The sequence below is a fragment of the Microcebus murinus genome, chromosome 9 (assembly GCF_040939455.1).
Source record: "Microcebus murinus isolate Inina chromosome 9, M.murinus_Inina_mat1.0, whole genome shotgun sequence".
In the NCBI taxonomy this organism is placed as follows: domain Eukaryota; kingdom Metazoa; phylum Chordata; class Mammalia; order Primates; family Cheirogaleidae; genus Microcebus; species Microcebus murinus.
Window position 1 is genome coordinate 52,343,438 of NC_134112.1, and position 72,089 is coordinate 52,415,526.

Consider the following 72,089-nt stretch of genomic DNA (forward strand, 5'->3'; position numbering starts at 1 on the left):
TATGCAAAAGGAATTGACTCAAACTCAATCTTTTATAGGCATACTTACATGGTTTATGCATTTCTAATTAGTACCATACAATGGTAAAAAATAAAATTTAAATTAAAAAAAATACTTAACACCTAATCAAAATAATGAAAGACTTCTTATTTTTTTTCTTTTGAGGCAGTGCCTGGATCTTTCACCCAAGCTAGAATGCAGTGGTGTCATCATAGCTCACTGCAACCTCAAACTCCTGGGCTTAAGCGATCCTCCTGCCTCAGCCTCCCAGTAGCTGGGACTATAGGTGCACATGGCCACACCCCACCAATGTTTCTATTTTTTTGGGTAGAGACAAGATATCAGGTTCAGGCTGGTCTTGAACCCCTGGCCTCAAGCCATCCTCCTGCCTCGGCCTCCCAAAGTGCTAGGATTACAGGCATGAGTCACTGTGCCCAGCACAAAGGACATTTTTATGTCTAAGGAATAAACTTTTAATATTATCTCTCCATGAGATTTAACTGAGTCTACATTTTTGTCTAATGGAGGTTAGCAGGGCCTATGCTGGCTTTCCATAACTGATAAAAAGTGAACCATTTTTATGATTATATTTCCAATATATTTAGTATTGTATGTATTGTTTTTTCAGTTATAAATTTATTTACTAGTTCATATTTATATAGTTTTATGAATTTTCTTAAAATAAGTTGGATGCTGAGAACCTCTTTATTTAAATAATAAATTGATACTAAATATATTTGATTAATTTCTAATCGCTAGTTTGGAACTATCAAGATGAAAGAAGCCTCAAGGATTTCCTAGCATAATAACAATGGATTCTAAAATCTATTATGTACGTTTTCATAGATTCAGTAAGTAGTATTTCTCATATTCATGCTTATTTTTTTAAATGACTATAGATATTGTTATAATTTTAAATATATACATTTATTTAAATATGTAATTGACCTCATGATAGTTTTAGTTGTTACATATTTTCCTGATCAGAGGTTACTAAAATTACCACTACTATCAGATATCTACCATGTTCATATCTGCAAAACATTTTGACATTGAAAACCAGGTCCTCGAACTTAAAAACAGTTTAGGTACTAATTTACTCCATTTCAATGAAGTAATTGTACTTAACTAATGCAAGCTAATCCCCTTCCCTTTTTGTCTTTAGTTAGTAGAGATTCAAAACATCTGGTTATGATCGAATATTTGTAACCTCTTAATTTAAAGTTACATGATTCAGATTTTTTTATATATTTTTGGAGAGAACTGAATATGAACAAAAAAATGGACAGTAGGTCATCTAAAACCTAGACTGTCCTGAACTTTTTAAACTTCATGGGAAATACTGATGCCCTATCTTTATAATTTTTTACTTTTGTCTTACCTGGAAAATGTTAGTATTTTATACTTCAGCCTAAATCAAGCTATGAACTAAATGCTGCATTGGGCAATCACTAGTGCTAAGCTATTGCTCAACACATGTCAAATACAAGTAATTAAAACTATAGTGCCCCCAAGCAAAACATTAAAAATTTTGCATTCCAAAGGAGGATCATTAAAACCAGATGACTAGCTTGGCTCATACAAGTACTTGGCTAAAACATCGGCTTCAAATCCATACTGTCTTATTTGCTTACATCACAGAATCACTGACTTAGGAACCTAAAGGGTCCTCCAAAGTTTATCTAATTTTCCAAGCACAGTTTTGTTTAAAATATCTTAGAGAGGAGCTTTCTAACATCTCTTTACAGATTCACATGCAAGAATATCCAAGACTCCCTGTATCATTAACATATATAATTTATGAGTGGGTAAAACAAATAAACAAAAAGATTTCATCATTATTCTGCTCAAATCCCCTCAATACAATTTTAGTCCATTCAGTTTTGGCCTACTAGGATGAAATAGAACTGCACCAGCTTGAGCTGTGTCATCGAATAATGCCCCACCCTATATTATCTCCAATAATCAAATAGCATAAACTATGTGTTCTTCATGATTATAAACCATGAGAGACTTGATAAAAGTATTAAGTGGTACTCAAAAAAATTGTAAATCCCATAGTTAGTATAAATTTTTACTATGTCTGAGTATTTTATAATTGAGTTAATTATTTAGCTACTCATTATAAAAAAAGAAATGAAAGAAAAATGATTGTATTTACTAAAATATCCATTTTATAAATTATGTATGAAGCTCATCATCATAGACAATTTAATGAGTTTAATAAGTAAATGATTTCAATCAGTTTACGAATCAAGCATTGGAAACACACACACTATATTGAAAATAACCTCAAGTCGTATTAGATTATTTAATAGACTTACTATTGTTGAAGACCATGAAGATTTATTATTTAGCAAATAGTTCAAGAACTTACAAAGTATGCTCCTTAAGCAAGTAGTCTCTTCTCCCAGTGTACTAAAATATAATCAACTCATATCCTTGCCTTTCTGCCGTTATACCTCCAGTCAACATAAATAAGCAGCTTAAAACACAGTTTAGTAAGAAGGTACAGTGTTATGGCATAACACATCCTATTTTGATGATGCACAAGAGAAAAGACAGTCTTGAAGTCCAGGTCAATATTGAGTTGCATTCTCTTCCTCACCACACCTGTTTGCTTTGGGTGCAGTCTACTAGTAGAGCACAGGATGCTGATTATAACTCACTCAAAATATGGACCAGGAAAATTTATTTAGTCCTTTTAGCCTAGAAAACAGAACAAAGCAATAAAATAAAGGTATTAGACCTTTAGTTTGCTTAATATTACACTCCATTATTAAGGCAGGAAGACATGTATTTCTTCAATACATCATTTGAAAAATGTGATGTGTTCACTCAATTAGTTTTACTTGCTAAATTGGCTTAATACAGTAAGAATTCAATTCATAATTCTACCATCAAGCATAGTTTTTCTTCTTATCAATTCAAGATTAAATCTTAAATAAAACACAAAATTATGCTCTTATAGCAATAGAACATAAGTTTCTTTTTCCTCCTGGGGGTTCATCTCTCTATGCCTGTTATTAGGTGGTGTTAAATACCTGGCAAAAGAGCAAACTTCTGCTTTACCGATAACAATAACAACACTTATTATGCATAACATGTATATTCCAATCACTTAATGTGAGTACCATTTTGATTGTAAAAGCAATGGTATATTTAATATATTTATTAACTTTTAATATTTGCTAACTATTCAATGATTCAATATCCTCTTACATTATGGTTGATTCTTAGGCCAAAGACATACCATATAGAAAACCACATATCGAGCTATACAAAAAGTATGTAAATTTTCATCTTTGTATAATGGTGACACAAATTTTAGAGTGTGACAAGCTGAACTATTTTTTTTTTACATAAAAAATTTCCAATTCCACTGTGACCATAACTTTTAGAATACCCATGACAAACTGTCAAAATGAGTGTAGCTCAAGGTGATTCAGAGAGTTAGGTTTCCACCCCTTAATTACCTTGTCTCTCACCCATAATTTCTGTATTTGATTAGTTCTTTCTTTGCTGTAGGATTGCAGAAGGTTCCAACTGAGAGGGTATTTAGAGGCTACATAAGCTTTATTAACTTTTGGACACATACAAGTTCATTACCTTGTGTCTTGTCTTTGTCAGCTCTGTTTTTTTCTTTGTGTTGGTCATTCGCTTTTACCCCAGGTAAGATGTCTCCATGTGAGAGGAGATAGTAACATGTCCACACAAGGCTCTAGACTGCTATAGCAAAGTTTAGTGAACTCAGAGAAATGTACTGTTCTCCCCTTTAGCACCTGCATGTGAAATTCCAGAAAAGAGTTTCTGTTGTTCCTCACTGAGCCAATGACTATGGTCTAAGTAACGGCTAATATGATAAGTCAGGTCTAGGACATAAACTTCTTTAGCTATAAGAAGAAAACGAAGATAGAAGGACAGGCATGACACTGTTCTCACCAGAATCACGTGAGGTAGGGGAGAGACATGGATCCCCAAAATGATGAAATTGACTGTAAATACAAAAAATGTGGAGAAAAAATGGTGTTAAAATGACGTCCATTTCATTTTACTTTTTCAGCTGTCAAGTTAACACATATAGATATAATTCAATAAATAACTCCACCTAACACAATTATTTTACTTATAATAAAATTGTACTCATCCTCTCCCCACAGTGAGAACGACCCAAATATATGCATTAAGTCATCCTGTTCGAAGGCCAGCATCTCTGGGTAAAGTCTATTTCTCTTAATCAAATACACATGTGATTCCTCAGAGCACCACTGCCAGATTCTAATTATAAATGTAACCATTACCATCTTATACAACAAACAATTTTAGGGAAAACAGAAACAATCCAATAAATATTTCTATTTGAAAAGCTAAAAGGATTAATTGCAAACTCTTACTTCCCTAATAGTGGCATACATTTATTGCTTTGACTCATCTCCCTTGTATATTTATCTCTATTGTCACACTCGTGAGGGTACCAGAAAACACCCTGTCCCTCTGCACAAGGCTTTGCAAGCTGAACAATACTTAAGAGTCATACAAGCCGTGGTCTGGTAGGTCCTTAAGGGAATCACAGGAAGCTGATTTCCAAGTATGATTTCCCTAACATTATAATCCTTTTTAAACTTGATCATCTATAAGTTGAGTCATTCAGGGTAGCTCTAGTCACTTGTAATCTAAAAAAAATGTTACATGTCATACTGCTTAATTCTGTACCTTGTCCTTGCATTTTCTATCTCTCTACAACACTGGGGATTCTGGCCATGTCTCTGTATGCCATTTTAATGGCTTTTCTCCTGGCTTCTACCTCAGGTCAGTATTAAACCAAAGGCCAGTAAGAGGAGGCAGAGATACTTGCCTCTGCACCTCTAAGATGGATCTCTGTGGATGGTGCCTATATATATTAATATAAATTCATATATACACATACATATATTACTTATGATATCTGTAATCAGATAGCAGTAACTGATATTTGGGAGGACTCTGAATCTCTGAATATTTGGCTCTTCACCTTTATCCAGGGTATTCAATCTTCTTGCTTGTTCTGTTTCTCATCTCCTTGTTCTGTCCACAAAAACTTAAGAGTTCACAAAAGAATTTGCAGTTTACATTTATATGAAGGATATGATTGCCCAAACCAAATGGACTTGGGATCAAAACTGAATGGCTTTGCAGACTAAGACTATAAGCTTAAATGATTTTTCTGTTAAAAATGGAAAAGGGAATGAAAGAAAAGAAAACTTTAAGGAGGTGATACAGACAAATGGTAAAATATTTTGTACCAAAAAATATAAAGTCAGATGTAACTCTTTGTATATTCTTGACACCCAAATCTGGTTCCTAGACCAGAGGTAATCATTGAGGTTCTTCATGTATTTTTAGAAATGTCCCATGCATATAATAACCCATGTATATCTGCCACAATATGATGCCACTGCATATCAACCAGAGTGACTATAATAAAAATGAGGGAAAATAAAAAATGTCACAATAAAGTGAATAACTTAGCATACTACACTTAAGGTTCATCCATGTTATAGCATGTAACAGGAATGACTTCCTCCCTTTTTGAGGGTGAATAATTTTCTGTTTTACTTATATAAGTTTGTTTATAAGCATTTGTTTATCCATTCATCCATTATGAACATTTGTGTGCTTTCATTTCTTGTCTAGTTTTATTTTTTAATTGGATATGTATGAGATATGCAATGTGTATGTATATATATTATTGGGTATGTATGATATAATATATTTTATGTAGTATACGTATGTGTATATACACACCGTGCCCAAAAAAACTTTTGAGGTAGAGAAAAATGTTACCTTAATTTTCTACCTTAAGTATATTATTCCTCCCAATATATAACTATTGTTATCAGTTCTGAATATATCACAATAACATTTAAAATAAATATGCATATGTATGTACATACAGAAATAGAACTATGTATGCTAAGATATTATATTTATTATTATGCTTTTGCTTTTTAAACATAGCACTCTGTTGAAGTTATATTTGTGTCAGCAAATAGAACTCTACCTTATTAATTTTAACTATTTATTAAATATATGAGTATTCATGATTATGTGGACCACTTCCACTACTTTGTCATCTTTTAATTATTTTTGAGATTTAATATATATACAGAAAAGTGTACACATCAATTAATGTATTTTCACCATTCAAAACAGACAACTGTTGTATGATGGGGTCCCCACCTATGATGAGTTGTATAATTTTTCATTATATATCACAATGTGATAATAATAGAAATAAATAGAAATAATAATAGAAATAAAGTGCACATTAAATGGAATGGTTCTGAATCATCCCCCAAACACACCCCCACCACCCTGGTCCATGGAAAAATTGCCTTCCATGAAAACTGTCCCTACTGCCAAAAAGTTTGGGGACTGCTGCTATATGATTTCACTTATATGAGGTATCTAAAGTAGTCAAATTCATAAAAATCAGATAGTAGAATGATGATTATCATTGAATAAAGGGGAAGAGAAAAAAGGAATTATTATTTAAAGGGTAAATGAGTATAGAATATCAGATTTACAAGATGAAAAAGTTCTGGAGATTTGGCTCACAACAATGTGAACAGACTTAACACTACTGGATGGTACACTTAAACATGATTAAAATGGTAAATAAACTTTAAGTTATGTGTTTTTTTACCACAATAAAAAATTAAATTAAACATGCTAAATTCTGTAACAAGAAAAAAGGATAGAATTATAAACTCATTATGTTAAACCTTGCTTTATTCCCTTAACATGTCTTAAGATTTGCTCACATTAGTTTATATAGAAGTACCTAAATTTTTAAAAGTGATTGTAGGATATTCCACTGATATAAGTATGACTACTTAATAGAAAACAATTTTGTATTCTTTATCAAAATTGAAAATTTTTATTTCCTCATACTATTATTTGACTTCCAGAAGGATATGCTACAGACACACCTCCACATGTGTGGCAAGTTGTATTAATATATGAAAAGATACTCTTTACAGTATATTCTGTCATGAGAAGTTCTCCTAAATGAAACATACAGAAGAAAAATGAACATCGAATTTACCTAGAGAAACTAGTAATCTGCCCATATTTCTATTGTACAATGAGTTCCTCAAAGGGTGTTATCTTGTGTTATCTTTCAATCCACAGTCCTCGGTTTCCTTGGCAGGGTAGACATTCACTATTTCTTGGCCTGCTAGCAATTGTTTTCTACAATCTGAGAGGAGCAGAGAATTATGACTATGCTCTGCTTATGATCATAGGTTGGTTTATCCTCTGCTTTGGAACATGACAGTGTGGCATGAAATTAACAAAACCAAGATTCCATTTAGCTGGGACATATATTGTTAATTTATATGTGTACATTTATTTATGTGTATGTGTGTGTATATATATATATATACACACATTTTTTAATCAACAGTGATTTTTTTAGTTCACTTCCATTGGTCTCAGTTTTTCATCAGAAAATTGAGAAAATAATTGTTAATTAATTCAGTGGATTTGATTCCCCAGTTCTAGTGCTATACCTTATTCTAGGTGGTTCTGAACAAGTTCCTTTTCTGTTGCATTGTCAACTAACTTGAGGAGAGAGATTGGGATATGTGTTTGTCTTACATTTCTTGAAGCCATGTTATCCAACTACAAGTAGACATAGTAGACATTCAACAACATCTTCATTGATGATTGCAATGATAGCTTTATTTCTGTCTTCACAATAAGACAAATGGAAAGTACTGTATCAGAATAATTAGATTATAAACTATTTTAATAAAAGTACAAAAGTAATAGTACCAATAGCAATCATAACATCATGACAATATATATTTTTTTAATTTTCTATTCCAGAGATTGTATTTTGTCTTTTATATAAATTATCTCTACACACTTACAGCATCCTTATAGGGTAGAGTCCATATTTTTAAATAAGGAAATTAAGACATGGAAACTTAAAGTGAGTTTTCTAAGAACACACAGCTACAGAAAGTAGCAGATACACAAGTTCATATCTCTCTAGTTTCTGGTTTCTCACACCATTACATCCTGTTGCTTTAGGAAAAGATAAGACTCTGTACATTCTAATTATATCATCTTAATTAATAGCTAATCTAAGTAAGCTACTGATGGTTTCCTATGCTAAGCAGAGAATATGCTATCAATCTGCTTCCCAAGTCTTCTTTTTATTCAACATTCAGCTATTCAATAACAAACTTAATTTAAAAGTGATTTTTAAAATGCAAAACATATTAAGAATTCTAACCTAGTTGAAACTATACATTAGAAACTGAATGACCCAATCTCCGGTCAGAGAGATCATGTGAAGTTGAACTTTGAGTCAAGCTTGTTTGCTTACCAAATTTGGTATATGTTAAGTGGCATGTAGGTCCCATAAATATAGAGAGCACAAAAGGTCTGCACCACATCAGAGTTTGGGTAACACTTCATTTCACCAAACATAAATATAATATAACTTTTCTATTCTATATTTATGGGGCAGGTGTTGACCATATAATAATAAGTTGACTAAAGTAACGTCGACTGGCAAAGTATACCCCATAAACAATATTGGTAAATACAGTAGGTTCATGAGGAAAATGCACTGTTTATTTCTGTTTTTCCAAAGGGGAGGAAAGGTTACAGCACATGGCAATTACCTTGAGGCTTTTTGCCTCACAAAAGATGGCTTCCAATTTCGTTACCACAGTTCTAGAAAAGGCAATCACTTGAGGTCACAGTCTGTGCAGGCCCACCTTCAAATTCTCTCTGCCAATCAGAGCAGAGCATGCTGTTGTGGGAGTGGAGTAGTTAAAAGTTTTATGGTATAGCTTTCAGAAAAAGAATAAACTAGCAATATGATTGAGGCCATTGCCAAAAAGCAGCCTTCCCATGACAAGATGTAGTAGCATTAAGCTGTATTCAATGCTTCTTAGCCTAGGGGGGAAAAGACAGTTTCCAAAACAGGACTGTTTAAATTAAATGGAATCAACTGAGGCTTCTTTACACATAGGAAGTCAACTCAAAATAATGAATATTTATTGTTTTTTAATATGTGCAAGTTGCTGTGTTACTATATTAGGGACCATAATATATAATATTGGCATTTAAGTTTAGATTGTTTAATAAAATCATTTGATAAGTTAACATTGAGCAAACTTAAATTAATGGAATATGTATCTGTGTTGGTAAACTTTATCAGTTGTGTGTCTTAATTACACCCTTGCACTCTTCTATAGAATCGCTATATACAAAACCTAATAGAATTTAAAGATTGAGTTTTGTTAATTTATTATGCAACTGGTTTTGAGTAGCAAACAAGGTTCTACGTAATATGTGACTGGGTGCTAACAAAAATTCTATGTTCTATCTTAAATAGAGAAAAGGAAGCACAATAAACAAAATGAAATGACTTCTATAGTAAAGGCACATGTAGGAGTTATTTGATTGCAAAGAAAAAAAATAATTCTGACATGATCAGGAGTTGACTTCCTATAGAAAATTACAAAACCAAATGAAATTATTATTTGAATTACTTAAACTTTCCATTTAGGAAATTTCTACTTAATAATTTTCTTCCTATTTTGATACAGGTCAGCACAACTGCTCAAACTACTATGGGAAGATATCTGTAGGCATTGTCTTACTTGACTGCAGATATACAGTTTGAAGGCAGGTATTGAGATTTGATCAGATAAATATATTTATTCAATGCCATGAATTTGAAAGATAAGCCTTATAGAAAGGTAATCTTAACATAAAAGTTTCTTTTATTCTTTATGAGTTTGAATTTGTTGCATTTTACTTTTATTATAAATATTATATGATTCAGAAATTAATATATGCAAATATACATTTTGGAGTTTCTTTTTAGAATGACAGATATGCAACACACCATCAGTGCTGGTGACAAAAAACAATTTTTAGTGCACCTGCACTATAAAGAAAACACAAGTTACTGACAAGCAAGTGTCACTTAGCTTCCCAGGGGAGAGGAAATAATAACCATTTTGATGGTTGTTTTTTCCATTTTATGTGATCATAAGTCTACTATGATTTTTGGTAACAGCTGTGAGTAGGTGTTCAAAAGAATATTTCCTTCCTGTTTCTTTTGGTGACATGAATTGCTTTGATTCTTTCTCTTAGATATTGATATGAAAGAAAGCTTCATTTAATTTAAATCCATCCTGTTACATGAAAAAATACATTGTTTTGTTTATTTTCTAGAGAATTAGAGAAGTTTAACAAAAGAAAAAATGAAATAATTATTTCAAAATTTAGTAGGATCCAATTTTTTATAGTTGAAATATTTCTGTGTCTTAGCAATCTGCTACAATGCTTATAGTTCACATAGTAAATTCATCTAAACTTTGTTTTCTCCCTGAAGATTGTATATCTTGGTAGTATGTTTAAAAGACATAGTTTTGGTTTCCCATAGGCCCTTAATATTTCCAGTTGTTGTTATAGCAAATTAGTCATGATGACTTTTAAAATATATAGCAAAGGACCCCAAATCAGATACTCTAAAATTGTGTAGGCTGCATATAAAAGTAATCATTGCTGTAGCAAATCTTTCAAACACTAAAGTCAAGGCAATTCAAAGATGTGTGATAGAAAGGAGAGGGGGAGTTAAGTATGAATCCAATAGGAAACAATTTGTGCAGCTTATATAATGGAGAAGCATTAAATTTTTGACTTGACTTTCTCTGATCTTTACTTAGGAAGCGGGGCATTTTATTTTTTACATATGCTACACTTAGAGTGCTAATGGCAATATAGGATAATTAATAATAATGATAATGATAATAAAACCCCATTAAAATATTGCTACCATAGTTGTGGTGGTAGTGGTGATTGGGGTGGAAGCTCATTCTCTTCTCTCTCCTTGTCCCTCTCTTTCTCCCCCTCTTCCTCCTTCTTTTAGTCATAATTTTAATTAGCTCCATCTGAAGGAGTCCCAGATAAGATTTAAAATATTCACTACCAGGAAGTCCTCTAGAAACATACTTCCATATTTATCATCTTATGTGTGTATGATACTGGTATAATATCATGGCAAACAATTTAGATCATATCCAGAATCATGTGAGGATGTCCAAAGGCCGTTAGAACATAAGTTCCACTTTCATTCCGATGCCTTGTGATTCTACAGTCATAGTTTTCTACTTAGCTATGCTATTTCTCAGAGTGTTATAAACTAAGAGTTTTAATTAACTGTATTTTAACATTTCTGTTACAGTTTTTCTATTGACTAGAATCTTAATAAGGAAAGAATCAATCTCAAAGTAGTTAAGCATATCACATACAGTAGATTTTGATATTGAGTGTTATATTTTGTGCTAAAACCATTGTTGATAATATAGGGAAATTTCAGCTATTCTTTGGTTTAATTATGATTACAAGATGAACCATAAGATCTGTTAAAGAGAGGCACAATATTCACAGGAATCTTTAGAACTGCCATTAAAATTATATCTATCTATCTATCTACCTATCTGTTTTTCTATCTATCTATCATCTATCTATCTATCTATCTATCTATCTATCAATCATCTGTCTGTCTGTCTGTCTCTCCATCTGTTTGTCTGTCTATATCAGCCTCCCTCATGTCCTGTAACCACTGTGGCGGATGGTGTGGGATTTTCAAAGTTTATAATGTTTAGGAACAGCAGATATATAGTCTGTTGTCAAGTTGTTACTTGGTCTAAATTCAAAATCCATGAGAATAGACATTCCTGGTTACGCAAGATGCAGAGTCAGCCAAACAAAAATATGATGACATATCCTTTATTTTTCCATCTAACCCCTGGCATTTTTCTAGTAATAAAATAAAATCTTCCCAGGCAAACTTTGTTTACAGGTAGAATAACCGTTTCAAGTAGTTCCTTCCCTATAATGTACCGTTTGCATGCATGCTTACCATAAACATTCATTTAGTAGTTTATCTGAACTGTCAAAGGACTCAATGAAATCCTGCCGAGCATAATGATTGGGTTTGTCCTTCACACATACTGGAGGAATGTTTGAGTTCAGAGAGGGGGAAACAACTCACATAAGATTACTATAGTAAATTTTTCCAATAGTGTTTATTCTGAGCAGACAGTGGAAGGTACTTGAAAAAAAAAATGAGTCTGACTAGACTTCTATGCCACAGTAGTGGGCAACATAAGTTGTTTTTAGAGTAGTGAAAGCATGAAGACAGATGACTCTTTATTTTCTGAGTTAACTCACTTTCAATGACATGAAAGGAAACTGCGGGATGGTGACTAACACAAGTGGGAAGAGTGGAAAGGTTTGAGGAAACCAAAATAGAGTTGGTGTTTAAGACATTTCCTTAATTGTTGCTTCTTGACTTAACTCCCCCTCTCCTTTCCATCACACATCTTTGAATTGTCTTGACTTTAGTGTTTGAAAGATTTGCTATAGCAATGATTATTTTTATATGCAGCCTACACAATTTTAGAGTATCTGATTTGGGGTCCTTTATTATATATTTTAAAAGTTATCATGACTAATTTGCTATAACAACAAGTGGAAATATTAAGGGCCTATGGGAAACCAAAACTAGTATGTTAATAGAACATAAAATCAGAAGCGTAAATATATTGCAGGCCTTTCAAATTTATAAATTTTAATTAGAAAAGTTACTTCTGTGATCTACCCAAATTATTTCTTTAAAGCAACAAGTAAACAGCATTCAAGAAAACTGACAGCTCAATGAAACTTTTGGTTCTATTACTTCGAGGTTCCCTTATTATTGTGCTTTCCTGGACTCTTCTACTGGCTGTTTATTCTATTTAACTTTCCTTACCCATTTTTCTAAACTACAGCTGTTGGATTTCTTCAAGTTTTACTTCTTGGCTTTTTTCTTACTTTAATACTTTCTCCAGCAGTACTGTCCCATAGAACTTTCTGTAATAATATAAATTTTTGTAAGCTACACTGTCCTATTTGGTAGCCTCTAGCTACATGGTAGTGAGCATTCATTTGAAATGTGAGTGAGAGAGAATATTAAAGAATCTTTTATTAATATTAATATATTTGTTTATTTGCTTTATTATATAATATACATAAAATAACATCACAAATATGCCATTATTACTACTAATAATAATAAACCCACTTAATAAATAGCTTCATATTTTTTAGTTTTATTTATATTTTTAACTATATTAAAAATTTTACTCAAGGATATCTTGCTCCCACCATATCCAGCTACACTGTTTGCCTCCCATCCACTACAAATAGCCATTTTTATTAGTTTTTAGTTTATCCTTCCCCTGATCCTTTTTGGAAAAAAAATGTATATCTCCTTTTGTACAAGTGATAGCATATTGTTATTAAATGCACTTTTTTGACCTTGCTTGTTTTCCACAAAATTATGTTCTAGAAATCACTTCTCTATCAATTTATACAGACTTTTCTATTCTTTCTAATGACTACTTAGTACTTTTTATATATTTATGTTTATACCATGGTTTCTTCAGACAGTTTCTTATAGATGGACATTTAAGTTTTCAAATTTCACTATTATAAAATAACATCATAACAAATAACCTTTTCCATGTGTGCTTTGAGAGCCCCCAGCTAACCTGCCCTCCAGTTCCACAACAGTTGGCAACCCTGTCCTAACAGAAGATGATGGGGACCTGGATGTGGGTGTTTACAGTGTGCCTTTCATGGGGTGCTTCATTTGCCTGGTGGGTGACCTAATGCCTACTTGTCGGGCCCATAAGTGGGGGTGGGGATGGGGTCCCTCACAAGGGAAACTTGTTTACACTGATAGAAACCCTTGTGGCTCTTGTCTGACCCATGTCCTGTTTATGCCTGCCTAGCCATTGCTCTGGTGCTGGGACCCCGACCTTGTGCTATTCTGTGCATTTCAGGGGGATAAACTGGTCTGGGCAGCCTTCAGTTCTGCAAATGGAAGGTGCAAATTTAACACAACACCACAACATGAAACAACCTTGAAGATTTTTACTTATAGATCCTGGGCAAAGAGGCACAATGAGTTGGGAGCTCCAGTCCTCTATCCTTGGGTCACATAAGGCAGAAATGAAGATTCAGACAGAAAGAACAGTGTGTGGCTAATAGCAATATATACAGGGCATAGGGTGTAGATCACTTTAAGTTTGGGAACAATGCCTCAAATGCCCTTTTAAAGGAAGGGGGAGAGATGCCTCTAAGTTCTTTGATCACTGGCTTGAGCCATTTGGATGTGGTGTAGAACTGGAAACTCTCAAGAGTGACCGAGCCCTACTTCTGATATGAGAAGTTTAATTGTATTCAAAATGGTTGCCAAGTCAACATAAAATTATACGAATTCACTACAATATGTTCTTTTGTATTTTTGGATGGCTTATCTTCAGTGTGAATTCCTAAAAGTGGGATTGTAGGTCAAAGGATAAATGCATATGTGGATTTTATTAGATATTGCCAAATTTCCCTTGATAGGAATTGGCCATATTGCAACACATGAGAGTATCTGCTTTCCAAAAGCCTCAGCTACAGGGTATGCTGTCAAGCTTTTGAAGTTTTCCAGTCCAGTAATACTAGCCATCAGTGCAGTTTTACTTTGCATTTTTATTAAAAGTAACACAGTGCATATTTTCATGTTTTAGGGATATTTATTTTTTGTGTGTAAACTCTAGCCATGTCTTTTGTCCATTTTTATATGTTTTTTATCTTTTATTTCTTAATATTTAGAGCCTTTTATATATTAGAAAGATTAGCTAAAGTATACCCTTGTGGGACACTATTATGATGTTTTTGTTGTTTCTGACCCAAGGGATACAGAGTTTATTGTTATCAGAACAATACAATCAGAACCTGCTTTATTAAAGAGCAACTAATCATCTTTTCAAGTTCAACAAAAGATCCATGTCCTAGTGAGAGCCTTCCTTGAAGTCTTCTTCTCTGCCTTTTCCCCAGAAGTATATACAGTGTTTCCTTCCTTCCATCAATTAGAGACTAGAGGGAAGAAGTGAGATAGGATTCTTGTGGAGATGCAGGTTCTCTAATGAAAATGTGTGGAACACACGATTGCCTTCTCACATAGGAGGCATGAATGGAGAATCATGAACACCATCCTCAACATTTTCCATGTGGTTGTAGAGAGTCTGTGGCTAATGGTCTTTGCACCTCCTGCACAGGTGGAGCATATTGCTGTCTGGCGTCTAAAACCAACTTCTTGGCATGTACCAAGGTACCTTTCTAAACCTGTCTGAACCAAGGCAATGGAAAGGAAGTGAAAGATTAAAACTCTGTGGAAGTTACAATTTTAGGATGTGATGATTGATTGCTTTGGACAAGGATCTGTAACAATTCAGGAAAACATTTCTCAACCATGGTACACATCAGAATCCTTCAGGGAGCTTTTGCAAAATTAATTTTCCAAGGCTCCACTCCAACCGTAGTGATTCAGAAGTTCTGGCTGCGTCCAGGGTTGTTGGCATAGATGTTCTTGTGGAAAGTTGAGGCTATGGAGTATGAGGTATGAAGTAGTACCTGGATGTGTTCTGATAATGAGCATCGTTTCATAGATGTATTGGCCATTTAACTGTATTTTTTGTATGTTTCTTTTCTTTCATCATTGCCTATTTCAAAGGATTCTTTATATATTATGATAATGCACTTCCAGTCATATGCAAGACAGATAACTTCTTCAGGCTGTAGCTTGATTTTTTAAATGTTATTTAACTTAGTTTGTAACAAACTTAATAGAGTTAGATACTTCAATCTTTACTTTTATTCAATACACTTTCTTTAAAGAATATTTCCCTGACCTGAAGTTGCAATCTCTATTGTTTCCAAATGTTTTTTTTTTAATTTTCCCTTTTACATTTCAGTCTCAGACCCACCTAGAACTGATTATTTGTTTAATGATGTGAAGTAGAAATCTGATTTTATTATTTTTATATATGTGAGCAGTTTCCTAGCATGATTTATTAGGAATCAATCAGACTACTATTTCAGGAAGTTGTATCTATGAAACAAAAAAGGGATGTTATGTTAGTTAATGCAATGGAGAAATGTGAGGAAGAGACTAAAGGCTTACAGGACAAATTTATAAGATAAGTTCTAGACACATGGCCCCTCTCATGTTGTAGTTGCATAGGACCCTATACCTAGATAGACCTTAAGATTAGTTTAATCTTATGCTATTACCATATTGGAATTCTTAATTCATAATTGTTGAACATGAGCCCTGCATTTTTATTTTACACTGGGTTGCACAAATTATGTAGTTGACCCTGTCAAGGAAACATTGTCTAGAAACATTTGTCTTGGCCTGATCTTATCATTTTCTAGCTTCGATTGTTACCCAACCAAACTGGGGTCCACTCTTCCCGTGCAGCAAAGCCACACACTGAAGCTGGGAATTGCAGTGGGACAAAGAGGCATTTTTATTGTATGGCATCATGCAAGGAGAACAGGCACCTGACACTTATGACCCAAACTCCCCGATGGCTTACAAACAAGGATTTTTAAAGGCAGGGGTACATTTCAGGAAAGGGGAAGTTGCAGGCAAAATTGTAAATCAGTACATGGAAGTTATACTTTGGCCTGGCCCTAAAAGGCAGGAAATCCTGAAGCAGGGGCCTATGGGTCACAGCTGGATTCAGAGATTCTTGGATTAGTGGAAAGGGATGTTAAGATGAGTGTGGCTCTCTCCAGGCCCCTTAAGGAGAAATTTAGAAACAAAGAAGGGTGTTTAGAGTTCAGTTTGTCAGTTCCCCCTTTTCTGTATTTTCTATCAGGTGAGGATTTCTGAAAAACAGCTCAAGAACATATGTTAAGATGTCATAAAAGATGTTTCCAGAGGGAACCAAAACATTTTGTGACTCTGGCTTGCTTGGAGAGCCATTGTTATTGCTATCTTCCTGCTCATCAGGTTAACTATTCATTTTTCAAGGCTAGTTGGGTACCTGGAACTTCCTCTGAAGGAACTCAAGATTTTCCTTTATGTCCATGTTTGACAGTCCTTGCTCTGTCTCACCATTGGTTGAGATTTTACAAATTTAAGCATATTACTCTTCTTTTCAAGAATAGATTATGCATTTGCTTTTACCCTCTAATTTAAAAATCTTCAGCTGGTTTTCTAGACAAAGAGATCAAATAACAGTTGATATGCTAGCTTTAGTGAAAGGTAACAGATTACTGTGCGATTTATCTTGCTATTAAAAAGTGATTTAAAAAATCTAATCAGAAATAACTTAACAAAAGGATAAGATGGAGAAGGCATGTGATGACTATGAAAGGTGAAATACTGTTATTGTCACTCAATTATGTTTCAAACCCACATTGAATGAATTGTTTTCTCCTTATATAACTTTGAAACTGCAAAAGTCCTGTAGCAGAGACCTATGAACCTGTACTTTGTTTCCTATCTACATCTGGCAGAGGCCAATAAATTCTGAGGTAGTGGAAATTGAGGTTGGTGAGGAAGAAGAGAAAGTAAAGGGAAGTGGTTGATTTCCAAGAGAAGAACATAATCAGGCAGATACTACAATGCTATACTTTTCAAATATTAATGTATCTCCATCTTACAACTGAAACCCCTATTGGTCATGGTAGAAAGCACCTCCCCCATTTTAATTATATGTGCCTGGCAAGGATAGATATCTTTTGGGTTGAAAGTCACATACTCCATTTCTCATAAAGATGGAGATAGATAAGTGGAAGGAAAGATATTTTGAAAATTTTGGAGTGGGAAACATAAGAGAGATACAAGCTAAGATAGTTCATAACCATGAAAGTGCCTGACTTTGAGCAGAAAAGCAAGAGATTTCCTCCACTGAGTTCTGGATGGCTCTGGAAAGGAGGAGGAGATTGGGCTTCAGGTTATATATGAGAGATAACCTGACTTGTCTCTCAATAGGAAACATCCTCAAATATGAAGTTATTAATATTTGTCTGATATCATTGTCCACTGTTTATCTGAAAAAGTGACAAAAATTCATTCAAGGGACAGAAATTAGTTAATAAAATCTTAATTATTTTCTTAGACCAGTAGAGGGACCCATTCCATTTCTCATCATAATAATTTTTCATTGCTCCACCTTTGGCAGTCATTGGAGTCATAAAATGATCTTAGTCAGTTTAAATCATAACTATTGGTGTTTGGGGTGTTTCTAAATGGTAATGACAAGTGCTGTGATCACAAGGAGTAGTATCCAGAGCAAGTCTCGGGGCCAGGTCAACTGGGATAGAAAAATGAAACTCAAAACAAACAAACAAAGAAAAACTGAAAAGTAGCTGGAAGCAGAATGCATGTGTGTGGAGTGGCTTGAGGGGGACAATTCAGGACATTGTACTTTAAAAAATATGAAATAAACTGTAAACCAATTCGGGAGTAATAGTGAGAAATAGGATATCAAAGAAAAGCAGATCCACAGACAGGACACTCATGTGATAGCTCTGCCATGGGCCTGAAGTCCATGGAGATAAAAAATGTCCTCTGCTGAAAGGAAAGGTCAGAACTAAGATACCTACTTTGCTAGGAAAAGAGCAGAGAAAAATGAGAAGAAAAGAAAGAATTACAATGATAATAGGCATCTTAAGTTGGGAATTATTTTCTTCCTTCTAGTCTAGAACAGTATTTTTCCATCTGTCGATCAAAATCCAATAGTAAAATGGAAAATCAATTTACTAGGTACTGACCACACACACATGCACACACACAAGAAAAGCAACAACAATAAATGTAAAGAGACCATAATAGAAGAGAATGGAAATGGAATAAAATAGAATTGAAAGTATCAGTATGCATTAACTATTAAAATATCAGTTTAAAAATATTGCATTAATATTATATGTATCTATAAATACATTTATTATACTAAATATGAACAAAATATATCTTACGTATATTCTCTGGACAACTTCTAAGTTTTCTCCTAGCTTTAGTATATTTAGATTATTGGATTCCTGGGGACAGGAAGAGCTTACATCAGGAGACTAGGAGAAGGACAAAAGGAGAAGGACAAAAATAGGGAAACCAGATGATTTCAAAAACATACTATATACCCAAGATAGAAAAACAATGTTCTATGGTCACATAGAACTTTGTGTGTAATTTTTAAAAACTTTTCAGGCACTGTTTTTACTTAATCTGATTAGAATATACACTTATTTCAATGTAGCTTAAAAACAAACATTTTAGATTTGTTTGTTAAGAAAGGCAGTTGTTATTGGGGATGGGGGAAAAGGAAAAGATGAAGTAAAATTTGAAATTTATGTTTTTTAGTCCACAACAGGGAACAGATATCTATTATACCTACTAACCTTAGAATTAAAAGATTCCACTTCTTGCATTCTTAGCATCCATCAAATTGAACTCCTAAGAGAGTAACAGAAGGCTGCTTGCTAAACCAAAAATTTGTAAAAGTGGTAAAGTAAATAAGCTTTTGCTAAAATATTATATACAATTCACGAGCATTTACGTTTCACTGTACAAATGTTAATCCTTAACTCAGACACTGTTTCACCGAGTGAGAGAAAACTGAAGCCTGTTAAAACCCAGACAGTGCAGCTGAACTAAGGAAATGGAGGAAAGTATAAACAAATCAAATGCTTAACCTTGCAATGAAGACGTGTCAACATAAACATAACTGTACTTTTCATTTTCCTCACATGTGATACTGGCAACACAGTGAGAACTAGCTTTGTACTGTGTGAACTGAAAAGTGATATTTCATTATATTTCTGAATATAACAATTAGATTTTCTCCTAGAAATACTGAATAATGTGAAAATTAATATTTTTACATTTCTAGATATTCTTCTGCCACAAAGTGTTAGCCATGTTTTCTTAAAGATATATATTTACAACAATATACTGAAATAAAAAAGAAAAAAAAGAACATTATCAACAACAGCAAAAAGAATGTAGAACTAGGGAATGCATCAATTATCTTTTACTGTGTAACACACTATTCTAAAACTTATTGGCTTAAAGCAACAAGTATTTATTATTTATCCCAATTTGGGTTTTTTTTTTTTTTTTGAGACAGAGTCTCGCTTGTTGACCAGGCTAGAGTGAGTGCCGTGGCGTCAGCCTAGCTCACAGCAACCTCAAACTCCTGGCCTCAAGCAATCCTTCTGCCTCAGCCTCCCGAGTAGCTGGGACTACAGGCATGCGCCACCATGCCCGGCTAATTTTCTATATATATTAGTTGGCCAATTAATTTTTTTCTATTTATAGTAGAGATGGGGTCTTGCTCTTGCTCAGGCTGGTTTCGAACTCCTGACCTCGAGCAATCCACCCGCCTCAGCCTCCCAGAGTGCTAGGATTACAGGCGTGAGCCACCGCGTCCGGCTTGGGGGGTTGTTTATACAGTTTTTTTTTTTTCCTGTCTAGACAGGCTTGGCCAAAGCTTCATGGTCTAGAATTGTCTTATTCTCATGTCTGGCAGTTGGCATGCTGATTAGTCTATAAAGTTCTCATTCAAGAAGGTTTCTGATTCTCCAGGGTTACTCTGGATATTTGTACATGAGAGTGTCAGAGCTCCAAAGAGAAACAAGGGAACAAGATATTAGGCATAAACAGTTTTCAAGTTTCTGTTAGCATACTACTTGCTAGTATTCCATGGGTCAAAAAAAGTTATATAGATAAGCCACAAATCAAGCCACGTATGCAAAAATAGATTCTACCTCTTGATGGAGAGTTGTAAGTTGGAAGAGATGCAGTTACATTGCAATGGTAAGTGTGTATTGGGATGGTGAAATTTGTGGCCATTTTGTAATTACCAAAGAAATTACATGGATATGGTGTTTTGGAACAAAGGCCAAACAAAAATAAAGAATTTATAATAACAGCATTAAAAATGTATTTTCTCACTTTTCTTTTGAATGCAAGTCAAATCTTGCTTTTGAGGAGAATCTCACTCCTAAATTAGTATCTTGAACTGAAAAATAAGAGGACTGAATTAGATTTTTAAGCCCCATAAAGCTAATATTTTCAGAATCTATCATGACATTGATGAAAGAATACCATTTTTAAAGTCTTGATATCATTTAGAATTTTAAATGAGCATAGCAATTTTATTTTCCCTTCTATTGTGACTTTTCTTCAGTAAGAGATAGTCTTCTCCTAACCTCTATGGATAGGGGTATCGAGAGAGTGTTAGTTACAGTCCCAAGCCTAGATTTGTTCAACTATCAATTCTTCCCCTATTGGAGACCTTTCTATGCTTAACATATCCTGGCAATTCAGATTTTAGTCACGAGTAAATGAGTAATGTTTGATGGTGGGTGGGTGGGGAAGTGGACAGAGAAGAAAGGTAAAGAAGAGCTCACTAGGCACCTCCAAATCACATATATGTAGAAAGTTACCTATTTTCCTGTAGGCAGGATCCATCTTGGACTAAGTCTAATGAATATGTGGAAATAACTATGAGCCATTTACCAAATGGAACTAGAGTTCTTGATGTATGAAGGCATGCTCAGCAGTGAGCTTTGTGTTGACAATGACATGGCACATACACAGCTCCATAAATTGGAATATATTCATAACATGAAACTTTAATTTCTTAGGTTAGTTCTAAAAGACATAAAGGAAAGAAAGCATGTGATAGAAAAGGAGACCCTTGTCATACCCATATTCATTTTCAATGGAGTGTTTTGGGATGTTACAAATAGTTACATATAGTTACGGATATAATTGTAAAATTGGATCTCCTAATACAGCCAAATGACTCAGTTGATAGTACAGCAACTAACAACAAGTCAAAATCTGGAGTCATCACAACATTGAAATCTAATTTTGCCACTTACAACATGGATCACCCTAGGTAACTGTTTAACTATTCCAAGATTAAACTGTAATTGTAATAACAATAAAATAAGCATGGTTTAGGAAAAACTAATATATGTCACATAATAGCATATTATCTATTATTTGTATAATTTTGGTGGTTGATTTTACTCTAAAGACAATGGGAGAGTTATTGTTCTTATCTCTCACTGAACGTAAATAACCAAAATATCAACATGCAGAGATTGAGATGAGACTCAATGCCAAATATATTTCCGTAACACTAAAATACCACAAATATATCTAAGTTCAAGAGAATTCATAAGACTAATTTTAAAGAGCAGTGTTCTCCAATCTCTTCCTACCTGGCCATGTGCTTTGATCTCCAGTCCTAATGATCTAGTAGTTTTTCAACTTTTTGTTCTTAAGATTGGTGACCAATCCCATTCCTTCTAATGTGAAAATAGACTAGCCAGAGTCTGGAGAAACATCTTTCATAAAGTTTTTTTAAAAATAATTTATTCCATAAATACTCTACATAAGGAAGCAGAAAAACAGTACATGCGTGTATACATTGGTAGTCTGGAAATAAATTAAGTATTTTATAAGTTGCCGTACTTCCCTTTTATTGTCTCAAATAATTGACCAGGTGTTCACAGAGGCCAACTTTGAGGTTTCTAAATTCTTTCCATCCTCTATAGACCCTTGGGGTAGTACTTACCTCAGTGAAAGATCAGATTGCCTCAGAACACGGGAAGAGAGCAGTTTATTATAAGCAGTAAGTGCCAAATGTATTATTGGAAAAACAGCAAAGATTATTGCACCCTACTCCACATGAATACCCCAGAGGTTTTTTGTTGTTGTTGTTGAAGTTTAGCTGATTTCATTTAAGAAGATTGTAATGTGATATTGAACATTTTACATGTATATAAAAGTCAAAATAAACAAGAGTCACCTTTTCTAAATTAGCTACCTATTCTTTTGAACCAGGTAAATCAACAAAGGAAAAAATATTACAGTATAGTACTTTTAGAAATAGTACAGAAATAGTGCATTAGCCAAAGCTCAATATCAAATATCAGCCAAGTGTTAGAATTTTACCTCCCACATCACGTTGCCAATATACATGGTTAGGAAAAAATGTACTTTGAAACATTTTTCATCCTATGCTAAAGGAAAAATTTGAAAGGTGATCATGTTGATATAACACATGGAAAACAGAAAATATGCTATAAGTGCTATTTTTTTTGTAAATGGATAAGGAAAAAGTAAGTTTGATGTCCAACAGCATTTGTAACTATAGTCTTCCTATTATAGTTCTTTTTCTTATTTCAGCATATTATGAGGATATAAATGCTTAGGTTACATATATTGCCTTTGCCCCACCTGAGTCAGAGCTTCAAGTGTGTCCATCCCCTAGACGGTGTGCACTGCACCCAGTAGGTATGAATATACCCATCCCCTCCCACCCACCTGCCCAATAGCAACGAATGTTACTACTATATGAGCACATATGTCTTGATCAATTAATACCAGTTTGATGGTGAGTACATGTGGTGCTTGTTTTTCCATTCTTGGGATACTTCACTTAGTAGAATGGACTCCAGATATATCCAGAGTATTACAAAGGGTGCTAGATCACTATTGTTTTTCATGGCTGAGTAGAACTCCATCGTATACATATATCATATTTTATTAATCCACTTGTGTATTGATGGGCACTTGGGTTGTTTCCACATCGTTGCAATTGTGAATTGTGCTGTTATAAATATTTGAGTGCAGATGTCTTTTTTATAGAGTGTCTTTTGTTCCTTTGGGTAGATGCCCAGTAATGGAATTGCTGGATCAAATAGCAGTTCTACTTGTATCTCTTTGCACTATCTCCATACTACTTTCCACAGAGGTTGTACTAGTTGGCAGTCCCACCAGCAGTGTATCAGTGTTCTTATCTGTCTGCATACACACCAACATTTATTGTTTGGAGACTTTTTTATAAAAGCCATTCTCACTGGAGTTAAGTGGTATCTCATTATGGTTTTGATTTTGCAATTCCCTGTTGATTAGAGATGTTGAGCATTTTTTTATATGTTTCTTGGCCATTAATCTGTCTTCTTTTGAAAAGTTTTTGTTCATGCCCTTTGCCCACTTTTTGATGGGGTTCTTTGATTTTTTCTTGCTAATTTTCCTGAGTTCTCTATAGATTCTAGTTATCAGCCCTTTATCAGATGTGTGTCATGTGAATATTTTCTCCCATTCTATAGGTTGTCTGTTTCCTCTGGTAATAGTTTCCTTGGCTGTGAGGAAGGTTTTTAATTTGATCAGGTCTCATTTATTTATTTTTGTTGTTGCTGTGATTGCCTTTGGGGTCTTCTTCATAAATTCTTTCTCTAGGCCAATATCTATAAGAGTTTGTCCAACATTTTCTTCTAGAATTCTTATGGTTTCAGGCCTTAGGTTTAACTCTCTTACCCAGCATGAGTTAATTTTTGTAAGAGGTGATAGGTGTGGATGTTGTTTCATTCTTCTACATGTGGCTATCCAATTTTCCCAGCACTATTTATTGAATAAAGATTCTTTTTTCCCCAGTGTATGTTTTTGTCTGCTTTGTCAAAGATTAGGTGGCTATATGAGGATGGTTTTACATCTGGGTTCTCAGTTCTGTTCCATTGGTCTATGTCTCTGTTCTTGTGCCAATACCAAGCTATTTTAGTTATTATATCCTTGTATTACAGCTTGAAGTCTGGTAAATTTATGCCTCCAATTTGTTCTTTTTGCTAAAGATTGCTTTTGCTATATAGGATCTTCTCTGGTTCCATACAAAGCATAGAATTATTTTTTCTAGATCTGCAAAAAATTATGTTGGTATTTTAATAGGGATTGCATTGAATCTGTAGATCACTTTGGGTAGTATAGACATTTTAACAATGTTGATTTTGCCAACTCATGAGCATGGTATGGATTTCCACCTGTTTATGTTCTCTGATATTTTCTTCCTCAGTGTTTCCTACTTCTCCCTGTAGAGATCTTTTACCTCCTTAGTTAAAGAAAAGCCCCAGACCAGATGGTTTCACACCTCAATTTTACCAGACCTACAAAGAAGAACTGGTACCTATCCTGCAAAATCGAGAAGGAAGGAGTCCTCACCAATATGTTTTATGAAGCCAATGTGACCCTGGTACCAAAACCAGGAGAGGACACAACAAAAAAAGAAAACTACAGACCAATATCTCTTATGAATATATGTGCAAAAATTCTCAACAAAATCCTAGCAAACCAAATTCAGGTGCTTATCAAAAAAACAATCCATAACAACCAAGTGAGCTTGCTATCAGAGATGCAGCGGTGGTTCAACATATGTAAATCTATAAATGTAATTCAAAACATAAATAGAAGTAAAAATAAAGACCAGATGATACTCTCAATAGATGCAGAAAAAAACATTTGACAAAATTCAGCACCCTTTTATGATAAGAACGCTTAACAAAATAGGCATAGATGGGACTTACCTTAAACTGATAAAAGCCATATCTGACAAACCCACAGCCAACATCATACTGAATGGGGAAAAATTGAAATCATCCCCACTTGGAACTGGAACCATACAATGTTGCCCTCTATCCCCACTTCTATTTAACATAGTAATGAAAGTCCTATCCTGAAAATCAGGCAAGAGAAGGAAATCAAGGGCATCAAAATGGGAGCAGCAAACTATCACTCTTTGCTGATAATATGATCTTATATCTAGAAAACCCCAAAGATTCTGCCATGATACTACTGGAATTGATAAACAAATTCAGCATTGATAAAGTGTCAGGTTACAATATCAATGTACAGAAATCAGTAGCATTCCAATACATCAACAACAGTCAAACTGAGCACTAAATCAAAGACTCAATAGCCTTCACAATTGCAACAAATAAAATATAGTTCTTCTAACCTCAACATTTTCAATAATATTTGGTACCAATTTTAATACTATCTCCTATAATGTCAGTTGATATAAAAAGTAATCAAGTCCTCAAAATATCAGTTGACATCATTAATCTTTATTAAAACTCAATGATCTTTATTTCATTCTCTCCTGATCTAATTGCTGGTATTTCTTATGATTTGGCTTAGTTTAAGATGTTTTTCACATCAGTAGGATGAGATTAGCACTTTTTTTATTTAGATAGAATTGTCTTAAAATTTACAAGAGTAATCTAACTTTAAATTTTATCTTTATTCACAGTGGAATAGAAAAATTAAACACTTGTCCCTTAGTATATTTTGTTATAGAGGTAATTTATTTAGCAAAAATTACTAACTGTTGAAGATGGAATAAGTTTATTTTAATACCATTATATTGAGATAAATTCATTTTTATAATTAAGCTCTTTAAAAAGTTTTCCTTCTTTTACCATAGAAAATTAATTTCAGAAGTTCATCCCCTTACTATGTTTTATTAACTTAATGATAGCTTTGAAGAAAATTACTAACAATTGAAGTAATTATAAAATTACTTTATAAACAGCCTCTCAGATTGGCTTTTTGTCAATAAATAAATAAAAATTCAGAAAGAGGGCAGAAATCTTATCTTATATAGATGACAGATGACTTCTATGTTATAAATATTTTCACCTGCAATCTGCTTGATTTTGTCATTAGAAAGAATGAAATAAACTAAGTGTTTTCAGTAATTTTTGGACTCCATATATAAGATAAAAATAATTAAAGATTTATAAAATATGTGTATATTAGAGCAATATTTTTTAAGATCTTCTGATATGTTGTATTGCAATAGGGTTATATAATAATAAGCCTTCTTTATGAGTGCCTAAAGTGTTGTGTTCCAATAACGGATATAGATAGCAGCATTTTTTTTTTTTTTTTTTGAGACAGTCTCACTTTGTTGCCCAGGCTAGAGTGAGTGCCGTGGTGTCAGCCTGGCTCACAGCAACCTCAATCTCCGGGGCTCAGCGATCCTACTGCCTCGGCCTCCTGAGTAGCTGGGACTACAGGCATGCGCCACTATGCCCAGCTAATTTTTTGTATATATATTTTTAGTTGGTCAATTAATTTATTTCTATTTTTGGTAGAGACGGGGTCTCGCTCAGGCTGGTTTTGAACTCCTGACCTTGAGCAATCCGCCCGCCTCGGCCTCCGAAAGTGCTAGGATTACAGGAGTGAGCCACCACGCCCGGCCTTAGATAGCAGCATTGATGCCTAATTCTTACCTTGTTTTCAGAAGATAACAGAGTGATATTCATAGTTTTGCAATTCAACCGAATTAATTAACATTTAAGAGATTCTATTTTGACATTTATTTCTTATTGAATGTTGATTTTTTAATAAAATCAAGGAATAGCAACTAGGAACCAATATATCAAAGAGTTAGGGAAATATACTAGGACAGAAGATGTAAATGTTAATTTTATTACTTAATTGAATTTACCACAACTCTTCATGCCTCTTGGTATTTATACTTTAGAACACAATAGGACTTTTCCCATCATGAAATGGAGTCCATTTCCCTGATGCTTACTTCCGAGTTAGTCTTTTTTTTTAATTTATTTTATTTTATTTATCTCAAATTCTGTGGGTACAAATATTATTAGGGTTACATATCTTGTCCCTGCCCTCCCTCCCCTCCCCGCTCTGCCAGAGCTTCAAGCGTGTTCAGTCTCCAAGTGGTGTGCCCTGCACCCACCATGAAAGTGGGTACCCTTCCCCTTCTCCCCCCTTTCCACATGTTCACCTCCCATTAACAATTTTTTTTTATTTCAGCATATTATGGGGGTACAGATTTTAAGGTTTCAATAAATGCCCTTCCCCCCCCACAAGTCTGAGTTTCCAGCATGACCATCCCCCAGATGGTGCACATCTCACTCATTATGTATGTATATACCCACTCCCCTCCCACCTGCCCAAAACCCTATTACTGTAGTACCTATGTGTCCACTTAGGTGCTGCTCAGTTAATACCAGTTTGCTGGTGAGTATATGTGGTGCTTGTTTTTCATAAAACAAAATGGGAGGTATCAATTTACTAGACTTCAAACAATATTACAAGGCAATAGTAATTAAAACACCTTTGTATTAGCACAAGAACAGGGACATGGACCAGTGGAACAGAACAGAGAACCCAGATATAAAACCCCCCTCATACAGCTATCTAATCTTTGACAAAGCAGACAAAAACATACACTGGGGAAAAGAATCTCTTTTCAATAAATGGTGCTGGGAAAACTGGATACCCACATATAGAAGACTGAAACAGGATCCACACCTTTCACCTCTCACAAAAATAAACTCACACTGGATAACAGACTTAAACCTAAGGTATGAAACTATTAGGATTCTAGAGGAAAATGTTGGCAACACTCTCCTAGACATCAGCCTAGGCAAAGAGTTTATGAAGAAGTCCCCAAAGGCAACCACAGCAGCAACAAAAATAAATAAATGGGACATAATCAAACTAAAAAGCTTCTGCACAGCCAAAGAAATAGTCATGAAAGTAAACAGACAACCTACAGAATGGGAGAAAATTTTTGCATCCTACGCATCTGATAAGGGGCTGATAACTAGAATATGCTTAGAACTCACAAAAATCAGCAAGAAAAAAATCAAATAACCCTATTAAAAAGTGGGCAAAGGACTTGAACCGAGTTAGTTTTATGGCTTACTTATCAGTAGAATGTAGCAAAAGTGCCACTATGGGCAGGTATAAGAGTAAGCTTCAAGAGTTGTATATACCTCTGCTCTCTCTTGTCTTCCTACAAATTCCATGAGACCAAGCCCAAGGTATCTGCTAGAGAATGAGTCTATGATGAGAAAAGCTTAGTACCTTAGCCAACAGCCATCTGTCACTAGAAAAAGAGCTGCCTATCTGATCCAAGCAGACCTTAGATGCATGAGGGTGACCAGTCACATCAGAAAATCTGGTCAACTAAGTCAAGTATAAGTAACCCACCCATAGATGTGCAGCAAAGATAAATGTTTATTGTTGTATACTACTGAGCATTTTGGTTGTCATATAACATTATTGTGTCAATAGATAACAGATACAATCCTATATCTAGATATTTTTTGTTGCTTTCCTTCAAGTTTCTTCACATTGATTTATCATTGTCCGAGGAGACAGAATTATGAGGGTGAAGCAATACTGGGTAGGAAAAGAAAGAATCAGGACTAGCTGCCAAGTTTGTTAGCTGTGTAATCAAAGGAAACCTATTCCAAATTCCAGGACCTCTATTTCCTCATCCGTATAATATATGTGTGCTGTGTGTTGTGTATGATGTTGTAGAAAAAATGCTTAATCTCTCATGGGTCTACTGCTCTACTATTCTGTAGTTACATGATCTTAACTCAACATATAGGTTCTATAGCTCTCATATGACTTATCTATTCATATTCTCACAAATTAATCTGACAAATCAAATCAAACTGTTGTTTGAATATTAATGCACTCTATCAGACCTTCCAAACTGTAATTTAAGTACTAAAAAATTATTTATTGAGACTTTCTTTATGCCAAGTAATAATAAGTAGTTTGCAAACATCATCTAAAGAATTATTTGAACAAAAGTATAGGGCAGTTCCTACCATCCCTACTTTACTATAAAGAAAATGAAGCTCAAAATGATTAATTTACTATACTTCTCTAAGTCTACATAATAAATGACAAAGCTGTATTTCCAACACATGTCTATCAGACTCTAGATCCAATGACAACCTATCTGCTCATAGTCAAACAAATGTTTTTGAGGCTAAATACATAGTTGACATCTTATCAGATAATTGAGAAAAATTGTTCTTTCAATGACTCCAGAAGCTATATGGTTTGTCCATGTGTAAGCAAAGCCCCCATAATGAAATTTGCTGATTCAGGGATGCACTATTTCTTTAATTAGGAAAGAATATTTATAAATCAGAAGGAAGTGATGCAACAAAAAGAGTGATATTGGCTTTCTCTAGGTTTAAATTGGTCTCCTGCGTAAAAGTGGTAAAAAAAAAGAGTTCACCCCCCAAAAAAGGTAAAAAAAAGCTTAATCAAGTGACAGTCACCTTTTTTTTCTTTTTAATACAATATCATACAGGACATAAGTGATTTTTGTGATGAGAATGAACATGGGTATTTATTGAGCATCTACTCAGTGATCGGGGATCAAAATAAGAAAGTATAACATGTAGTCTATCCTCATGGATGTCATGATATTTTAGAAAACAGACATACTTTGGGTACCAGATTAGTTCCATAAGTAAGCTTGGCACAATAACACAGAAAATACACCTCGTCACAATAACATGGTCCAAGGAACTAAAGATTATCTAGTTTATCATCTGGTCATCTGGTCTTGACCAGGGATTGTGGATAGAATTTAGAATCATAGGCTATGTCAGGCAAGGCATCTGGAGAGCACAATTTCAACTCTTTCTCTCTACAGATAAGGAGGTTGGTGTCTGTGTACTATAAAGACAGTGGAAAAGTAACAGCATGCCAAAGATCAACTCTATTAATAAAAGAGCTGGACAAAAACAGTAATAAAAGAATCAACTCATGACAAATTATGCAAAAAGAGAACTGCAAAACAACTTGGGTTCATAGGAGTAGTGTGTGTGTATACTGGATATGTATTAACTAATACATAATGTACATAAATAAAAAACTCCTATGTGTATACAAACATTGGTGTTTTAATAGGAGCTCAGTGTAGCATCTTTAAAGTGTTTTTCTCTTTGCCTCTTTTTGCTTAAAGCTTTTTCTATAATGAAAAAGTAATTTGAAATATAAAGATAGTTATTAAATAGATAAGCTGTGAGTAAAAATCAACAACCCTAACCCATGTTCCCATTCACTGACTTTCAAGTGACCTCTACAAATGTTCACTTCCTGAGGGACATCTCCAGCTTCTTAAATGTTCCTGGGAAGCAGTACACACTTAAACGGATGAGTGAATAGTATAACACCTAAAGGTATTTTTTTTTTTTCTTTTTTTTTGAGACAGAGTCTCGCTTTGTTGCCTAGGCTAGAGTGAGTGCCGTGGTGTCAGCCTAGCTCACAGCAACCTCAAACTCCTGGGCTCAAGCAATCCTTCTGCCTCAGCCTCCCGAGTAGCTGGGACTACAGGCATGAGCCACCATGCCCGGCTAATTTTTTCTATATATATTAGTTGGCCAATTAGTTTCTTTCTATTTATAGTAGAGACAAGGTCTCGCTCTTGCTCAGGCTGGTTTCGAACTCCTGACCTCGAGCAATCCGCCTGCCTCAGCCTCCCAGAGAGCTAGGATTACAGACGTGAGCCACCGCGCCCGGCCATCTAAAGGTATTTTTTGAGTGACTTCTTTCCCCAGCAATAAGTTAAATTTAAAAATACCTGAGAAAGAAACATTGATAAAATTCTCATAAGAAACAGTCTCAAACTGTACCAATGAACCCTTTTTCATTTCATTATAAAAAACTAAATGAAGCCACAAATGCTATGTTGACAGCTAATCAATATTATGCAATTAAAGCAAGTCAAGTTACATTTTCTTTTTTCATCATTAGTTTCTTTCTCTCTTTTTCAGAGTTTTATTTTCATAAGCTTCATGATTTCTGCCATCCTCTTAAAGTTCTATATTTGTGGCCAAGATAAAAATCTTTGTAGCTAGCGTTTATTTTAGAGAAAAAACTCCTTTTTTAAAGAAACCATTGTTTAAAGTACTAAAATGAAATCCCTTTGACATATTTTTTTAAATATACTTTCACAGTATTAGTTTGCAATTTTGAAATATATTCTAAAAATACTCAGTTTTAGAAGAATAATCTTTCTGTTTCAGATGTTATACGTTTTTTTTTAATTTGGTAAAAAAAACACATAAATCACATAAAATAAAATGTACCACCTTAATCATTTTTAAATGTACAGTTTAGTAGTAGTATTAAGTATATTTACATTGTTGTAAATTAGGTTTCTAGAACTTCATCCTGCAAATCTGATACTCTATATACCCATTAAACAATAACTCAATGTTTCCCCTCCTTCCCAACCCCTAGTTACCACCAATCTACTTTCTGTTGCTGTTACTTTGACTGTTAGATATCTTATATAGGTGGAATGATAAAGTATTTCTCTATTTGTGATTGGCTTATTTCACTTGGCAGAATGTTTTTAGGGTCCATCCTTAATGTAGCATATGACAAGATCTCCTTTGTAAGGCTGAATAATATTCCATTGTATGTATTTACCACACTTTGTTTGTCCATTCATTCATGATGGAGTTTGGGTTGCTTCCACCTCTTGGCTATTGTGAATAGTGCTGCTTTGAATGTGAGTGTGGACATATCTTTTTAGTTTTGAATAAGTGTATTCATGTTCATTCCAGTTTTTATCTAAAAATTCCTACTTTTTAAACATGTTAAAATGATGAAAAATGCTACTTCTGTCTCTTATAAGGACAATTGTTATTAGATTTAGGGCCTACCTCGAAAATCCACCAACATTCTGCCTGCATTCCATGTGGATTGATTATCACTTTATTTTATTCATGCCACAGAAGCAACTCAAAACATTATGCATTAACAACAAGGATATGATTTAACTAATTTAAATAAAGAAAAATGTTCATTTTGGAGTATATATTAGACCAGGCTTGAGAATATAGATTGGTGTTTTCAGAAGAAAAGTTCTAGTATTGGTTTAAGTTGTACAGATTTTCAGAAAAAAATAAATAAATAAACAGAACAACCTAAAATCAGCTGAAACTTTTTATTCAGTTCTATTTGCATTCACAGATAAATCGTTTTTATGCCTATTGAATCAATCTGCTAAAGGAATAACACAACCAAGTAACTGGAAGCATTTTTTATTTCCCACGCTGTTTAAATTGAAAAGGTTCATCACATATTTCTAATTCCACCTAAACTCGAAAGGTAGAAATGTAGAAATGACTCCTCTTTTTGAGTATAATGGGATAGTTTTGATGTTAGGAAGTGAATAAAAACAGAAAATCAACTCCATTCATTGCTGGTGTAGTGTTTATCCTCTTCTGTGGGCCGTTTGATTTTCAGAGATGCAGATTCACATTGTCTCAGCATTTTTACCCAAAAGAGAGTGAAAACATTTTTGTGGGGTATCAGTTTGAAATCTCCTACCTGGTTTTGTCTCAATTCACCTACCGTGACAATTTAGAACATACTCTCTGGAGCCAGGCAGCGTGGGTCACAAATTTCAGCCCCAACACTTTTAGGGGTGAGACCCTCAGCAAATGACATGATCTGTGCCACAGTCACCTCTAATCTCCTAGTACATACTTTTTAAGGTTGTTATGAGAATTTTACAAATTAATATATGAAAAGAGTTGGAGCAGTACTTTCTACATGAATAGCAGTCAGCGAATATTAATGGATGTTATTATTATTATTATTTACCTAATAATACCATGGGAAAAATAGAAACTTTAATTCCTTATATGTAATACTATGTGAGCAATAATTGAAGTATATAAATTACATAAAATATTTAATCACCTTCTATATTAGTTTCCTAGGGCTGCTATAATAAATCACTGGGGAAAAAAAGCAAGACAAATTTATTCCCTCACAGTTCTAGAGGCCAGAATTTCAAAATCAAATCTCAAAAATGCAGCACACTCTCTGACGGCTCTAGGGAAGGATTTTTCTTCACCTCTTCACTTCTTTCTAGCTTCTGGTGATTCTAGGTGTCCTTTGCCTGGATAACGCCAATCTCTGCCCCCTCCATATGACCTTCTCCTTTGTCTTTTTTCTTTCTGTCTCTTATAAAGACAATTGTTGGATTCAGGGCCCATAGATGTAACTTTTTGGAGTCTACTATTTAGCACACTATACCTTCCTCCTCTAAAATTTTTTTATTTAATAGGTCTTTCTTTTTTAAAATGGAATTAATTTGTTATTATATAATAGAAATTAGAAATTATTTTGATATTTAATCATCAATGAATACATTTTAATAATTAATAATTAAATACTATTTAATTTAAAGGTCATTTTAAATACTTTTGAGTAAACTTGGCAATCTACCTGATCTTATTCAATGAAAATAAATTTATTGTGCATGAATTTTCCTTCAAATCTTTAAACTGAGGATGCACTAAAACATGTAGAGCCAATTTTCCAATTATTCAAAGTGTTTCCACAATTCTGCTTTCAACTTTGTAGTTATGTTGTGAGCTTCTTTACTTACACAGTGCAAAATTGTTAGTCCTTGTTTACACTGTCACCATTTCTTTTCACATACTCCTATATACAATGTGCAATCAAGTACCAGATGGAAAGGCAGATGCTAAAAAATCAAAACACACAATTAATTGCTTCCTGTCTCTAGGGAATATGTAGTCCAAAAATGCAAAAGTTTTGGGAAAAAAGAGGACAAATTTATTAGATTCTGTCATATTGTTGATCTTTGATCAACAGGTAATACTTTCTCTTTTCAGTATGCAGGGGAAGGCAGGAAAAATAATAGAGAAGAAAATATGATGGGGAAATCAGACACCTCAAGCTCTATCTTCAGCTGACCTTGTGGTCATCCTATAACTTCACTACTTAAAAAGAAATGTTTAGAGGTGTAGAAATGAAATTGAACATTGAGACAACTACTGTAAAAATGTTTTAAAGGTGTTATCTATAATAGTATTGATTGCTGGCCATTATCCATTAATGTTAAATTTTTAAATTCATGTGTTACCCAACAGAATATATATATACAAACTAAAAGAAGAAGAAATCCTACCTTGAGACTAAATATGGTGCAATATTTGCTTTTATTTGGTCAAATAGGAGAAGTGGATTATATTTATGTCAATATATAGAGTGGAAAATTTCCATGAAAGATTTCAGTGTCACTTATGGCTTTTAAAAATGAGATGTTACTTGAAAAAAATGTATATTTTTGTTTATATTGACATAGAATTTTAAAAGGGCAAATTTCTTTCAAACAGACATTCTAATACCTTGTAAAAAGTCACACACAGATAGGAAGATAGGTTTTCCTCATCGCAAATTAGGAAAATGGAGGTTTCCTAGAGTATTCATCTCATTTATTCATGGAAGAAGAATTAAAACTATAACCAGTTATCACCATGTATATTTTAAGTAAACATTTATCAAGTTAGATAGATCTATGTCTTTTAAGAATCTTATAAAATCAAATAATTTTCTATCAATTTATATCACCTATCTCCTTTCCCCTCTTTCATCTCATTTTCTTTTGTTAAATGAACTACACAAAATATCAAACTTATATAATTTAATAATTATTAGTTATGTTTTGGCATTATTGTTTAGTATTTATTCTATTATTCTCAAAATTTGAATTTAAGATTTTTTTTACTTGTATGACCTCTTGGGATCTTAACTTGGAAAAATGTTTCCTTGTGCATTATATTCCACATATTTGCACTATACCAGAGCTAAAAAAAAAAACATTCTTACATAAAATTTAAGATTTGAGAATTTTCTAATTTATTGGTACTAGTATTTCTTAAAAATACTTAGATATAAAGTAATTTCATTTAGTTTCTTACCAACTATAGAATGATAACCTTATTTTGTTTATATTTTAAAATTTACCATTTCATTATGCATATCAAAAAATCATGTTTTGTTCCTTAAATATATACAATAAAGAAAAAGTAAATGGAAAGTACTCCACAGGAGAAAAAAAAAGAAAGTAAAAAGAAAGGATCAGGAAAAAAAAAAAGATCACCCAGTTAAAGTTGATCATTTTAAAAACAAATATAATTGAGAAATTGGGAAAAGTGCTTATTTTTAAAAAATCCTGTCAAATTTGATACAAAACCACAATTGTTTTGGCATGTGTTCCATAGGAATGTTCATCTTCACATTCCTGGCAACAATGATGTAGGTTATGGTTAATGATAAGAGAATTGGCTAAGTTTTTTTGTTGGCCAAATACTGAGCAACATAACAACATCTAAGTTTCATGCACAATCAAAACAAAAAACTAAGGACAATTGGGGATAACTTTAGTTTCTTTTTTTTTTTTTTTTGATATGTTTATTCTCTGTGTAGTAAGGGCAATGGAATGTGCAAGTTTTTCGATCATATACAACAACTCATTAGAATAATACTTTGTGAGTTGTTGATGTTTAAGAAGCTCACTGAATTTTTGTTTATTGGTGCTAAAAAATGTTTAAGTATCTCTTCATAAAAACTGAAATTAAAGCCACTTTAGTTCAGGCTTTCCCAAAAACCAACTATGAGACAAGGACTTGTGTACATATGGTTTTTTGAAAAGTAATCCTAGGAAACACAAGTGAGGGAAGGATGAGATAAGAAAGACAGGAAAAGGAGAAAAGCCAATAAAGGATATACTAATGGGAGTTTTACTGCTATAGACAATTGATGCTCCACTCTATTAGATTTCCTCTAAGACACTGTATGAAGCATACATTTAAATTTTCCCACTGAACAATAGGAAGTCTAGGGATTCATCCAGTAAGTCTTCCACCTGTTGAAGGTTGCCCCTGGGTATGTGAAGTCCAGTTCACTTTGGTTTTGGAGCTGGAGAAAACCTCATAAGGACAAGCAGAGGGATGCAGATATTTGCAGTGGGGTTCTGTCACGATAACGCTAAAAACTGTCTACTTCAACTTTGAGGGGGAGGAAAAGGAAATATGAAGGAAGGATTCAAGAATTTTCTTCACATATTTTGCCAAAATGTGACCCCAAAATATTTATGTTTGGATCAAAATACAGATTCCATGAAATTTTAGATAATACCTGAGTGTGAATGGGAATCCACATTTTGTACTAGAAAAAATTCCTACAAAATGGCATTTTTCTGAATGTTTCTGAACAATTCATTCTAATTCCCATGAATACAATCAGTCTTTTTTTTTCCATTTTTTTAAAAATTTCAGCATATTATGGGGGTACAAATGTTAAGGTTACGTATATTTCCCATATCCCCCTCCTCCCTCAAGTCAGAGCTACAGTCAGTCCTAATCTTGAAAAGTCTGTTTTTGGTTCCTTCATTTAAAAAGTAAACAAGAAACTAAGCTCTTTAAAAGCATCTTTAATTGAAATTCCATGAGTCAATGATTCTGAAGCATAAATTACCTGTATATTGGGCTCCAACATATTTCAATAATGTCAAAATATACATGTGTATATCTTCCCTTGAGTAGAAAGCTAAGCTAAATTTGTTTTATAAACTATTACTTAAAAGGGAATATATACACACATATAATATTTATAATTCATAAAACATTAATAGTTAAATCATTGACTTGAGTTGCTTATAGCATTTTGGACATCAGATCTAAAGTACCAGGTAAAAGTCAAGTGTTTGTTTGACGTATCTTGTTGATGTGATCTAACAATTAAAAAACAAGAATTGTAGAGGCTGTTTGTAAAGTAATTAACCCATGCTTTTGACCTGTGAAATTTGGGCTGAGGAAAATGGAAGATCAGGAGCTAGACACAATAGTAGAGCCATTTAATCATGATCTTTTCATATAACTTGCCTTAAAAGCCTCAAATCCACAATATCTTCACCTACTTCTCCTTTTTTTTTTTTCATATAAAGCTTTGTGTGGCACTTATATGTATTTCTGTAAAATTTTACTCTTATTATAATCTTATTACTTGGTAGTATTACCTGGTATGTACCCTGAAAGTATATAATGTACAATCAAAAATATCACAATTTTATAACAAATGCTTCTATTTTGCTTAGTAATCATTTGCTTAACCAACGGAAATGCAGTTTTGTGAATGGACTTTACAATTTGGGCCAATATTTTGGAAACAGAGTCTAGCCATTGTGTCTCTAAGACTGCTTGTTTATATGCTTGCACAGTTTATTAGTAAACAGAGCTGAATAACTAAAATTCAAAGCAGATTCCTGAACAAACAAATTTGACCTTAGCTATCATGACACTATGTTCACCCTCTAGTGGATTCGTTTTCTTTCTCAACCAGAAAACTGAGTGATGGTATATTTTATTAAGGTCTGTTTTGCACAGAACAACTGTACCTGTCCAGAAAACTATACTGCCTGCTAATTGAGCTTTGACCTCTGGAAATATCATAAAATTTTGGCTTCTTTGTAAAGTCCTGAGGGGAAGTATTCAATTAATATTGTCAAGCTACATGATATAGAAAAAACTTTTTGTTGACTCAGAGTTAAATTATGTCTAAAAAACAGCAGGAAATTGTTATAAACCAATCTGGACTTTCTCAACTCAGGCTTCCTGGTAGCAGATTCATTTTAAAAATGTGTAAACTGAATGTAGTTGGCAAATCAGTGGTATCCATGACTATCGGGTCTGGAAATATATCTACTTAAGCGTATTTCTTTCATATTTTCTCCTGGTCTATTTCATTTTTGAGTAATAATTCATTTGCACAAGTGGATAAAAACAGCAAATCTTAATAGGGAGTAATAGTGGGAGGTTGTTTAGGAATCAAAACACTTTAAAATAGCACAGCTGTTCTGATATTGTTATCATGCCAGCTATTTTTGATGGTTAGATGATGGTAAGAGGCAAAACAAACTCTAAACGCAACTATTTTGCTAGTCGTGTTTCAGCCATTATGGTATGCATTTATCTTTCAATGTGATGCACCCCATATGTACACACTGAAAAGATGCCAATAAGATACATGTGCTCTTCAATAGATAAAAGTTCATGAACGTAATTCTTGGTACTTTTTGCCCAAGGGGAGGAAACTGAGCACCACACAATTGTCCTTACTCAAAGAAGTAAATTATGCATTTTATCTAGAATAGCTTATATTCATTTTCTAAAACATCCCAAACTAATGGCATGATTTATACAAAGTATCAGGAGCAGCCTGGCTCCAACCCCTGTGATTGCCTCGCCATTGCTCTTTAGTCCAGAGAGACACAGAGGTAGAAACTAAGAACACAGGCTTTTGAGCTAAACAACCTCATGTGATTATTCCTAGCGAGGAAACTCACTTTACTTTTCTGTGTCTGTATCTTCACTGTTTCTTCATCTGTAAAATGTTTATTGTAACAGTCTCCACTTCAAGGGGTTGTTTTGAGTATTAAATGAGTAAGAATAGTGTCTGGCCTGTAATAAGTGTTCCATAAATTTGTTATCATTGACATAAAACATTTCCGCTGCTTATCTTCAACCAGTGCTGACTTCATATGTAGACACTCTTGTCTCTTGCCTACTTAGTGTAATTTAAGGGGCTTATGCGAAAGGCTACTTAGCCACCAAGACATTTTCCCACTTTCACAATATCAAGCACTAAAAAAAAAAAAAAAAAAAAAAAAAAAAAAAAAAAAAAAAAAAAAAATTAGATGTCTGATCCTTGAGGAAGGCAATGCAAAAGCATAAATCCACTGTTAAAATCTATGTGTGAATGTGTTTCTAGCCTTCCACACCTGAAAATAAATTAGTTGATTAAAATAGAGCTAACAAGAACAAACTTAGCCTAACTTGATCTTTTCTTTAAATCTCCACATATACCCTGCTATTCATTCATTATAACAGTTTGTACGTTCTGTCTTCCACACTAAAACTCCTAGAGTGTAAAAGCTGTATCTAAATTATTTTGAACGTTTGTACCTTATACAGACCTACTCAATATGTATTTGTTGAATTAAATATGAGGCAAGTTATATCTTAAAGGTAACATGTAGCAGGAAAATATATTAAGAGAACCATAGGACATAGGAAAACAGAAGCAGTGCTAAGATTCCTTGATTGGAGAGGAAACTGAGACAGAAAAAGAAGCCATGGATTCTGGAAACTTAAGTGATGACAGGAAGAATCTGAATGATAAGCTGAGTGATGTGAATAAATATATTTGTTTCATCCATGGTGGAATTGGCCTAAATATCTTGCATTTTTTTTCACAGATACAAGTATGATGCTGTTTATAAACTTCTAAAACCATGATGTCTGGGGCCAAAAATAAATTTCACTATTTGACATGATTAATCATTTAACATGATTAAGTCTAAAAGAAATGACAAAAGGAAAAAGAGCCTATCACTGTGAGCCATCTGTCAATTAGAAAAAAAAAAATGTGTGTGATTTTGTTCTCAGACCTTTTTTCAGATAACAAGGATAAGCAAGTGCCCTGTTGCTAACCATTTTAGAAGAACTCAAGTTGAAGAGAAGTCAGAGAAAATACAATTCTTCATGTTCAACATGAGCTCTTCTCAAGTCAAGATCATAAAATCAAAAGTCCTTTGAAGCCTAAACCATTTACCCTATAGTTGTGGCAAAATATCATCCCTCCCCAAAAGTGATAGAGAATTATGTTACCTTCAGAAAACTTGTAGATTTACTTATACTTAATGGAGAATCAAACAAATATTAGAGGATATAATATAAAATGGTAAATCTGAAGATCAAAGTCAGCTTTAGAAGAAAAATCAACTGTCAGCAGGGAATCCCACAATCATAATGAAGCAGGGATTTCAGAGACTTTTCTCTACCAATTCTCCCAATTTTTGGATAATAAAATTGAAGTCTCCAGAAATAAAATAAATTACCTAAAGTTTAAGTGCAGTGATGAAGTCAATCCTAGAACTAAGAACTAAATTTACAGTCTGCTCATTACACAATGCTACAAAGACTGTGAGGAAAACATCGAGAAAGAAAAGACATTAGTCCTCCAGAGACCAAATGATAGTCTTTACTAAGAATCTTACTAAAGTAACTCACCTAACTAAATGGTGAGAGTCAGAAACAAAAAGACAGAGAGAGACAGACAGACGGACACATACTCACACAGAAAGAGAGAGAGAGAGACGTCAGACAGAATAAACACAGCACTAGTAAACATGGTAAGATCCAGAAGATAAATCAATCGTCGAAAAGAAAGTACCAAATGGAAGTCACTGAAAAAAAATTCAGAAATTTAAGCCTGAATAAAGTGACTTGTCCTGGCTTTATGTTATTGTATAGTAGTTAAGTTTAACTGCACACCTGAAGCACCACTGAGGTGTAATGGACCAGCTGAGTGGGAAGGTTAGTATGGGACATATGGCAGAAAGACTGAGACAAAAGACTCAGTTTCAAGAATTTGGATCTACATCAGTTATCTTGATTTGAGGGGGAAAAATAAATATAACTCTATATTTGAAAGTTAAAAACTGCTTTGAGCCTTCCCTAACTCTTTCTCTTCCCTAACTATCTCCGTTCCTTCCTTCTTTCCTTTTTTCCTTCCTTGCTTTCCTTCTTTTCAACAAATATATATTGAAAGCCTCCGTGAAGCTGGTATTCTCATTGTTAATGCACATTCTGGAATAGTTCTTACATTTCTTGCTCCTTTTTCAAATGTAGAGAGCAATTTGAAGAACTCTCCCAGGATTACAAAGTTACTTTTCATATATAAGAATAACTTTTTTTAATTTCTAGTCAACTCTAAATTCTCAAAGTTCTTAGTTAGGAACTCTACCAAGGGAGGTTAGTCTGTTCTGATAGCACTTTTCCAAAATGGTTTTTACAGTGTGGTTTATAGACCATTAGTCTGGAGCTCATGTCGAAAGTACAAATTTCTGGGCTAGACCTCAAATCCACTAAATCAGATTCACTGAGGGAGAATAGAAGAATAAATATTTTAAGTAAATTCCTTATGTAGATTCTAAGGTTGATACAATGTGAGATTGTTACCTTTCAGAGAGATAGGAGCATTGATTTCAATGAATTAACCAAGCCATTCATCTTAGATAGAATTAACTAATTCCAAGCTATCTGAGTGTTTGATGGTGATCAAACTCATGTTTTATTTTCTGTTTATTGGTGCTAGTTAAATACAACAAAAGTATTAACTCAATGTCTTCTGATTACAGAATATTTTAAAAGGCAATAGTACAGATGATAATAATAACTTCTTTCTGGCATCATAATGAAAATTACATATTTTTGGAACACACAACTTGACCCATTAAAGGGAGCAATATGTTCCTTGCTCTTTCAGTATCATGCAAAAAAAAATTCATATGATTTTCCATCTGGCAATGTCTTAATAGCATCATAATAGAGTAAATGGTCCCCATTTCTATTTTACCTTTTCCATCTTTACCTCTATTTCTTTATTTTGATTCTCTAAAATCCTGAAGAAAGATCATTACCAAATTAATTGTACTATAATGTGGTTTTTACTATGCTTCTTCTCAGTTACAATAAACATACAGTAATAAATAATAGCCTTGTCAGTATCTTTTCATAAAGTTGACCTGTACTCAGATACAACTCCAGACCACTATAACACAATATATAATTATAAATATCCTAGAAAAACTTAAACAATAACTTATATTCATAGCAAACTATTTTGTATCTAACACAAATTACTTATATTTTAGGGGAAATATAGGAAAAGCACAGTCATCAAAATAGATCTTTTCCAAGAATATACCTACTTTAATTTATTCTATGTAGCACTCCAAGATGGATTATTTTCAGAGAAATGATATGCAAATATAACTTATTAATGATTTTGTTTTGTGATCTTCATGAATGTCAGGTGCCATCATCAATGCTAAAGGCTTGAAAAAAATCTGTATATTATAATTATGGCCTTGTCAAATATCCCTTTGTACAGTTCATATGTACATATACTCTGTGTGATGTTTCAGGAGAGGTCTGGACATAGTCTATTTAAATATGTAGAGGGGTCATATGGGGTAGAGCTAACCTAGCATAAGATTTATAAATTGAGTAGAATTCAGATTTCTTCACTCAAAGATGGATATAATTCTCACCTTACATATCTTTTAAAAGAATTAAATGATCCAATATAATTGAAAGTATTTTATAACATCAAGCCTTATAGCAATAGCATAAAAATATCAATTGAAACATTTTCCCCAGATTTAAAAAAATATTTAAATGCATTCTATAAATGTATTTCTTGAGTTAAAGTATATATATTTACTTATTAAAAAGTTTATTGACAATAACGTTTACATTTTAGATTCTAATTTACTTTATAGTACTTGCTTAGAATCAAGAACATTTGGAGTCTCACAATGAAGTAGTTGCAAATGACATTTCAAAAAAACCTAATTATAATATTTACCACATTTTACTCTACAATTAATTTGTTACAGATGGCACATGGTAAAAATTTTGAACAACAACCATGTTGTAAAAGAGTATGCAATGCAATACAGTATGACAAAAAGCAAGTTAAGCTTCCCTCATACCCAGAATTAAGAACCCCTTACATAAAGCAACCCTGTTAACAGTTTCTTATATATCACTCAGAGATATTCTGTACATTTAAAGCATAGTAACTGAATCTTGTTTAATATCTGTTTGCAATATCACTTACTGTCAAATTAAATTGATGTGGAAACATTAAAGTGAACTAATAAGTTCTAAGTGCAAATTTAATCAATTGCGCTCCTTAAAATAAATATTAAAATAATATAATGATTACACAATATTTAGAATTTCTAAGTTTTAAAATGGTGCAAGTTTACGACAAGAGAGTGTATTATGTGTTTACTTCTTATTGAAATACTATTATTCCATGATTAGAGTGTACTCCAGCATGCATGACTAGAACATGTTGGCATTTAATGGAACATGCTGTATGTGTGTTCATCTTGTGTACTCAAACATACAATTTACATGGGTGCCCAGATATAGATATGAAAACAAATGAAGACTCATGACATATTATAAGGAATTCAAATATATTTTAATGTGGTTTATAGTTGGAGAGAGATATTTTTAAATCAATTTTAGGTGTTTAATATATGAAATTTTATTAAAATTCAAAGCTGAAATCTTCAGAATTCCTGAATTACTCCTGGTAACCATAATTTTCCAGTAATTTGGTTTGAAAACAGTGTACTTCCCTAATGTGGCATTGCATGTACTACCATTATCCAAGTGTCTTCAAATTCTCTTGCTATTAAGTTTTAATTTCTCAAGTTTGGAGTCAATGTTTTTGACCTACCTTATGTCTACCATGACTACTCATTGTCTAGATATTTTAAAAATAAATGTAATAATTGCTGAGTTAATTCATTAATTCCATATCCAGTAGTCTGATGATCGCATGGCCTTATGTTTCTTTTTGTTTATAGTAATACAGTCCAGTTTAGCATACCTTTATCATACTCAGTAAACATCAGCGTATTTCTACAATGATGCTCTTACAATATTAAAAGTAAACATAATCAGACAAATATGGTGACTACAACTTTAAAAATATTTGTTTCCTTATCTTTACTCAATTTTTCAGTGGAGGGATGATAAAATACTAATACAATAATTAAACATAAATGCTCATAATTCTCAATGTGTTAAATTTTTATGTAGCATTAGATACTAATGACTCCACTTGAATCCCATTTTAAAATAACCATTTTGAAACAGACACAATAAGGTTTACATACTAGATTGTTTCTTTTTTTGTAAATATAATAATGTTATCATATAGGAGGTAGAATATTAGAGAGGTCTTTCACATTACTTTGACATGGAAGAAGCTGAGTGTGGTGTTTTTGAGCACTTATCATATGATAGTTTAAAATACAACTTTAAGAGTATTTTCAAGGAACCCTGAATTTCAGACATCTGCACTTAATAATTGCTATAGTCTGGATTTAAGTGGTTCAAGATTCAGTAAGAAGAAACATGGAAAAGCATGTCTATAAATAACTTGAATCACTGTGAGAATCAATGATGCCATCCACTAATGCAGTTTTCCTTCTTGTCTGGTGAATCATCAAGGAGGGCATCCACCACAGAGATGTGTGCAGGCCCTTCTTCTCTGTGTTTGCATGTAGCTCAACATCTTGTATCAGTTGGCCTATGGAAACCTCAACAAAAAGGCCCTGGGACACCATTTTGTAAAATGTAAATTGATATGTCTTGTCCCTCCCAGAGGACTTCTCCAGGGTTGGAGCTAATTTCATCCTTTTATTGGTTCCCATAGTGACATGTAATAGTGTCCAATATAAGAGACGTCTGCAGAACTCAGTGTGAGATACAAAAAATTAGCAAACAAATAACACTTTGGAATTGCAATTTATAATTAGACACTGTCATTTTCCTCATTAGCAATGTATTGAATTCCCATAATAATTAGTACTCAACACTAAATTGGTTTTAAGAATATTAACTTAGAAATCGTGAACACTAATACATAGTTTGAGATATATGAGATAATAAAATTTGCAGTGTGTATACGTGTGTATGTATTGCATGCATGCAACTTTCATTTTCTGAATTTTTATATTGACCTATATAGTTTTGGTATCTAAATCACTTTTTTATGTGCAGTTATTAATATTGTTATTTAACAGGATATGATTAAAGGAAGTTGTGGTGTATGTTAATTAAGTTGCTCAACAGAAAACCAGAAACAATCAAAATAAGCTAAAATAAATAAAATGGCAAGATAAATTATATGTATTAATTCACACAAATTGTAACTCAAAATAATCATAATCACTTGAGTATCTGATGACACGCCTGAGCCTCAGTTCAGTCTAGACCTATCTGTGAACTCAGCATGAGCAATCTTCAAAATATTGCCCTTCCTTTTCTAACATTAAATAGATTCTTTTCTTTCTAATATGCACATTTGTTTCAAGATATGTAGATGCATATTAATATTTGTAATACTCATTTATTGATGTGGTTAAGACATATTAATAACAGAGGGGGATAAAAATAGAAGACAGAATGGAGAGAGAGAGAGACAGAAAGACAGAACGAGAATCAGATAGAGTTATCCTATAATTTCCTAAACAGTTATCTATTAAAGTTTGTCACCTTTAGTTGTGTTCTGAATCATTTAATTCTTTAAAGAAAAAATCAAGTGTTTGAAAGTTTTTAAAAGAGAAAATAATAAAAGGAAAATGAGAGAAAGAGAGTAACAGAGAAGAGAAAGTCATGATGGAGAAGCACAGAGAAACAGAGATAATAGAACTAAAAACATCATTTGAGCCAGAGATCTTTTCAGCCACATAGTAACCTTAGAAATTGGCCAAGTCTCAATTATTTTAAGCCACCTTAAGTTAAATTTATTTTACTTGTATTTAAAAGAGTCTGGGTTATTATGGAGAACCAATGAGGGATTTCAATCAGGTATGATATAATCAGGTGTATATTCAGAATGATCAATTCTGCAGCGGAGGAAGAGGGATTGAAGACAGAGAGGCTAGTAAAGAGTTTTTTGCAACAATCACAGCAAGCAGTGTTATCAGCCAGACTAAGGGATTGGTTCCAAAGAGGTAAAAATGACAGGATTTAAAACATAATTGTTTGGAGAGTCAGAGGAAAGGGAGAGGAAAGAATCTAAAGTAACCCTTAGAATCTTGTCTTAAGAATTTAGTTTATGATAATGCTATTTGAAAATATGAAGAGTAAAGGAGGTATAATACCTTTGAGCAGGGATAATGGCAGTTTATATCTGGAACCTGTTGAGTTTAAAGTATCTGCAGGCTAGCCAAAGGAAGATGCAATAGACAGTTGAGATAAGGCTTTGAAGTTCAGTAGAAAGAAGTCTTGTGTTTTAAAAAAAGGCAGATCAAGAAGACATAAAAAGGTATTATATACTCTATAGTGAAAAGTCAAAGCCATCACAAGAGAATTCCAAAGTTGAATGGTATTATAATTATAATGATTGACAGCATGAAAATATATGTTATAATATTAGGTAATAAAAGGATTAAATCTCATCTAGGATAACAGCAATACAAGAAATAGTAAATATGTATAGAAAATATCTTGATGATACACACAAAAAAATGAATTATTGGATATCAAGGATCTACTTCTTTTGGGAAATTTTATTTCTGCTTCTGCTATATTATTGTTTGTCTTTTTATTAGCCTTTCACAAAAACATTCAACAGAAGAGAGTCCCCAAGCTAGCTGGACTATATAAATAACCACATGTAACCTATTAGCATCTATGAAGTTACTTCTAATAAAAGCAGAGGCATCACCTCTTAGTTATTCTTTCCATATTATAGGCTCCTAATTATTTAAGTATATCTTCATAAATAAGCCTTTCCAATCCTTTGATCTTTCTAATTGGGCCTTTAAAAACTTCCTTCTGCTCCATTATAGCTTTGTTCAAGTATAACAACCAGTCATCATGCAACCATGTTTGCTCCTTAGAAGGCAGAACTCATGTCCTGTAAGTCCTTTTTACCTATGTAATAGCAAAGAATCTGCCACTAAGTAATGTTTAGTAAATTTTGGTTAAATAGATAAATAAGAACTTAGTTTCTAATTGAATTCCTAGTTATGCCAGTCCATTGATGGCCTTTCATATCCCATTGTCTTACATTGGTCTAACATCAGGAAACTATCCAGAATTATACTATCAGCTTTACTATATATCACAGGTTGTCAAACTATGGTCCATGGGTCAGATCAGGACAACTGCCTGATTTTAAAAATAAATTTTTATTGAATAGTTATTACTTAATATATTCTCAATGGCTACTTTTGTGCTATAGTGGTTGAGTAATCTCAACAGGAACACACTTAAACATACACAAGCCTGAAACATTTACTGTCTGACCATTTTCAGAAACTGTTTATCAACTCTAGATCCATATCACAAATGATATCTACAGTTTATCTTTTAAGTGTTTGGTATCAATTTTTTTCTGTATATATGTAGGACATTTGCCTTACAGCATAAACATATTTCTTCTAGCTTTCTGCTCATAACTTGGTGAAATACTCTATAGTTTAACCCCATCTATAACCCCAAATGTTTTAATTATCCTCAAACTTCAAGAGAAAAAAAAAGAAAGTCACTGAATAACTCTTTTATAGATCAGTTATGGAATTATGAATAAATGCCACTCAGGCAACAATTCCCATGGAGCTCTGTTATGATTATTTCAATTTCTGTTGATAACAAGCAATTATATAATTTAATTTGTATAAAAAGCTTATCATATATTATCTCATTTATTTTGCACAAAATTTCCATGACTTAAAAACATTATTTTTTCCTTAATAAGGGTAGCTTTACTCATTAATACCTTCACTAAAATAAAAGACCATCCACCTCACATTTTCTTTCCTTCTCAAGGTAAAGCCATAGAGTAGACAATCTCTTTGTTTTTACAACATAGAAGGAATAATAAAGCCTTCACAATTAGTTTTCCCTTTCCTTATTCACTACCTATTCTTATTAAAGGCAGACACAACTCCAAACAATTTTAAATAGTATTTTCACTTCTTCCCTCATCCAAGGAATGTTATTTTCCTGTTTGAGAAAATAAAAATTAGGACAATAGTTAATGTAACAAGTTAAAAATTGTTTTCATTTTATTTTAGCATAAATCATATGATAAATCCAATTCATTTATAACAAATACAGTTACTAATGGGTTAGTTTTCTATTATGTAACTATTCTATCGGAGATAACAGGCACAGTTTCTTAACTTATCCATGTGTAATTCTCAGTAACTCTTAAACATTTGCAAAAGACCCCATTGTCACTGTCTCCGGGCCCCACGCTAGCTCTTATTTTTGCACATCTTTAATCTCATGATTAAAACAACAGTGTGAAATTCGAATTCAAAGACATCCTACCCTACTTTGTTTTGAGACTTCGTTAAATGTCTAATTTGCCCCCTGCTGCTAGAAATGAAATTTCCCAAGAAGGAAAATTTTGAAGACAATATACAAGCATGAATACATGGAGTGAGGGAAATATAACAGCTAAAATGCATGCATGGTTCCAGTGCTTCTTACAGAGAACATAAATAAATAAATTGTATTTATTTTATTTTATTTTACTTCTGTTGTGAAGCAATATTTAATAGTTTTCTTGTTTATATTGCACTCATCCTTTAAAAAAAAACAGATGTTTTCTAGAGATAATATGCTGCAGTTGAGTCTCACATGAAAAAGAATCAGTATGTGTCAGTGCCTTCTGTTTAGAAACAAAAAGCACTCCATTGAAAAGGCTTTTTGATCCTCACCTTCTAACCTTTGAAACAAACCTGGAATTCTCCTTTACAGTGCTAAGTGATATATTTAAAAAATTAAAGCATAATAATAATCTCTGCTGAGTGGGACTTATAGTGTAATCTGAACACTTTAGGAGATACTTGGGCTCCTTCAAAATGTTTGACTATAAGAAATTTGTTCAAAGTTATATTAAACCTCTTTGAACTAACTAAAGAGATCTTGGTAGCATTTCAGAGAGGTCAACTCTGAGAAAATTTAAAATGCTTTAACATATGGTTGAGTTGGTTAGTTATAAAAGGCACTTTTGCATGGGGCTTTTTACTCAGTGTCATTCCCTGAGCAATATGGTCCACAGGAGTCATATAATAAATGAATTCTCTGTCTGCTTGCTCCACTTCCTCTCCTTAAATTTTAATTTCTTTCTGGGAAGAGAAAAACCTGTTCCATATGTCTGGGTAATGTTGCTTTGGAGGCATTCACACAAAGATAATAGGCACAGTTTCTTGGTATATACTCTTCTCAGTAACCATCTGCAAAACACCCCATTCTCACTGTCTCCAGACCTCACATTAGGTCTTATTTGTCCACATCTTTAATCTCATGATTAAAACAATGTCATTGAAATTTGAATTCAAAGACATTCTTCCCCGATTTGCTTTGTCCTGGTGGTGTCTACTTCCTTGCAGTCTCTGTCGGGTACAAAGCACAATAATTAAAGACACAGTTCTTCGGGATAGTTACAGTGTGCTGATGAAAATAAGAAACAAATGGAATAGTTTCAATCTTGTGGAGAATTTTTATTTCAATGGGGAAAGAAACCTAACCTGTTGATAACTGCATTTGCCAGAAATGAAAGGGGCCAACTCTTGTGGTATGATGTTGCAAAGATGAAATAAAGACATTTCTATCATTTTATATCAACACTTTTTCTAATTTCAATTTTCACATATAGGAAGATTACCATGGTAGAAAGAGCAGCATAAGCAATAGTGAGAGTATTACCTAAAATAACCCTGAAAATCACAATTAAATAGAAGTTCAACAAAAAAAATTATAAACCTTGTGAGTAGATTATAAGCCTTGTGAGTTTAGGGGTCAATTGCCATGGTATTCATTCTTATATGTACTCTATTATTGATTCTTAAACACTGAGCTCACAGCCAATAGCACTATAGTGCATGCCTGAACAAAGCATTTCTTACATATGAATTTTTCTCAGTAAGACACATTATAGTCTTCTCACTTAGAGACCCTAGACGGTGCTTCAGCACTACCCTTGTTGGCCATTTGAAACAGCAAACAAAAGCCTACGTATGTGAAAACATGGCTCTAAATAGACCTCAAAACAGATACTTAATCTTTTTGTATGAGAGCTAAAACGAGGAGGCAGGGCATCACCTCATTTGATGTCATCTGGGAATATTTGTATCAGGCAATTCAAATACTTTGCTACCCTGTGCATGTTCACAGATGACTGCAAAAGCGTGAGAGCTGATTTGAGGGTTACGAATAACTATCAACGAATAAGCAAATTTTTGCCTAATGGAGTTTCGTGGAATCGTACCCCAACAGGTCAGACAAGCAAGCCAGATCCCCTGCTCCCCCCCCCAATCAAGTGGGTTGCTGGGGGACATGGGGGAAGTCTGGGAGCTGGGCCCGGATGGCAAGAAAGCCCACATGGGCAGAACTGACAGGAGAATACTGTGGGGTTCCAGGAGGCGGTGATCTGGGACAGCACCCATTTCCCCCACAGGAAAACCACCAGTTGGATTATGGCAGGTCCTCCGTCAAGGAAGAGCTCAGCCCCAGGAGCCATGGCAACCAAGCATGGCGCATTAGGGAGCCAGGACTGGCCAGGAACTGAGGCCTCTTTCCCACCGATTGCAACCAGGAGATCAGTTTAAGCTGGGAATTTGGTGAGCTGCTGCCTCTCTCCAGTGGGCACATACTACAGGCTGAGATCTCCACAGAGAGTCGGGCCCATCCCTCTTCCCTTGAGGACCTACAGTGGACCCAAGGTGACCAATTTGGGAGCTCCCTGCCCACCAATGTTTCCCGGACATGCATGCCGGCAGGTCGGACACACAGGCCGGGGGAGTTTGGGGAGCTGGACTCAGGTGCTGAGGGAGCCCACATGGACAGAACACATGGGACAATACTGTGGGGTCTGAGACGTGGGAGAGTGCCCACCCTGCCCCATAGGAAAGCCTGGCTATTGGATTTAGACAAGTCCTCTAGCACGGAGGATCCGAGCCTGGTGCTATGGCAACCAAGTGTTCCGTCCCTTCCCCGACCAACAGCCCTCCCAGTCTGGAAAGCCTACCCTGACTTTCCTCCCAGCGGCTCCCCCTAGCGGCCAGGAAAGCAAACTCAGAGCCCGGCCAAGGCTTTGAAAAGCCTTCCAGGATTTTGCAACCTAATCATTCTCTGCCTCACTCTTCCACCAACTTCTGCTGTGGTGGAGATCAAGGAACCTGCTGGGAGTACAGAGGTCGTCCTGAAGCCTGGAGCACTCAAGTCCTCCACCTGACGGACTAGAGCTTACCATAGACACAAAAAAACAGCTCTGCAGTTGGCTCTTTCATGCAAGCATCAATTGCTAACAGGGAGATCAACTCCATAGATTATCCCAGCATCTACAACTCAATCAAACATGGCAGGGTGTGGCTGATTCTTTCTCACAAGTACCACTTACCATCTTGGAGATTAAGCTGGGGTACTCTATGCAATTCACACTGCTGAAGAGGTGAAGACAGCATGTTAGAGGAAACTAAAGAGAATGTTATTAGGAAAGAAACAGAAGTTACAGGCAGCTCAATCTGTGAGGGGTATCCCTCTTCCACTATAGACCTCTGGGATGATCAGGTAGATGCTCAGAATCTGTGCAGAGATGTTCCACCAAAGAGTAGGTGCAACAGAGATCTGGTGCCTGCAAATACCAGGCTTCTGCAACTGATGACATCCTGATAACTCTGGTGCACAGAACCAGGTATGATCAGGACCCAGCCATCCAGCAGTAACCTTAGCATCATCTCCCCCAGGCAAGGGAGGGCATAGATAGATGTTCCCCCGTGTTAAGCCCTGATGTGGAAATCAAACAGAGAGGAGCCTCAGATGGCATAGGCACCACTTGGGAAGTCTCAGGCAACTACCTCAGTGAGTCCTAGACTGGGGGAGAAATGTAGCCAACCAGTAGCTCCAGCTTGCCTATGCAGAACCTGGGCCACTGAGAGAAACCCCTGCCTGTGTGACTGGGCATTAGCATCCCCCCATATGGCAGGCCTCATCCCTGAAAATCGCAGAGCCAGCTCAGAAGCTCTCACTGTGCCCAAACACAAAGCTCTGCCCCTATAGCTCCAGGGCCCCTGCCAAGCCAATGACTCCACCTCTGAGACTCCAGGGTTGTGCCTGGACCCTAAGTCCCCACAACTGAGTCTCCTCACCACTACATCTGGGCCATAAGAACCTCTCTGAGGTCCAACACTTCACTCAGGACCCCCCAGCCCTGAGCAGCCATCACTCCTGGACTTGGTTCAAGAGAGTCTCCAGCAAAAGAGAACAGTTGCTCTGCATACCTATTAACCCAGAGCTGAGAGAAAAGAAGCCAGATGAAAAGAAACCAGCAAAAGATCCCAGGCAATAGGAAAAAACAAAATAGTTTGATACCCATAAGAGAATACAATGGAGCTAACGTAGTGAACTCCACCCACAAGAAAATTGGCAAAATGACAGAAATGGAAGTCAGAATGAGGATGGCAAATAAGATGGAGTTGGAGAGAAAGTTAAAAACCAACAATAAGGAGCCAAAAAATATTTCAGAAAATCAATGGAAAAAATGAAAAAGTCACTAGAGAGCTCTTCAAAATAAGGAAGGATACAATAGAACTCAGTGATATTAAAGAGTCATTCAAGAAATTTCAAAATGAAGTTGAAAGCTATAACAACAGGCTAATTCAAGGAGAAGAAAGAATCTCAAAGCTTGAAGACAAGGCTCTTGAGATAAAGCAGTCATTCAAAGAGTCAGAGAATAATATAAAAAAGTCCAAGCAATCACTGAAAGAGAAATGATACTATGTGAAACATGCTAACATTCAAATTATATGTCTCCCCGAGGGCAAAGAAGAAAGAGCTAAAAACACAGAAAATCTACTTGAGGAAATTATTGAGAGAAACATCCAAGACATTGCCAGAAATTCAGACATACAGATATAAAATTGACATCGAACACTGGGAAGACTCATAGTAAATAGGTCACCTAGAAGACACATACTAATCAACCTGGTCAAGTCAAAATTAAGGAGAAAATTCAGCAAGCAGCAAGATGAAAAGATGATATAACATACAGAAAAAAAAAAAAAAAAACAACCCCATCAGGCTAACCGCACTTTTCAGTGGGAATCTTATAAACTGGAAGGGATTGGAGGCCCATCTTCAATTAACATAAACTGAACAATTGTCAGTCTAAAACTTTGTATCCTATAAAACTATATTTCACAATAGGTGTAGAAATTAAGTCCATTCCAGACAAGCAAACACTGAAGGAATTTGTCATGACCAGGCTTGCTTTACATGAAATACTCAGAACAGCACCATAAACAAATCAGCACAGCAGATACCAACTGATGTAAATTTACCTTAAAAAAAAATCCCCTAAAAACTCACAATGCCTATAAAACAATAAACAAGAAGTAAAACAAAGTGATAAGGACTATCCAACAGGATGAATAGACCAACATGCCACATATCAATGTTATCAATCAATGTGAACAGATGGAATGCTCCTCTCAAAAGACATAGGCTCGCTGAGTAGATGAAAAAACACAACCCAAGTATCTTGCTATCTCCAGGAAACACATCTAAACCACAAGGATGCACACAGACTCACTGGGAAAGGATGAAAAAAATATTCCAGGCAAATAGAAATTAAAACAGAGCAGGTGTAACCATTCTCCTATCAGATAAAATTGACTTTAAGCCAACAGAGGTAAAGAAAACAAAGAGAGAGGGTCACTATATAATGGTAAAGGAATCTATCCAACAAAAAGAAATAATAATCTTAAACATATATGCACCCAATATAGGAGCTCCCAGATATGTAATGCAAATGTTACTAGAGCTAAGCAAAGAAATAAATAGTAGCATTGTAATTGCAGGGGACCTCAACACCCCCTGTCATACTTGATAAACCATCTAAGCAGAAAGAAAGAAAGAAAGAAAGAAAGAAAGAAAGAAAGAAAGAAAGAAAGAAAGAAAGAAAGAAAGAAAGAAAGAAAGAAAGAAAGAAAGAAAGAAAGAAACTTAAACCGAACTCTAAATCAAATGGACCTAATAGATCCTTACAGAACATTCTACCCAAAACTACAGAATACACATTCTTCTCAGCAGCACATGGGTCGTTCTCCAAGACTGATCATATCATAGGCCACAAAACAGGTCTCAACAAATTCAAAAATGTCAAAATCATACCGTGTAACTTCTCAGCAGAATAACACTAGAAATTAATCACAAGAGAAACACTCAAACCTAAACAAAATCAGGAAAATTAAACAACCTGCTGCTGAATGAATGAAATTAAGATGGAAATTAAAAAATTTATTGAGTTGAATGACAAAGGGAACACAAGCTATCAAAGCCTTTGGACACATCAAAAGCATTGCACAGGGGAAAATTCACAGTCTTAGATCTCTACATCAAAAAGACAGAAATACCACAAATTGATAGCCTAATGTCATACTTCAAAGAACTAAAAAACGAAGAACAAAACAAGCCAAAAGCCAGTAGAAGAAAAGAAATAACAAAGGTCAGAAGGCAACTAAATGAGAACACCAACAACAACAACAAAAAGGGATTAACAAAACAAAAAGTTGGTTCTTTGAAAAGATAAACAAAATCGACAGACCTTTTGCTAAATTAACCAAGAACGAAAGAGAAAGGACCCAAATAAGTTCAATCAGAAATGAAAAAGGTGATGTTATAACTGATATCACAGAAATACAACACATCATCCATGAGTACTACATAAATCTCTATACGCATAAAGTAGAGAATGTAAAGGAGATGGGCAAGTCCCTGAAAACCAAGAAGGCAAAAAACAGGTTAAGGAGAAAAACAACTATTCACACCACAGGATTCTATGGAGTTATGAAAACCAGGTACCCAGTTTGATTTTGAGGTTCTCGGTGTGTATGATATAAGGTATATGATATAAGGTATATGTATATAAGGGATAAGCAAAATCTGGAAAACTTTGATTTTGAAGGGACAAGTAAAAAGATAATTTCCAAATAAAGCCAATTACACCAAAAATGAGTTTTTCACTTTCTTAATGTGTGCAACTTTTCTGATCGATGACGTCTTGTTACAAAATTTTCTCAAGCAAATGAGTATGTCATATCTAATATTAAAATTTAGAGAGGATACTCAATCATCCATAAAGTTTGCTGTTTCAATAAATTTGTGAAGCGAAAACTAGTGCTTGTAGGATCTGATCATTTCATTCTAACCAAAAATGTGATTCACAATATCATGCAGAAATCATACCAGTGAATTAGGTTTTTGTGCCCAGATATAATAGTAAGAAATTCTAGATATAGGGAAGCATGAAGGGTGTGCTAACATCAGTGGTTGCTGGAGTAGACTTGACCCTGCTCTTGAGAGTCCTTGGTATGGTACACATCTATTTCCAAACTAATAGTCTAAAAGTGGCTCTGTTATGAGAATTTACACAGAGAAGTCAGCAAATTATCAGGATGATCAGGGATACTTTTTCCCTGTAAAATCCGTTTGTTGTTGCTATTTCTTTTTTGAGACAGAATCTCGCTCTGTCGCCCCAGCTACAGTGCAGTGGTGTCATCATAGCTCACTGCAACTTCCAACTCCTGGACTCAAGCAATCCTCCCGCCTCAGCCTCCCAAGTAGCCACTACAGGCATGTGCCACCACATCCTAATTTCTCTATTTTTAGTATAAACAGGGTCTCCCTCTTGCTCAGGATGGTCTTAAACTCTTGACCTCAAGTGAACCTCCCACCTCAGCTTCCCAGAGTGCTAGGATGACAGGTATGGCACCTGGCCAATATCAGTTTTTAAATATTCACCAGCATAACCCTAAAATTCACAGTATGATATTTTATGTTTCCTATAAGATATATTCTATTTTGTAAAGAACAAATTATTAAGATTCATAATTTCCACTTTAACCTTTCGGTATATATTACAGATGAAGATCTAAGGAAATACAAAGACATCAATGCCACTGACATTCTTTTTTATCAGTCATTTATTTTAGGTTTCCTCTTATACTTTCAGATCATAATTTACTTTTTTCTACATATAGTGTTGAAAGGTATTAAAAATTTTGTGCTCCTAAGTCATTAAAAATTTTATGAAATGCTACTGATAGTTTAAAAAGTACTTATTGTGTTTTTAACTATAGACTGCCTTAGTTATTATTACCTATATTATTGCCTTCTCATACAGGTCTGATACCTATTCATAGCAATTATCTAGACCTGCTCCTAAAACATATCACAAGTAAAAAGAAAGCATAAAATATCATATTGCATATGCTTACCCCCACTCTATTTAACATTTATCAGGCGTTGGATAGGTGGGGGGGGCAAGGGATGGGTATATTCACACCTAATGGGTGCAGTACACATTGTCTGGGGGATGGACACCCTTGAAATTCTGACTTAGGTGGGACAAAGGCAATATATGTAACTTAAACATTTGTACCCCTGTAAAATGCTAAAATAAAAAAAAAATAGAGAACAAGAAAAATAATTAATTAAAATCTATATTCTATTTTAACTGCTTTATCATAAAAAATTACTTCAGTATATATACTTTATTCATTTTCCTGATTTCCATAATCAGGGCATTATCCATCTGGGAAGATATCTTTATTTAATGTAGTTCAACTCTCTATAATTTTATAGCATATTGCTCTCAATGGTCTTTTTCTTTTTAAAGATATAAACTTGTTTTTCCTAACAATGTAACTGAAGCATAACATTATTGTAAGCATAACTTATGGTTCACAGAAAAGAATTGACACTTACATGCCATCAGACATATTTCACTTTTCTTAATGTGTGTATTGCTTAAATTTTTATTTAAATCCTGTTCTTGCACTGGCATATAATTTTAAAAGTTTTTATCTGATTTCTTTTGGACACAATTGAAAATAGATTCTAATTTATTTCTCTCCCTGAAACTCCCACTAACAAATTACTAATCTATAAATGTTTGGTTAAATTAACTAAGGTTATTAGTATTTAAGACGTTGGTTCATAAGATTAAAATGAAATGTTGAGTGTAAATTGTAACATCAAGTAGCGACTAAGCCATTTCAATTCATTTCATTTAATTGCAGTGTTTAATCCCTTTTCCTGTCTAACCCATTTCATTTCATTTTTGTATTGTTATATTTGAATGCTCTTAAAATGTATTATGCAAGGACATTTTCTCCTATTATTTACAGTGTTTTTTTGACTTTGCAATTTTTTTGTAAATCAAAATTACAGAAAAATAATGAAGCTATTGTTTAATCCTGGCCCTACCTCAAGATGCCACAGTGATGTGCACAGTGCAGCTGATGACATTGATTCTCTGTGTCTTTTATTGCCAAATGAAGTAGAGGTAGGAAAATGTGCTGTAAATAACAGATCTGGGGGTCACTAGCCACTGGCTCCTCTTTGGTATCAACAAGTTGGCTGTAAGCTGTTTCTACAAGTGTAGAAAAATGAAAGAGTTTACTAAATGCAAGCTAAGCTTACTTTTTTGACTCTTCTGGTTCCACATTTTCAAGCCTAAAATAAATATGGATATGGCCTGTTGGAGTGACATATAATTTTTATTAAATTGAAGACAACATCTACTTCTAATACAGTTTGATTCTCATCCTTTACTAAGAAATTAACTATTTTCTATAGATATAAAAAGAAGTAGAACCTACTTACCTCTCTTTGGCCTCCATGACAATAAGCCATTATTTCCTGAGACAGTGTATTATGAGATACTGAGAGGCTTTCCTTTAGCAGCAGCAGGAGGTATTCTGGGTGATTTAGTATACAGGTCCTGATTCACCTTGCATGGAAGCTGAGATCAAATGGTGTATCATTTTCCTAATTTAATGCCATTTTATGATTATGCTTTCCAATATTTAAGCTCTAACCAATTTCTGTTATTTTTTTTCCTTTTTTTCAAGTTAACTGATTCATTTAGCATACACTTACTGAACTATTTTCTTCTACTTGGGCTTGATGAAAGCCCTACTTGGAGTTAAATAATACTCGACATTAATAAAAGTCTTAGCAAAACTTTTTGGTCTGTTCTATTGTACCAAACAATGAGAGAAAGAGACAGAGAGAAGACAGAGAAAGAGAGAGGCTCAGAGCTCATCTCTGAACTGAGAATCTGGTATCCATCATAAAAACTTTGACAAGCTAGACTACAAAGGCACAAGTTGGGAATAACATTAGACTGTCTGAAGAACTGTATGTTGTAAACTACTTGTCCATGTGCTATTATTTCTCTTCAATAAATGTATTGAGAAAATTTGGTATTATATCTGTTGACCATAGTGCTAAAATATACTATATTTTAAAATTTATTTTCTCCAGTTTTCTTCCTAGTAAACCATGATGATAATTTTTGCTCCTTTAGCCATGTAATCATATTTTTGAGATTTCAAAAGAGAAGATCTCTCCTTTCTGTAATAGAAGTTGAGGTACCAAAAGGACTACACATGTAATTTTTCCCGATCAGGAGAAATAACCAGCAAAACCCCCAAAGGGTATATAAATCCAAAAGTCATTAATTTCCAATTAGTGGGGTCTGGTTTGCAAATTTCAGAAATTGGTCCAACTTTTACCAGAAGACTTGTGTTGGGATCTACCTCTGAAGATCATAGCACTCTAAGAACAGCCAAAAGAGGTAATGTTTGAGAAAGTGTAGCTACTTGAGCTTTCTTGCACCATGAATCTGATTAATTTTTAAATGAAGATATTATAAACTGCTGTGAATTGTAAAGTTTTATTATTTTTATTCTGCTCTCTGTTTTTTAATTATTTATATTCCTAATCATGATTTTGATGACCACAGCATTTTTAGAAGTATAATTATCAAGACTGGTAAGACATTACTAAACATATTTATAAGAAATTGGGCAAGCTAGTAAGATTTTCACCATCAGTTTCTTGATATAAGAAATAAATCATGGATGTTGGTTATCTCTAAGTTTTCTTCTAGCTCTAAATTTCCATGGCTTTTTGCTAAATAAATAAATTTGATTTCTTCTACATTTCTTAATTAGTCTTGAGGTAGTGCCTCCAAATTGCTGGATTTTATTCAGAACAATGAGACTGTGATGATATGATTCATGTCTCTAAATCAGTGCAGATATATTCACATGTCATTTAACATAAAAACTCACTTTTACATTACTATAAAATAGTCATTGTATTTATTTTACTACTAAATATACAACTGTAGAAATGTCTGAAACAGCACACCTGTTCTCAATCCAGCAGCACATGTGGTAAAATTAGAAACAACACACCTGTTACATGGTGTAAGAAACCAGTACTACACTTAAGTTCCTTCCCCAAGAATAAAAAAGAGGAGGAACATTTTATTTCAATCAAGAATATTCATTGATTACCAATTCTGTGCAAAATATTTTGCTGAGTGCTGCAGCAGACAACACACAGTCTAGCCTTCAAAGGACTTAAAAATTGATAAAGAGAAATAAAGCAACCATTTATTCATTTCTTACTCCATTCATTCATTCGAGCTTTATTGATTTATTATTTACTATTGTTCACAGAGTTTGCATTCTAGAGCATGTGGGCAAAGAATAGACCAGAGATAGTCCTAAGATAATAAATGCTAGACAGACAATCCATTCGTCAATGTGATCAACAGTTTCAGAATGATTTCTTTACATTGGCTGGTCAAGCAAAGCCCTACTGAGGAGATATCATTTAAGCTCAGATTGAATATCAAGAGGGAAATAGCTCTTTGAAGATAAGAAAGGTGCACGTGAGGCAGGTCAAAATCTCTTTCAAAGAACCTAAAATTTCAAAAGTGTTTAACCCCTTTGAGGACTAGTCAAATGACCAATGTTCTTGTGATGTGAGTTGAGGTCAAGAAGGTAGGCAAGGAACAGATCTTGTAGAGATGCCTATGCATAAGATATTTGGATTTATTCTAACACTAAGATAAACCACTGGAGATATTTAAGTAGATGAGTGCCATAAATTTTCTTCCAAAAGTTTACTCAGACTTTCCTATAGAGAATGGATTAACAGAAAGGAGAACTGTTAGGTTTCTTTAGCAAATGAACAAGAAATGATGACAAAAGGATGATGAAATAATGGAATTACAATGATAAAACTAGGATAAAATGATGTTGGCTTTGGATTTTGTCAGTGGAGCTGAAGCAAAGTGGACAGATTGGGATATATTTTGAAGGCGAATTTGATGATACTTGTTTAGATGTTGAGGATGAGAAGAGGTAAAAAGAAAAAGAAGGATAACTCCTGGATTTTGGCTTTAGCGAGTATATAGAGGATGATGATTTTTATTGAGATGAGAGGGAGTGGGGGAGACCATGTTTGGAGGTTCAGTTTTGACTATATTAATTTAGACATGACCTTTAATATCCATGCGGAGTTATAGAGCAGGTAGATACACAATTCTATAGTTAAATTAACATTAGAGTTCCTTATTTAAATAAGTAGATTTAAATGTGTTGTGCATTATGTTTAAATAAAACATAAAAAGTTTAAAAATAGTTATGTTTGCTATGTTCTTTTCAGAGTAAAAATTGGTGAGTTTGTACAACACTCCTTAGCTCAATGACTTGTTTGGAATTGAAGGAAAGGAGCTAACTTTTGTTTAATGCCCTGTGTTCTGATATGTACCAGGTAGCAATCAAATTTATCCCACTTAATTTTCAGGGACATTTTTTAAATGAATTTCCCAACTTTATGGAGGAAGAAACTAGAGTCAGAGTGGTTTGGAATTTTGTTAAACAACACCTAGTTTGGAATTGAGGATGTTGAATTTGGAATACTTGGAGCTTGGCCTCAATATCCTCTCCCTACTGCACCCTGGCATTCTACCTGCTAGTTTCTTCATACCTGCTGGCCACAATTCTAACTCACTCTTCCCTTTCTAAGACCATTCAAAAAGTCAACTTGTGATTTCCTGTTATTTGCTTCCCTTTTCCCTTTTAATGAAGGAAGGGCTAAATAATTTGCTTTATATAATTATCTTTGGTTTCATGTATAATTAGTTTATAATGAGTAGAAGGGCTATTTTCACTTCAAAAGAAAATGACATGGAATTCATCAGATGACATTATAATAAACATAGCAGCATCAGTTTCTCAGCATAAATATGAAATATCCTGGATTTCTGATTTGATTTTCTTTAATGTCAGAGAGGAGCAGCCTTCCATTCTTTAAAAAAAAAAAAAAAAGATTCCTCTGTCCTCCCCAAATATATTTTTGGTTATGTCAGATAAATCAAATAATCAGCAAGTATTTGAGTGCCCACTTTGTGTCCAGTGAATCATATAATATATGTATGGTGCATACTACATAAATATTATTCTTTTCAAAGCATTTCTTTGGCAAGGGCAGCAACTTGCTTCCAATATTTTAAAACTATTTTTCAAGAGAGATCCTTTGATAAAGTTGGTATGCTTTGCAAAACCAACTATTTTAAATAAAATATTTAAATGGAGTTTTCTAAATATTGGCTCAATGTAGTTTCTTATCTTACCTTGGCTAAAAATCAGCAAAGTGAGTCAAGGTTGCTAGATTTGACTGCATTTACACCTGAACTTTAGAGCTATATAAGGCTGATCTTTGAATACATTTTATTGAAATGTACATGAGCAGATTATATATGAGGGCTGTCCAGAAAGTATCCAACCATGTACTATATATACTATGTCGTGCAAACCATTCTCGTTCTATTAACAATGGCTGGATACTTTCTGGGCAGCCGTGTGTGTGTGTGTGTGTGTGTGTGTGTGTGTGTGTGTGTGTGTGTTTGGAAATATTTTGATAACAGTTGCTATCAATACAAGACATAATCACAAAAACTCTATTTCAAAACTTTATCATATCCTGGTATATAAAAATTGAAATTCAAAATATTTCCCAGAATTAGCTTTTTTACTAACATAAGGTTTTTCTGAAACTTGTCGCTGAAGGAAATAACTTGTTGGTAACATTACTCAACATCAATTTGAGGCCAATGGTAAAAATTAAAATGTATAGCATTGAGTAGATTTTTATACAAGTCCATAAATAAATGTGGTCAAATTATTTTGAAGCTTTTTAAGGCTATAGCAAACTCGAATCAATGTTTAATTAGACCATTTGGATATCTCTTAGGGGACAGGTTAAACTTAGCCTAGGGAGAAATTTGCCTTTGGATGAAATCCCAGTCTTTTTAATCCCCCCTATATGTTCTCACACACATTGTTCTAGGGAAAAATTGTTATTCTTTGAGTTTGCACTTAGCTTTTCTGTATTTTATTTAACACTACAGAAAATCCTTAATTACCATTTCTTTGACCCAAGAAAACCCAGCAGCTTACACAGATCCTAATTTACTTATGAGAGCAAAATTGATATAATCCTCAAAGTGCCAGACCAATAAGCATTTAACAAATAACCTGATGCACTTCCTTTTATCTAAAGGTTTATTCAGTACATTTTCCTTCTACCAGTCTTTTGCTTTGAGTAATATTGGCTATATCCAGTGTTTTTATTTCAATAAGAATTTTTATTTAATAAGCTATTAATGACTTCTCATGCTAGGCTCCTGGACTTGTAGCTAAGTATACATTGACTAACAAATTAAAGCGGTCTTCATGGAATTTACAAACCAATTTCAAGGATAAAAGAAAAAATTATATGTGCACATATATGTATATATATATTAGAAACTCTGATAAATGACTAGAGTAGCAAATAATCAGAGTATTATACCAAAATAATAACAGTAAAATTACTATTTAAGGATGGGTAGCCAAAAAGGGCCTCTTTAAGATTACATTTAAACTAAGACCTCAGAGATGAAAGCAATCTACCCATTCAAGTGTGGTACAGAGTGTGCTACAGAGGGTAGTTGGGGAGAAGAGGTTGGTGAAAAATTATTCAGACAGAGTTAATTGCATGAGAAAAGATACACACAAATAAAAAAAAAACTTGGTGTTTTAGAGAAATTGAGAAGAGGTAAATATGACTGGGGTATGTCAATCAAAGGAGAGATACATACAAGATATCTGAGATATACTGACAGGGTAGGAAGATGATAGGTGAAATTTTAAGTAGGGCAGGGACATAAACTCTAATGCTCTTTTTATTAATAATACTTTAGAGTGATGAGTTTTACAAAAATGATTCAATATGACATTCATTTTAGGTAGGAAATCAGTTGTAAAAAATGAAAAGGGTTGATAGACTGATGCTTTAAGGTGCCAGGGACCATCCAGACATGGTGATTCACTAGAAGGATTCACAGGACTGTACTCACCACAACACAGCAAGCATACACAGCACGATCAGTAAAGAGAAAGGACACAGGCAGAATCTGGAGAAGTTCATATGTAGGCTACCTCTGCTCTCCCTCCTGGGCGAGGCCATGTCAAAGCATCCCCACCTTCAGTAGTGAAAGGTAATTACACGTGAGCAATGTGTCTTCCCACGGGAACCATGTTTGAGATTGAGTTCAAGATCTTTATTAGGGTATGCTCACATAGACACAGTCAGCCACAGCTGATGAAATTCTAGACTCCCAAAAGGAAAGCAGATGTTCAGTGACCCAGTCATGCAAAACAACCTTATCAGTGAATCAAACTTTTTAAAGGCTGAGTTTTTAAATGCTAGCCATGAAGCAAACATGCAAGAAAATCTTCTATAGATAACTGCTTTAGTTTTGCTATGATAAATCTTTTCTGCACAGCTGCTGAGATAGAAATGAGTCCAAAGCATCCAAGAAAAGGACATTCAGAAGTATACGAGTTGATTCCCCAAAGCTGGTAGTGCTGTAACGTTTCCTACAAAAGTCTAGTCAGAGTTTAAGCCCTTCTCAAAGTCAACCTTTCCTACATCTTCATCCTTCTCTCATTGAACTCTTCATTCCTTGCAACCATGAAGCTATTATTTCCATTATTCTTATAATATTTATTACACCATCATGTCTTATATTTCTTAGTTATTATGTTTCATTTTCATCCTAGATTATTAACCTTCTCATGGAAAGGATAAATTTTGTTTATGACTTTTCAGTTCCCCTACTTCCAGTAAGAGAAGAAGCCATAGAAATAATTGTAGGATGAGTAAGTAAAAGAAGTGAGAAAAATGATGAACAAATGGGCATAAATTTCTGTTTCCTTTGCATTTTTATTTATTTCTACATGGTTAGAATATTATCAATGCTGAAATCTTCAAAGAAGTAAAACCACACTGACTGAAATCATTATTACAACCCATGTTGCCCAAGATCACAATGCATAACATCTGTACACATTACCATTTTCATTTTCACAATGTATTTTGAATTTTGATTCACTAATATATAGGTATCTTAAGAAAAGAGATATCTTAAGAAAAGAGTTAAATTTATTTTCGAAGAGAAAATAAATAACCACGTGGAGAAACATTATATTGAATTGTACAGTTGGTTTTGTTATTATTTTATCTCCTAGTAGCAAAGTGAGCATATTTATTATTGTTTTAAACTTCACCAGCCACCCCGATGGTTTCCTATGTTTGTTTATTTTGGGTTGTGGTTATGATTCCTACAAAAATGTTTACAGATCTCTTCAAGTTTCATACTACTTTTAGAAAGGTTATATCCACTGAAGGTAAGAATTTATAGTCCTGTGAGTAGTTTAGAATTTATACCACTCACAAAATAGGGTAGCATGTTTGACAAGACCAGTGATGGAAATAGATTCTGTTACAATGAAATTAATCCACATCTATTCTGCTTTTATTGAAGGCATAAATATCATGTCCTAAAAAACAGTGCCTCTTCCTACCATACCAGACCTTGGAATTACCACAAAGTCTATAACAATAGTGGTGGGTGGACACATGACAATTAGGAAGTGGATTTCAACCACTAAACCATTCACAAATATTACAGAAAATGCCTTCAGAAATAAACCATTGGTTTCCCCAACCAAAGACTGAATGCATAACTTAGAAGTTAAACAGCTTTTTTTTCTATTTTACTATGGGCAAAAAGAATTTGAGAGTTGAATAAACAACAATCAATTTGATCAATTTAGATACCTATACAAATAATTTAAGCAAAATGTCTAATGTTTCCTTCATTGCTAATCACTTTTCTAATTAATTTTATAAAAGTAATTTCAGATGCTCTTTTTCCCTGCACCTAGGTCACTTTCTGTGCCTATAGTTCAGCTGAATAATTGTTATGAGCTAAGTAAACTCAGGCAAACTTTGGTCCAAATCTCTTTTGAGATTTGTATAACTTTAGTAATTTTCTGTAATCTCCCTAAGCCTCAATTTCCTTATATTTGAAATGGCATAATTATACCCATCCCAACAGGTCTTATAAGAATTAGACATAACCTGTATGAAATGTGTAGCAGAGTACCTGGTATTGTTAAGTCTTAGCTATGTATTTCAGAAAGTAGTGGTATTATTTGCAACAGTTGTACCAGTATATATGTTGGGCTTGAATTGTCCATGTCTGCAATAAATAGTGGCATGTTTGTACTTCATAAGTAAGTATTTGTTGCTGCTGTGGGCTTAGCATCTGACTGATATTAGGGCTGAGGATTGTGCTATTTTCTCCACTTTTCTCTGCTGCAGTGCTAGCTAATGTGACAGCTTTATAGGTTAGTAGAAGAGGAGAGAGAATGGCAGTACTAACTTCAACTACCCCTTTAATCAGGAAAGCAACTGACTTCCTGAAGGCCCCTGTATATGAATGGGCACCTCTGAATGCAAGGAAGGCTGAGAATGAATTTTGGATTTCCAAGCTCCATTATAAGAGCAGTAAGTAAAATAGTTTGAAAATGTCTTCCAGCCACTTAGACAGATAGTGTTGCTTCAGTTCCAGGTACTGTTTGAAAAGCTTTACTTACATTACCTTATTTATTCCCTTTGACAACCCAATATTATCCCTATGTGTTAGGTACAACTATAATTTTTATTTTACAGATGAAGAAAATGCAGCACATAGAGGTTAAGTTCTCAAGGTCACATAGACCGTCTGTGGTGGGCTTCAAACACAGTCTGACTTCAAAGTCTGTACCCTTAAATATCATGCTCCAGTGCCTCTCCATGAACAGAGCAGTGACACTGTTTGCCAACTAGTCACAGCAGCAGGAGGATCAGGCCCTGCTCAGAGGGTCACAGGGACCCAAACTTGAGCAATGCGGACCCAGTAGCAATTTCTGTAACAATTAGGTTTTATGATCAGATTCTCCTAGGAATTTAACTCTTATTCTCTCCTGTGGTTCCTGGATGGTTGCTGGAAATATATCTTTAGAATATGACTTGGCCTATAAAATATTTTATCCATTTAGGGGAAAAAAAGAAATATGATATGGATCTCCAAGAGGAAGATGTCATGAAGAACTTGAAAATTTATGAGATGTAAATGTTAGACAACTCTATTAGTATGTAAAGCATTCTTAATATGAAAAAATATTAAATATCATAACAATGGAGATGTGGGTTTTTATGTCTCCCTTTTCCTGTAAACAGATTAAGATTTTTCTACTTTCAAACACGCACATTTAAAAATTTACATGCCTTTGCACTTACCTGGTTCAGATGAATTTAATATGTCGCATTTCCTTGATATCAAATAGCATATTCTTCAATTTTTTTAAATTAAGAGTCAAAGAACAAGTAAGGTTCTGTACCAGTTATTAGTTGCTTTGTAACAGATTATACAAACTTTGTAGTTTAAAACAACAACATTCATTTGTTCTGCTCGAATCTGTGAGTACAACAGGGCTTCATAGAGTATTCCTGTCTCTGGTCCATGTGGTATCACTTAGGATGGCTCTGAGGTCTGAAGGGACTTATTGAAAAATAGCTTATTTACATGGTCAGTAAGTATTAATAGATATTAGTCAATGGCTTGGAGCTCAGCTGGAGCCTGAGTTCCTCCCTACCTCTGTCTCCACATATGTACCGGGTTTTTTCCCTGAATGATGGATGGGTTCTAAAGGTGAGTATCCCACGAGAGTGAGTATGAAGCTGTATTGTCTTTTATGACTTAGCCTCAGATGTTATTAGGTCATTAAATATGAAATGTCCAATTTTGAATCAAAAGTTTAGTTTATTAATCTCAAACAAAAAGCAGTACAATCAATCAAAGTATGTGCTTACAGTATTGACACAGTTTTGCCACCTTAGCAGTAGCTTGTTTATGCCAACAGTGAAGAAGCCTGGACAGTGAGTGGCGATAAAATTCCGAAAGGCGTTTTCCTCAGCTTGTTGAGAATTGAATATTTTTCCTTGCAGGAAGAGGTCCAAAGCCTGGAAAAAGTGGTCGATAGTTGATGTAAGGTCTGGTGAATATGGTAGATGACAGAGGGTTTCCATGTTCAGCCTCTGTAATCTGAGCAGCATTGTTTGTGTGATATGCAGTCGAGCGTTGTCTTGCAAGAGGATTGGTCTGTCTCTATATCTCATTTTGTCCAACTGACAATTACAGCATCAGATATCCGCTGTAATTGATCAACCAGGTTCATGAAACTGTAGTGGATAATATCAGTACTGGACCACTAAACAGACACCATTAGCTTTTTGAGATGAATATTAGATTTTGGACTGTGTTTTGGCACTTCACCTTTCTCCAACAATCGTGTCCAGCACTTGTGATTAGCAAAAAGAATCTTTTTTTCATCACATGTAACAATAAAAAATAGTTCGCTTTTATATTGTGACAGCAAAGAAAGGCAAGCTCTAAGACGATTTGTTTTCTGACAGTTGTTTAATTCATGCGGAACTCATCTATTCAGCTTCTTTACCTTGCTGATTTGTTTTAAATGGTCCAATAGATATTGTTGGAATAATAATGTCCAACCTTCTGCTAATTCACATGTAGGTTGACATGGATTCGCTTCCACTACAGCTTTCAGCTCACTATTATCCACCTTGGTCTCAGGTAGCATACGTGGATCATTTTCAAGATTAAAATCACCAGAATGGAACTTCTTAAACCATCCATGTACTGTGCATTCATTAGCCAGATCCATCCCAAACACTTCATTGATATTTCAAGCTGTCTGTGCTGCATTGGTTCCACAATGGAACTCATTCAAAAATAACATGAATTTTTGATTTATCCATAGTTTCACAAAAATTGCTCTAAAAAAATTTTTTAAAGATAATCACAAGCCAAACCATGCATTTGAACGAATGAGATTGTACTTTCATACACACACACACAAACCCCCAAAAGTATCAAAGTGAAATGTCAGATATCAACTGTCAAAGTTAGTACTTAAGGAAATCAGATATTTCATACTTAATAACCTAATATAATTGCATTACTTCTGCCATATTCTTTTAATCAAGGAAGTCACACTGACCTACCTATGTTTAAGGGGAAGGGACATAGACTTCATCTTTTGATGGGGGGATGGAAGGGATCTATTGTGAAAAGAAATATGGTATAGCCATTTTGTAAAATATGATTTGGAACAAGTACCTCAGGTACCTCCAGATCAACTTATCTAGAGCTATCACTGATTATGTCCCCACCTATTCCCCTAATATGCATAACTATACTTTGTCCTGTCTTTAGAATTTGGTTATTGAAATCACCATCCACCGAGATGTTCAAACTGCGATCTTTTAAGTCCTTATAGACATTGAGTGGGTAATTTATACTTAGTTATAGGCAGATGTAATATTAAAAATGTTTAACAGCTGCAACTGCTACACAGGCCCTAAACCATCAGAATAGAACCAGCCATAAACAACCACTATAGCTGTATGGGCACGTATCATCTGAAGATTAGCTCTGCTTATAAAAAATAATTACTTTGGGAAACTGTATATTGGTTTTATAAATATGTAATATTATTATAAATGAAACAATTGACTTCCATTCTATAACATTGAGTGCTTTGATCACTAAATTGACAATCAATTCATTAACAACTACATAGCAGTAAGCCTGAAATGATCCATTTAATTTAAAACCACAAAAGTCTCTGGCTTAGAAAAACCTTAGGAGTCATCTAGCAAAATGTGACTCATTAAAACAAAATAATCTTTGGGGGATTATTGAGATTAACACATTTTTACTCTAGTAAATGTAGGAAATGCAGAAAAGCATGTGAAGGAAAATAGTCTGTGTTCCAATATGCCAAAGATAATTTGTAAGAACATTATAATATGTATCTAAAAATATTTTTGCATATAATATATAGACATAAAATTATTTAATAAAACTTAAAACATGGCAACTAATGTTTTCTGATCATTTTTATAATAATATATTTCTCAGCATTTTATCATACTATTAAATATTTCTCTAAAAAGATGTCTATATTTAATTATAATGGCATATCATAATTTATTTAACAAATTTCCTATTTTGCATATGTGGTTATTTTCAAAATTTTCCTTTAATCAATAATTAGTTAGAATGAACAATAATTGATAGCACAACAAAGTGACTATAACCAACAATAAGTTATACTTTAAAATAACCTAAAAAGTGGAATTGAAATTTTCTAACATAAAGTAATGTTGAATGACTGAGGTAATGGTTATCCCTATGATCCTGATTTGATTAACTTTCATTGTACGCCTGTATGAAAACATCACATGTACCCTATAAAGACATACAACTATTATGTACACATAAAATTTTTAAGATAAAAAATTTAAAAATAAATAAAAATAAAATGTGGTAGCTAGTCTAATATATATTTATGAATTTCTTCCTCCATGGAATATTCTAGAAGCAAAATTTTTATTTGGACATAAAGTAAAACTAGTAATTATTCATTTTGTGGATAAATATGGCCAAATTGCTCTTCATACTGATTATACCAATTTAAACTTCCATCATACATACACAAAGACAGTTCACCTAAAACTTCCACAGCAGAGCTATTGTTTTCATTGTCTAAACCCTAAAAATACTAGTGACATGCCCCAGATCATAAAGATTATAGTTATATGGCTGATCTTATTATAAATTTAAGTATGCAAATAATTAAGATAATTTGTATGATCATTTCTAAATATCAATTTCAATTTTCTCCCCAACTAACTATATGGTGGGTTATAAAGTAAAATAATGGATAATAATTTTAAAAAATAAAACTGTTTCCTTCACCATTAGTTTGAAATTCTTCACTTTTTATACAAAAGTCTAACTTGAATTTTTACCTCTACAAAGTGTACTCTATTTTATGTACTTTAGCTATTTCTTTTTAATGATATATGCTTAATATTATCTATGGAATTTTAGTTTTTAGAGATAAAGGTCTTAGTGGTCATCCATTCATTTAGTTTACAGGTGAGACTAATTACTTTGTTGAAGAAGTGTGGATATTGTTAGACCCATGCCTTGAGTTAAATCTCTGACCCCTAGACCAATTATTTTTAATTACTCCTCATTTTTCTAATATTATTTGACTTAAAATAAATGTACCATGGATTATAAATGGACTTAAATCTCAAGAATAAAGTCTTAAATTTTCATAAATAATATGACTGCTACTTATTATTATTATTTATTAATGACTTACAACATGCCAGGAAATACATTAGATAACATATAATCTCCTCAGAAACCTTGCCAGGTGGCAGTGCAAACTGAGAGTTTTAGCAAAGCTATACAACCAGTCAAGAACTTATGTTAAGTACTTTATGTCCAAATAAAGTGCACTTTTGCCTGGCACTAAGCACTATAATTTGTCACAGAGGCTACACACATGTGTTTTATACCAAAATTCAATTAAATCAACTAACATTTGTGTAGGACTAAAATCTTATGAATATTTTATAAATAATGCCTTTGATACACCAGTGCCTTACATTCATGTAATACAACTGTAACTGTAATCTGAAATGCAACATATTTCAATGTAAGCTAAATTTTCCTGAAAATCAGGAGGCCTGGGTCCCCATGTTACAACTCCCAATTATTGGTTTGTGTCTTTCTGTAAATTAGGACATTTATGGTCTTTAATTTCCTCATTTGTAAAGTGGATATTGAAGTAAGTGACCCATGATATAGTTCCAATGTTTAAGATTTGTCTATTTAATAATCACTAAGTAAAGTTGAAACTATGACTATCTCAGTTCCATTTTGAATTACCTATGCACCTCACCTAATGATTTGTATATTTCCTTCAAAGTGGCTTTGTATCCATTACATATAATCTATATTTTAGTCATTTTCCACATCTATAAAATCTCATATATGTTCTCCATAACTAGAGTAGAAATCATAATTAATAATGAAATCATTTTTTATAATGAAATCTTTCCTTGTATTTTCTAAACTAATTTAGTATAGTAAAATAATTTGTAGAAGGTGGAAGCATGGCTTGTGCAAGGCAGCAAATCGGAAAATTTCTACTTAAATGCTGGTACAAGACCAACATAAAACAAGAAATGAATATAGAAATGAATTTTTAAGTTATTTGGCTATATAAGTTGCCTGTATAAAAATATTTTCAGAAGGAAAACAAATAGTACCAAGTATTTTATTACCACTGCCTAACACAAAAGCAAACAGAAAAATGGAAATTACTATATATCCAGTAACAATAATCCAGTACCACAGTATGACAAAAATAAGTTAATAAATAGTTGACTAACTCTTCGCTCAAAGATTTTTGTCATTTTATTTTATAATCATTGTGGTTTTACTAAATTTCAATTACAAATACAGTAAGTTCATTATAGGTTACTTTTTCACATTTAAAGAAGATAAAATTTAAAAAGTTACAAATATGGTCAATATCCTTCCAGGTATATCAATAACTACTTTAAATTATGATTAATAAACACTTTGGATGGTCTAAGTGTGCCAATTAAAAGACAGAGGATATCAAAGATGAGATTAAAAAAAAAAGACCCATCTATGCAGTCTATAAAAACCTCACTTTAAATATAAAGACAGAGGTTAAAAGTAAAAAGATGGAAAAAGATATCTTATGCTCACCCTAATCAAAAAGAAAGCTGTAGTAGCTATATTAATTTTAGATAAAGTATATTTTGGAAATTAAACAACATACTTCTAATAACACATGGGTCAAAAAAGAATTCTTAGAAGAAAGTAACAAATATTTTGACCTAAATATTAATGAAAACACAACTTATCAAAATTTGTGGGTTGTAAT